The 72,089-nt window shown below is 46.7% G+C and overlaps 1 protein-coding gene across 1 annotated transcript; it reads right to left on the bottom strand.

The window, feature by feature from the left end:
* Window positions 1–54,496: 54,496 nt before the first annotated feature.
* On the bottom strand, window positions 54,497–59,617 carry Msx2 (msh homeobox 2). The gene is made up of 2 exons (XM_041660523.1): window positions 59,239–59,617; window positions 54,497–55,485 (listed from the first exon to the last, which is right to left on the bottom strand). Exons 1-2 carry the CDS (start codon window positions 59,615–59,617, stop codon window positions 55,061–55,063), a joined length of 804 nt encoding a protein of 267 aa, XP_041516457.1. The 3' UTR covers window positions 54,497–55,060.
* Window positions 59,618–72,089: the final 12,472 nt, after the last annotated feature.

Here is a 72,089-nt window from a genome sequence, read left to right as displayed (position 1 = left end):
GGGTCTCGATGGCCAGGAAATGAAAGTGGTCTCGATTTGCAAGTAGCCTCCATGGGAATTCCAGAGTGACGAAATGTATGGTGGCATTTCCTCAATTGCTTTAAAGACAACTCAGACAGATTGCCAGACATGTTCAAGTTTCTTCTTGGTCATGGGCAACATTTGGCCAGCATGAGGCAGCTCTCTTGCTATCCGCAGCTCACACTCCTTGTGCTTACAGAACAAATCTACTCCTGCATCCACTATCTTTAGGTGCTGTGGTTTCCCCAGGAGAAGTGGCCACATCTCAGAGAGTGCTGGCACATGGGTAGCAGCTGCTTGGAGTTTAGACCTGAAGCTCCAGGGGGAGAACCCATCTGTTATGAAGACATTGCTTCATCCCCATATGTACCTGTACGGTGCTGGGCATCAAACCTCCTGTATACTTGGGGATCAGGTCTCATGTATACAAAATTTTCCTGGCATAATGGACCAACAAGAAGGCTGTACACACAGAACAGAGAATGGCAGTACTCCTGCTTCCTCACTGCTGGCATCCTGTATAACAGAGCCCTAAGCACAAGCCCAAGAAATTGGCATCAATGTGGTGCTGCTACTGAGCCACAGCCCTAATCAGAGCTTTGCAACATTCCCTGCAGTGTGTCCAGAGTCACCTTGTGTCCTTTCAGCTCCTTAGTCTGCTGTAGTCTGAGAGGTCATCTGTCCTTCCTCACCTGCCTCCCCCACACTGGCCTTGGTGCACATTCAAAGTCCTTTGGTTCTTCCTGTAGGATGTCCTGAACTGCGCTCCTCTGCCGTTTTCTTCAGTTACACTGGGGTTCAGCAAGAACATTAAGCGCAACCCTGCCCATTAGCCTTACCATTCCATAGACATCTCTGCTTCTTGGTCCTGTCTAGGGGCCCGTGGCACCTGCAGAGTTTCCCACTGTATGGTATCAACATCAGGGAGACATTTGTTCTGAAACAGAAACATCCTGTTTCTGGCAGTGCTTCCTGTAGATGTTAGTCTCCATGCAGGAGTGAGTCATCACTGCCCCGGGGTTGCCTAATGGTACCTTTTTTCTCCCCACCCTGCTGCTTCTTTTATTAATCGAGTTGGTTTGTAAGAAAGCAATTTTCCATCTTTTTCCTTTTTGTTGATTCATTTCAACATTAGCACAGGAGTCTAGTTAGCAGTAATAGAGCCTCTGCCATTTGGCAATTCCTGTAAGACTGTTCCTTAGACTGTTCATCTCTATTTTTATAATACGGTTCTGAAATTGGCTCTCTATTAAATTCTTCTTTCTGGATTTGAACATCTCTGTGATCTGTTTTATTAAGTTTCTCTAAGGCGGCCTGTACCTTAGCACTCAGATGAATCACCTTTCTTAGTAATAAGAGAAAGATGATAATGCTGATAACATTTACAATTGACAGTCATAAATCCCATCTAAATTAGACATCCTTTGTTTGGTCCATTTTGACACTGTCTAGCACATTATCATCAGACACCCAAATCCCTCCATTGTAATTGGTTTTTCCATTTTTTTAATGTGGGAAAAAAAGGTTTCTTTTAACTGATTCTCCCTTTAAGAATTCCCAGTTGTCTTACCACATCTACCAACGATGTTGATGAAAATGGGAGGCTTATTGCCACTGCATAGGAAAGTAGAAGGCTGACTGGATTTCAAATAAGCTTCCTACTTTGGCAGCAGTTGAAGAAGTGAGTTCAGGGAGAGCCCACATGCACAGTGGAGAGAGAGAAGAAGAGCCACCTGTCTGAAAAACTCAGAGCATTGTTGGGAACAAGCACTGTGGTGGGGGTGGGGAGGTGCTACCTGAAGGAAGAACTAGCCAGTCTGGAACGCCGGTACATCTGGAGTTTAGGTGGCAGCTGATAAATAGGAAAGAAAATTGAATCATTTACTAAATAAAGTTCTCCAGGGACCAAGAGAAGCCTTTACAGATTTCTTACAAAGATTGACTTTGGCACAAAATTGAATGATACCAAATTCAGAAGGCAGAGAAATAACTGAATCTTTGGCTTGAAAAAGCTAGTTCTCGGGACCGGAGAGATGGCTCAGAGGTTAAGAACACTGGCTCCTCTTCCAGAGGATCTGGGTTCAAATTCCAGCGTCAACATGGCAGCTCACAACTGTCTGTAACTCCAGTCCCAGGGACTCTCTGACACCTTCACACCAATGCACATGAAATAAAGTTAAATAAAATTATATTAAAAAAGAAAAAGCCAGTTCTCTATGCAAAAGCATAATTAGGCTGCTAAGGCAAGGTCAGCACCTTTGGAGGAATGGATCTGAGATATAACTACTATTGAACCTCAGGAGCATGATGATGTGCGGATAGGAGAGGTGATTTCCAGAAGTTTGAAGAAAAGTAAAAATGTCAGATGTTAGAATTGTGGCAAACAAGGATGTTAATCCCAGGATTTGGGAGGCAGAGACAGATGGATCTCTGTGAGTTCAAGGCCACCCTGGGCTACACAAAATCAATGTGGAAACAGTCCCAGGTAGTGGTGTCTCACACCTTTAATCCTAGCACTAGAGAGGAATATAAGGCGGGATGAGACAGGCACTCGCTCTCTTTCATTCTGAGAGCTTCTTAGCGGTGGGAGCTCTCTAGTAGCTTGGCTGCTTTGCTTTTCTGATCTTCAGGTTGAACCCCAACATCTGTCTCTGGGTTTTTAATATTTGTGCTACACTGGCCTGCTGTGAGGGATTGGGGCCACCTCTCCCTAGTGCAGGGGCCAGCACTCTGTGAGCGTTGTGGCCAGCTCTCTTGCTGAAGTGTCCAGATAAAGGAAGGAGCAGCTCAGCGTGGTCCAACATTATGCATGGCTCCTATGTCCCCTAAGGTGACACAGGACACAGATATTGACACAGATCCCAGATGCAGCTAGACTGTGGATACAGACATGTCCCTGGGCAGAGGTCTGGGCCAGGATGACACCATGGTCCCACGTGACAGCACAGGCCTCTTAGATCTGTATGGCCCTGGCTGCATCATGGGCCACAGATTCAAACAAGGCAACAGATTGTGGCCCTAACCCCAGGCCTCCATGTGAGCCCTGCTGTCTGTGTGTGCCGTGTGCTGGGCTATGGAGTCTGGTAGCTACAGACCCTGTGTGATGTGCTAGGCTATGGAGTCTGGTAGCTACAGACCCTGTGTGATGTCTGGGTTATGGAGTCTGATAGCTACAGACCCTGTGTGATGTCTGACCATTCGGGAGAAAAGACTAAACTCCCTAGAACTGCAAGTCTGATTCTACACACTTTGACCCATTTTTCAGGTACACAGACAGAGAGTCAAACCACACAGGACCAGTATTGTTAACATTCGAGCACAATAGTTCCAGGCTGCATCTTCATTCAACCCATTCCTCACCAACTAGGTTTCCTCACCTCTTCCCTCCTCTCTATTTTGTTTGCTTTTCCCTTCCATGCTGCCTGCTGGCAATGCCTGTCGAGTTCCTGCAAGGGTCTTCCTAGTGGAGCTAATGAGTGCACAGCTTGATGTGGAATACAGAGGAGACACAGACATCTGTGAGTTGTTCACACACCAGATGTAGGAACTAATTTGAGGCTACACCCTAAAGAGCAGGGTATTGAAAAAGGCCTTTAAAGGAGACTAAGATGAAGAAATTTAGAGTCTTAAAGGTATTCCACAAGTTCGTTGCAGCATAATGCAAAGAAGGTAGAATGAATGGTCCTTGAGCTGAAAACTGTGAGACACGGATGGTCACGTGAGTTCTCAAGTGGGTCCTGTCGATTCTGCACCCCTGATGTCACTGGTAACCCACAGTCTGATCCAGGGTAACAGGAACAATCAGCTCTCAGTTGCTAGAGGAAGGTCAACATGGTCGTGTGGAGAGAGCTTGCACAACTCTTGATAAGACCAGCAACAGAGAGCAGGAAGAAATGGAGTCTTGACAGAAGGGAGGAGTCACATGGACAGGATTATGAAGACCAAGGGTGGAGCTGCGAAAACCCAGCAATCGGGAGGTCTGCGTGTGGGTTTCTGTGTGCATGCCTGCGGAGGGCTGGGTGGGATTCTGGGGATCTGTATGTAGATGCCAACGACAATCTCCCTGGAGGGAACTTGATGCATCTCTGTGGACTTCTCCCAGGGCCAGCGCAGATCTTATTAGTCACTGCTGTCTCCCACTCTGCGGTGTCTGTGAACATCTCCTGAAATCTGTGTGGATTGCAGGTGGGTCTGTGAAGGTGACCGGAACTGTAGACTGTCAGTGTGGGATACAGTCAGGGACTTGAAGGATGTGTGTGGTTTCTGTGCTGAGGAAGTCTGTGAAAGTGTCTGTTTGCAGCTTTGGGGGTCTCAATATGTGGATTTCTGCCAGGGACTCTAGCAACAACCTCCTGTGGAGTTCTCTGTGGAAGTCTCTAAGGAGTGCGTGGGATAATGCTCATGTACTGTGTAAACATTTGCCACTCGTATACTGGTTTAATAAAATGTTGATTGGCCAGTAGCCAGGCAGGAAGTATAGGTGGAGTAGCCAGAGTAAGAATTTTGGGAAGATGAAGGTAGAGACATAGTCATCCTTTAGAATCAGAGGAAGCAAGATGAGAATGCCTTACTGAGAAAAGGTACCAAGCCACATGGCTAAACTCAGAAAAGAATTATGGGTTAATTTAATTTCAAGACCTGGTAAGTAATAAGCCTGAGGTAATAGACCGTACAGTTTATAATATCAGTCTCTGTTTTTCTTTGGGACTGAACAGCTGCAGAACTGGGCAGGCCAGAAACTTCCATCTACAATTGAGATGTTTGGGGATCTCTGTGTTTTGAACCATGAAGGTCTCTGGGGGTAGCTTTCTGGAGCCCTGGGATGTTTCTCGGTGTGGGCCTATATCTGGGACTCTGTAGAGGTCTCTTTGGGATCTATCAGTCAGAATTCCTGTCGAGGTCTCTGTGAGATTCGCCAAGCCCAGAGCATATCCATTAGAGTTGACAGGACTGACAGTGGCAGCCCCATTCTTGCTGCCTGGTCTCTCGGCATCATCATGTCTGGTACTTGTACCGGGAGGACTCCTGGGATCCACTTCCAAGACTTTGCTGGACCCAAATGTGCCTCCTGGGTTCCCGAGAGGACCCATTAATGCCAGTCTCAGGGTCCTGGCTTCACTCTGTCCTCTGTGACAACTGTAGGCTGCTATCATAGATAGAGGGTTGCCTCAGGAGAGGCCTGGGTTTCTCATATCCACTCCTAAAAGCCTGCTGAGTATCACAGGTAGAGTCTTGGGAAATGTGCTGGACAGGCCTCATGTCCATGACCTCTAACTTGGTGGAACCTTCTAGAACAAGGCTTTCTACCAGGGAATAGTGACACTGCTGGAACGGTTTATTGACTGCCTTCTGTGAGGAACAGTGCAGGCCTCCCTGGGGATTGGCTGCTCCTGTGTGCAGTTACCTCCACGTGTTTCCTAAGAAACAGAGCCTGGGGTAAGGAAACCTGGAAAGGTAGCAGAGAGATGCCCAGGAATCCAAAGATTCCAGCCCAGAGATCCAAAGAGCACCTGAACTTTGGAGACGTTCCCTCAGCTGTGTGAACCAGCACTATAAGGGGGCCTGTTCTGCTGGTCTCATGGGAAGGGAAGGCCTGGAGCCTAGAATGACTTGCTGTGTGACCACAGTGCATCCCCTCAGCCCTTTTCAGGTGTCCTCCTTCCCTTCAGAGTAAATGCAGGCACAGCCTGTACGTGCAGAACCACCGGGCTGTGAGGGACATCCAGGATTCCTAACTCTGGCCTTTCCACCAGCTCATCTCTAGAATTGAGGAGGTAAGAACATGCAGATACTGGACGTGCTGTTGGGAAGCCAACCTTCCATCCTTGCAGGATTTGTCTCAAGTCCTTTAAAGCTAAAAGGCTCCTCCAGTCCATGGTGGAGATCCTGGACTGAGGCTAAGATGCGTGGCTCAGACCCCGATGTCAGCAGTGTGGACTGAAAGGGCAGGGGATTCACACGCATGGAAACTTTCAGGGCATCCTCATGTTGCGTGGCCTCCTGCCTTGGCACTAACCTTTTTATTCTCTACCACCTCATTAGGCTCATCATGCTCACAGTCAGATGGGAACTGTATATACAGTGGATTAGAAGGAAAGACAAATGTCCCGGGGTCATGAAACCTCAGAAACCACTCTGCAGCTGCCACCCTAATGAAAAGTTGTCTGTTCCATGCTGGCCACCATTCTGGCATTGGCATTGGAGGCAGACATAGGACAGGTTGACACTGCTTTGCCATCCAGGATAAGCTGGGAGGACTTGGAGAACTCAGCTGGTTGGCAGTGAGGTGAGTAGGGAGTTCTTAAGATGTCTAGATCCTATGTATTCTGGCAGGATATCCAGAGGTCATGATTTTCCTGCTTTGAACTCAAGGATGGTATATTACTGTCCTAATGATTGTGCCTACTTTGTGACTTGGGTAGACACTGGGCTGGCTCTCTGGTGCCTCTGTACACAGCTACACAAAGATCAGGTTAGAGCCAATCAGGAGAAAGACATGGTGAGCTGACCCTTAGGGTGGGGTCTTACGTGGTTGATTTAGCACTCGCCCCAGTCCTAAAGAATACTTGTTTGGGTTTTGTAGTGTTGATTTAGACTCCTCCCCTACACACACACACACACACACACACACACACCCTAAAAACTTTTATTTCCATAATCACAGTATAACTCTGACTATAGTGGTGGAGCTAGGAGCTGGTTCAGGACCCTCCTTGTGGAGCCATATCCTCTCCTGAAGTGATACTCTAAGGTGGACCAGATGCAGACATTTCTCTGTGGCCTAGCCTGCAGATACAACCGCGAGATAAAACATACTCAGAGGAAGTAATGTCTAAAAGTTTACTTTCATTTTGGGGAAAGCACTTGCTTTCTAGATAATACATTTTCTGTAAAGGCAGTGCCTTGGACAGTGAACAGGGATCCCTGGGACATGTGGAACCTGGCCTCAGTGCTGATGGGGGCTGGGGCTGGCTCGGGAGACAGGGTCTCTGGATGTCTGGGCCTGGTTCTTTCCATAGGGTATTCCCTTGTCTTGGCCAGGTAGGCTGTGTACCTTGAGGTTTGCACGGTGAACTGTGCTAATGTTTCTGTGGTTTTTCTTTGATTCTGTTGTAGGAATTCTGTTGTGGGAGACAGGCCTACTCACTGGATTTGAGGGAACACAACTGTGGTTAATTCGCAATTTCCCCTTTAGAATTTGTCCAGCAGACGTCGTAAGGTCTTGTCCCTCAGCAACCTGTTGGGGCATGAACACTTTACCCATGATGGACCCTTGGCCTTGGGTCATTGATGGTAAATCCTTGCAGTTTTGTTTGGAGATCTGTTTCACTTTGCATTCTGGGATTAAAATCGACAACATAAATCTTTTTATTCTGTCACAAAAATTTTCATTTTTTGACCTGTGGTCTAGGACAGGCTTCGTCCCTTTAATTTGTATGTCCTGCCTGGAGGCCAGGTTATCTTCAGCAAGCAGACCCTTGGGGGCCCTGTCTTGGCATGACTTTCTAGGGCCACAGTCCCCCAGGACGACACCAGAAGCTGGGCAGCGAGGTATGCTCAGGCCCGAGTCTTCTGCATGCTGGGAAAGGGTGTTGGAAGGGGATGAAAGACTTCCACTCGTCTTCAGCAGTGGATTAATTTGAATGTTACCAATCTTCACAGCTTCCACGGAGCGTGTCAACTCACAGGGTTCTCCCTCCTCTGTCTCCTCCAGCTCCCTGGTATCCCTGCTCCTTGAGAACTGAGAAACCACACTGATTACACGAACTGACACCCCTTGGTAGTTATGCCTTGAGGTCACCCCCTCACGCTCCTCTGACTCACAGATGCCCTTCACTTGGCCTGGATTCAGCTCTGGGTTGTCTGTCTCAGATCTAATAACTGTGTCACTATCCCAGGCTCTGCCCACGAGGGTCTGTGGGGTGAACACAGAAGTCACATTGTCCTCCTGGACAGTTGTAGGGACCTCAAAGGGCCCAGAGTTGTTACTAGGTTGAGCCTCTCTCAGCAATCCTAGGTGGAGGGCAGGAGGACAGATCTGTGTGGGCTGAGGTTCCACAGTGGAAGCTGTATCCATCACTCCCTTTTCTGGGTCCCTCTGGCTCCACCTGTGCCTCACCAGGCGCCGTGTAATCCGTGCTTCTAGCACCTTCTGAGTGCCCGGATCTAGGAAGGAAGGCACACTAGTAGTTTCCGTGCTAGTGGTTGAATCATTGAAAGATGTTTTTTTCCAAGTTTCCATATTTGGCTTTGAGATTTCAGGAGGGACCAACACATGGTCTGCACATCTCACATGGCAGATTCCCCCAGGTACCTTGTTGTCGCTGGTTTGCCTCCACTTACTATTTGAATGGTTTCTCAGGGAGTGTTCTAGCTGTTTCTTCCCTGGTCCCATTGGGGAGTTACTTTGCACATCACTTCTTGGGTGTCTCCTATGGTAAGTTTCCACCTCTGTCTCAGGAACAGCCTCGAGAACTTTGCCTAGGGAATCTTCTGGGCTCCTGTAGAGATCTTTTTTCAGAGCTCTTCCCAGACATTTTGTCAGATCCTCGGGTGGGTTCCTCCATGCTTGGAATTTCTCTGGCCCCTTTGAGGAGACACTCTGTGTATGCTGACTGCCTTCATCTGGCTGTGCTGAGGGACGTGAAGTCCTGTGATTAACTTGTGCTTGACCCAGGTCCGGAGATAGCTGGACTTTGTGGGGCCATTGTCCTTGGTGTTGTGTGAATCTCTTTTTTAAGTGTTCTTCCGTCTGCTCCTGGTATTCAGGGCTAAGGAACTCCCCCTGGAGATGGACAGCAGACCCCTGGCCCTGCGAGACCCATCTGTTGGAAGTGTGTTGATTAAATGCTGCCTGTGATTTTTTAACCATGACTGGTAAATCGCTCATACTTTCTAGATGTTTCTTCAAAAGGTGGCGCTCTGGGAGTCCAACAGCAGGTGGGACAATAACTTGGGTTCTTGAGGGTGTAGGACAAGAAGCCCCATCGTCCCTAATTAGAGCTGAATCACATGGTAGCTTTGAGAGAGAGGATGGGTCACGGGCCTGGGTTTGGATTCTAGTCTTTGGTGGAGATCGGGACCAGGAAAACTTTGGAGATGAAGGTTGAGATTTGACCGAGTGTTGAAGCAAGGGCAGTGGAGAACAGAGCTGTGGAGGGTCCTTTGTCTGAACGTGTAATGGGCTGTAAGCAGAGAGCCCATTGAACAAGATAAAGGGGTGAACTAGTGGAGACCCTGCCATGCTGCCAGTGACCACAAGGGACTCACTGTGGAGAAACGGGAGACCCCAGTAAAGCTCCTTTAAGTCGTTGCCTAAGACCTTCTGCTGACCCGGAAACTGCTCAGATATGCAGTTTTTGTTCCAGAGAGAGCGTGAGGTGATGGTGGCCGGTTTGCTGCTCCCGGAGTGCAGCAAGCAAAGGTCAGATCTTTCTTTTTCTTTCTCCTTCCAACCTTTTAGTTTGACTCTTTTGCTAATTTGAGCTTCCAGCATCTTCTGCATGTCAGGATTGATGAAAGAGGGCTCCCCAGCCTCTATCTGCCAGTATGTGGGGCCTGTCCTGAACAAGGCCTTGTGGATGGTGAGTGAAAGATCCTCTTGCAAGGACACGTCATGTGTTAAGTTTGGGTGGCACAAGGTTTTGGCAGCTAGCTGGTTCTTGAAAGGGCCTGAGATAGGCCTACTTAACTGGTCAAGGCCTTGAGTGGTTGAGATAGGCCTACTTAAGTGGTCAAGGCCTGGAGTGGTTGAGGTAGGCCTGCTTAAATGGTCAAGGCCTGGAGTGGTTGAAGTAGGCCTGCTTAAATGGTCAAGGTCCAGGCTGGTTGAAGTTGATCTTCTAGAGTAGTTAAGGCCTGGAGTGGTTGAGGTAGGCCTTCTTGAGAGGTTAAGGCCTGGGGTGGTTGACATGGGAGAAGACAAACCTGGCCGATGTGTGCTCTGCGAGGTTCTCAGTATTTTCCAGCTAAACTGAGGAGCTGCCATGCTGGGATCTGTCATGGGTGGAGGACAAACCACAAGATCCAGAGGAAGAGATGGGTAGGAAGGTGCCCGTTGTTGTGGTGGTGAATGGCGTCTTCCAGGTGTCAAAGTCTCTGGTGGCCAAGAAGGACTCACAGACGACTGTGACTCAATCGGTGAGGGATTCAGCAGGACAGGTGGCGAGGGTTGAGAATCTTGGAACAACAGGTGTTCATTGTGAGGAGCAGAGGAAGTCTCTAGGGATGAATTGGTGGTCACAGACTCCTCTATGGGCTGCCTAGGTGGCAGGTGGGCTTTGTCAGCATCTGGTTTGAAGGCTTCACCTGAGGCATCTTGTTGTAATTGCTGACAAATGCTGATGGTGTTGACAAGCCTCTCCTGCATGCTGTAAGAGACAGGAGATGTGATTGCAGCCAGCAGCTCCTGCGGCCAGGAGGTGGGGCAAGATGAATAGGGAGGGACCCCCACAACCACTGTTCCACACTCTGCTCTTTACAAGACCTTGTTATCCTAACCTCCAGGGCTGTACTCACATCCCACCCATCCCAGAGGGTGCCTATTCCTGGATAACCTTATGCCCTGGTCACGGGTGATGACATAGCAGGCAATAGGAGTGAGCCAGACAGAACTGGAGATGGCTCACCTGTGCGGAAGTGAACCCAGTACCTTGTCCTCCTTTGGTTTCTCCCTGCTGCCTCTGTAAGCTGGAAATGGAGACTGGGTTATTGGTGGGTATAGGAGGGACTGGGTATCTTACCCGAGACTGAATGAACTGTCTTTCCGTAGAAATGAAAAGTTAAACAGGAGCTCAGTCATCTGTGAGCAAGGCCATGTACCCAAATGCATGGAGAGCAAGGCACACGTTGGGCAGGACAATGCCATGAACCAGGAGCCTCCACTTCTAATGACCTCCATAGGCGTCATTATTTCCCTGTGGAGGGCAGGGAAGGACCAGGGCTCTTAGAGAGGAAAGTGTCTCAGAGAAGAGGCAAAAAACCAATTTACCTCCATGGCCCCATGTCGTCGCATGGCCCCACATCATCCCGAGGCCCCACGTCATCCTATGGCCCCACATCATCCTATGGCCCCACATCATCACATGGCGCCACATCATCACATGGCGCCACCTCCTCCCACACCATCTCTCCCGAGGCGGTACCCAGTCCTGGTTGCCCATGGCTTCGTTCCGAGCACAGGACCTGGGAAATATCTTCAGTTCTGGGTTCCTTCCCAGGAGCGGCCTCCTCCAGGGTCCTGCAACTCATTAGTGTTATCATGGAGGGGGGCGTGAAGTCACCCCCCCAGGGGAAGGAAGTAGCCTACCTTTCACAGTCCTGGTTTTCTTCCTGACTTTGCTGTGCTCCCTCCTCACCACCTGAGAGAGAGAGAGAGAGAGAGAGAGAGAGAGAGAGAGACACCTGCTGCAATATTCACGTCTCTATAATGTGGGCAAACGTGTTCTTTTTCTCTCGGAAAACTCAAATGGGGGGCTGTCTCTGTGAGATCCACCATGAATGTAATTGATCAAAGTTCTGCTGAGGAACCAGCGGCTCAGCTCTGAACTACCAGCAGTCGCTTCCTGATGTCCTGGAGGTCATCGCCCCCTTCATCTCAGCTGGATCAACCCTATAAGCATGTATGTTAGAGAGTAACAGAGAAACCATCGCTCAGAACCTTTCGTTTCTCAGAGGTCCCTAACCAACCCAGGAACACCGCCCCTGACCACTGAGTCACAAGGCCTCTCCCAGGTATGGATGGTCTGAGAGCAGACATCTTGGAGCCCACCCTCCCCTCTGCCCTACCTGCCAGTTCTCAAGAGGATGGGGTCCTGCTCTAGGCTGAGATCCTGTCAGCCACCTCCCTATTTGATTTGGAAAGTGAAGCCTGGAGAGAGAGGAAGCTCTTCTTCATTGGTTTGGGCCTAAGGCATACTTACATTTTTGGTGGTGGTGTTTTCTGCTGGTGGAGGTGAGGGTGAGTCAAGAGGGAGGAGGGGTAATAATAGACGAAAGAGCCCCAGCCCACACAAAAAGGCAAAGATCATGTCCATTGCCCAAGTGGTGGAGCTGGGGGTCAGCCATGGAAGATCAACGCTTTCCAGAAAAGAGAGAAAATTCTCCATCTGAATCGCACTGTTGCTCTCAGGCAACTGAACTCTTGAGAGTTCTCTCTGGGAGTTGGCAGCTGGGCCCAGGCTGCATCACAGAGCTCCTGTCTCCCTGTCACAAAGGGCTCCTGGGTGTGGGGGAGGGGCGCTAGGAAGAGCTGACCAAATAATCACTCCCTGTCCTCCAGCCTGGATGGGCTCCATCCTCCCCAGCCTTTTGTGTCTGTTTACAATTCCATCTGCACACTCCATCAGAAATAGAGTCTTGTCCATTTTCTCTTCCTCTCCTACCCCCGGAGAGAGGCTTGTCTTGTTCTGTGGGTTTTAGAGACCTCCAAGCCATCTCCAGTGACAATACCTCCTTCCAAAAGTTCTACCAACTGGAGACCAAGCACTCAAATGTACGAGCCTATGGGGTTATTTCACCACCACCACCTTCCATTCTCTGGCCCTCCATACGCTTGTAGCGATATCATAAAGCAGATTTCATTTCGTCAAAGTTCAAAAGTCCCCATATGTAAGACCTGTGTTACTCTCGGTACAGTTCACGCCACTGTACCACTCGCCAGCCGGGCTATGGCCTGGAGATTGAGAGAACACACAAGAGACCTGGGTCATTCAAAAGGAGATCCTCTGAATGCTGTTTATTCAAGCTCAGGAAAAACTTAAATACCTAGCTGCTGCACCCTGGAATTCCCCCAGGCAGGTGGGAAATTACCGTGCCCAAGGTGGAGTAAGCAAAGGCCCTAGAGCTAACCACCACACAATGCAGGGGGAGCACAGGAACAAACAGGATGTTTAATTTAGTTGGCTGGCCAGAAACTGTCTTCAAGATGAAACCCAGGAGCAGGGGTAGACCCGTGGGCCCTGCATCCACAGGCTCGCTCAGTCTCAACACTACTTTAAAATTCAAAATTTCTTCCAAGACTCAAGGCAACTGTAAGCTCAAGTAAAAGCAAAACTCAAATTCCGTGTTCCCACATTCAATGTCACAGAATACACATTCCCATTCCAAAAGGGAGGAAGGAGGGTGTTGTGAGGAAACACTGAACCAAAGCAAGACCAGAACCCAGCAGGGCAAACTCCAGACTCTGCATCTCCATGTCTGGTATCAAAGGGCTCTTCAGCTCTCCAGTCCTCTCAGCCTTGCTGACTGCAGCACACTCCTTCTCTTGGGCTGCGTCCACTCCTGTCAGCAGCTTTCCTTGGCCAGTACCCATGGCTCTGGCATCCCCAACATCCCGGGGTATCCAAGGATTCCAGACTTCACCTTCATAGCTTCACGTATTGGCCTCTCTAGGCCTCCATGCAGGACACCCCTGCCTTATGCCTGGTCTCAGCAGCTTTCCTTAAGCACAGAGGATGATCCCACAGCCCCTTACTCAGGTTCCCTTCGTGACTCTATCACCAGAACCACATGACCAAAGCAGCCAAGCTCTGTTGCCTGCTTAGCATGAAACCTAGAACCTGGACCCTTCCTGAACTGTATTGGCATAAGCTTTGATTTGTCCTGGCTCTTTAGGGACAAGACATTCCTTAAGGCCTTTTCTTCTCTCAAATTGCAAGATTAGCTGGCTGGGGTCTTGCCCTGAGGGGACCCCTCCCTTTACTCCATCCCTCTTTAGCTCTTTCAGCACCAAGCAAGTCTCCGACATTACATTTCTTGTGCTCTTTGTCCCCTCCAACTGTACACTTGTATTTCCTTTTGTCCTGCTTGATCTTTCTTATTGTAAATATGCATAGCAATGACTGATCTCTAATAACCACACAGCAGAGACAATAATAAACTGTCTTGAAATCTCTGCCCAATGCCATTAAATCTAAACTAACTTATAAAACTAACAAATGCTTTTCATTTGATCAAATATAACTTGCCAAAAGGGAACTTCCCCAATGCTAGGGTTGAGACAGGGTTATGGTTTCATCTTTTCAGGAGAATGAAGACATCCAGCTAAGGAATATGAAGACCACTGAACAAATGGGACGAATCATCCAGAGACAATGTCCCAAGAAAAAGACCAAATTGGCCTATTGGTATATCACATTTCATAATGTTTCATAAATATGAATATTTCGTAATATTTCCAAATGTTTGTTTCTGCTAATCTTTATAGACATATAATGCAAATAGCCTTTTTGTAGTTTCAGTTCAATTAAAAATTAAAGCTGGCTTCAGAGTTGGAGTATGACTGTCCTCTGAGCCCAAGCATGCCTGTTATAGGAAAATCCAAGGTCTCTGTCTCATGGCAGAAGAACCACCTGATATGGGATAGAAGAAAAACCAAAATTAACTGGCCATTTTATTGCCTCAAATCTCATAATTATTTGGTTTTATTTTGACCCTTTAAACCTTTTCTTAAAGTATAAATATTAACCCAAAATTTATAAGATTAATATACATATTACATATATTTTAAACTTTTTGTCATGATATTACTGGTCATATAGAGTACTCTAGGAAAGGGCTTCATCTAGTAAAGCCCTAGTCAACATCAGGGAATGTGAGAAATTCCACAAATGCAGTGATAGCTTAGCAAAAGTTCTTATCTATCTAATAATTAGAGCTTTTTATCTGGGGGGGGGGAGAATAAAAACAGATGCTTTCTGATGGTAGCTTCTCTTTTACTTCATCTAAAATAATTCTCTCTGAGACTCTCTTTCCACATTGCTGCATAGATTTCTCAGCTTTCTAATCAGCCCTGTATAGTTCCTACAGCTTCTGCCCAGTTCTTCCTCTCTGCCTTCTGCCTAGTTCTTCTCTCCTCTTCTTTTTCTCTATCCCTCAAGTGTGTCCATCTTTCTCTGCTACATTGTTGCTGCTGCTCCTGCTGCTTCTGCTGCTCTTCTTTCTCTGCTCCCTCCTAGCCAAACTCTGGCCAATTATATGTTAACACAAGATAAGTTACATAGATTCTCTCAGGCTAGGAATGTCACAACTACCGGCCAATGAGCAACCATGGCAGTGCAAATTGGTGAGGGTTCCCAGACAGTAAACAACTGGCTGAACCTTGAGTACATGCAGACTAAAGTTGCTCTACAATCTGATCTTGAATCAGTAAAACAACACCTGGGAGAATGACCTCATGTATCTGTCTCTAGGGGCAACCAGATATTGGTCTCCAGGAGCAACCAGCCTGCTTTGAATCTGCTCTGAAGTCCAAATTAAGCTGTCTGTGTGTCTTTATAGCTGAGAATCCTATGTCAGTCTGAGCAATGTAAAATATCCTAATATTCTTTCTAGTCATCAAAATCACATAACAAGCAGAATCATCTTCTGACCATCCACAGTTATATGTGTGCCCAATGGATGGAATACACACACACACACACACACACACACGAGATAAACACGCAGCAGTGAGAATACAAACAAAGCTGCTATTGGGGAAGAAATGAAGTGACTCATGAACAACTGGTTTCCACAGCCAGTGATCCCACGTCCACCAGGGAATCATGCGTCTGATGGGTTGCCTTGCTGAACACTAATAGTCACCTGCTGTATACTCTTAGCAATCTAGCTTCCTGTTCATGATTTCAGGTTTGAGTCTCTATCAGGTAATTAGGAATTAAGGTTTTGTACTCTGGATGTACATAATAAAGTATGGTCCTTTAACCTCTTTGAGACTGGCTACATATGACATTTAAAATGTTTAAGTTCTGATCAGTGAACCAAGACCATGCCTAACTTTGTAGGAATCCCCAAAAGGAAGATGGGGTCCCCACAACAATGACTGTAATCTTAGTATTAAGTCTCTGAATGGTCATTGGGAGCAGCTGCCTAGAAACTCTGCCTACAAAGTTCCTTCCCTTTGTTGCAATGATTGACTTCCAGTGCTGTGGGCAGAGGCTGCATGCATGGTAAAAGTTGCTTTAGCTCTCCTACGTCTTATTTAACATCTGCTCAGTGTGAGCTCTGACCAGGTTGATTATAACACCAATCCCAGATCATTATTACTCCCTTAGATTGGAAACCTTTTATTTACTTCAGATGTAAATTTTCTTCAGGCAAAAGAGATGGAAAGTGATTAACCTTAACCCCCCCCCCTCCCCGATTCAGCTGGGGTCTCACTTCTTGCATTGCAGTTGCTCTGCCTTGTGCAGATCGCCATCTAGTGCTCTTCAGGGTGAACATACAGAGGTGCCAAGTTTCCAGAGAACTACCACCAATTATCTCATATTGGCTTTGTTTCTAACATGGAAAATTGGTGCTCTTCAATCTAAGTTGAAGGCTTTGATTTGTAATTTGTTCATGATTTTTCTTTATGAAACCCCATTTTCTCCAGAGGCAGAAGAAAATCTCCATTAATAAGTCCAAGGATGGGGCATAAAATAGGTTAATACTTACCAATTTTATAAAGGAAAGAAGCTACTTTAAAAAAAAATTCCATGACTGTAAACTTTCATAAATGTAATCAAGATGGCATTTAGTGCTTTCTCTTGAACCTTAAATCATGTCATAATGGGCCATCATTAGAAATATACATAAATCTTACAATTTAAGCCATTTAAAATTGGCATTTACTTATTTATCCGTGTGCGTGTGTGTGTGTGTGTGTGTGTGTGTGTGTGTGTGTGTGTGACACATCTGTGCCACAGTACACATGTGGAGACCAGAGGACAACTTGGGAAGTCTGTTCTCTCCTGAGACCACATGAGTCTCGAGAGATTGAAGTCAGGACATCTCACCTGTCCCTGTTTTAACCACTTTAAGCAAACAATTCAGTGGCAAAAGGCACATTCACGATGTTACCGATGCCAACAGGATTCCTATCAGGGCTAGATTTTTCTTGTATCATGCAGAGTGAGTAAGAAAGAAGAAGAGGAATCCCATCCCATATGTTAGTACACATTTCAACATGAAAACAGTCCACAGATCATTGCCCGTAATCCAGGAATGCATCTTTTTTTTTCCTTTTGTGGCCCAGAGATTCCATACTTGAGCCTACACGCACAAGGGTGTGGGTCCATCCACAGGAACATGAGCCACCTACCAGCTGCCAAACCACGGAAGAAAAGTGGCTTCCCGTCGTCCACCAGCCGTTATTTTCCAGTAGCTCCTCAGCTGAGAGTGGAGCTTCACGAGCCTCTCTGTCATCCATGCTGGGACAGTGAGCAGCTTGATGTTGTGCAGGTAGTCGTAACTATCATGAGTTAGAATGACAGCTATCTCCTGAACAGACAGGGACATTTTCCGTCACTTATCTCCATATCCCAGATCTCACAATCTTTCTGACCCTTCTTCTGTAGCCTTGTGAGAGGTGGTTGATATATATGTTCTATTTAGGGATGAACCCTCAACAGTTTCTTTGGGGGCTGGGTGCTGAGGCAGGGTTTCTCTGTTATGCAGCTTTGGCTGTTCTAGAACTCACTGTGTGGACCAGCCTGGCCTCAAACTCCCAGGATCCACCTGCCTCTGCCTCCGGAGAGCTTGGGCCACCGAAGTGTGTAGGGTTAAGACAGCCCCTTGAGGGGGCGGGGTAAGATTTAAACAGTCCCAGAGAATTAACAGCTGAAGCATAAAAGGAACTGACAATGATTGAGGAAAAATTACAACAGGCACATGTGGACAGAGTGAATCCAGAGCTCGATTGTATTCTCGTCATATTACCGTCAAAAATTTCTCCTACAGGAATTTTAATGCAGAGAGATGATATTATCTTGGAATGGATCTTTTTACCACATAAACCAAGTAAGAAACTGATGTGGAAAAAGTCTCTGAGTTAATTATAAAAGGCAAGCTGAGACTTCGTCAACTAGCAGGCATAGACCCAGCAGAAATTATAGTGCCTTTCACTGCTGATGAACTAAAGAAATTATGGGAAGATAATGAACCATGTCAAAGAGCTTGCGCTAATTTTTTGGGAGACATTAATAACAACTATCCAAAAAGCAAGCGGCTTAACTTCATAAAGAAAACTTCTTGGATCCTTCCTCGAATCGTCCGTGATGCTCCAATAACTGGAGCCCGTACATTCTATACTGATGCCAATAAATCAGAGAAGGCAGGTTACAAATCAGAAGACTTGGGTAAGGTGGAACAAAGTCCTTATGATTCTGTCCAGAAGGCGGAATTATATGCCATTCTTATGGTGCTAAGGGATTTTAAAGAACCTATTAATATAGTTACAGATTCACAATACACAGAAAGAGTTATTTTACATATTGAAACTGCTGAATTTATACCTGATGATACAGAACTAACTTCATTGTTTATCCAGGTTCAAGATTTGATCAGGAACAGGCTTCGCCCTATGTACATAACACACATCCGATCCCATACGGGTCTGCCAGGTCCTCTAACACAAGGTAATGCAGAAATTGATCAATTATTGATTGGTAGTGTGCTACAAGCCTCTGAATTTCATAAAAAACATCATGTTAATAGCAAAGGTTTGAAGAGTTTTCTATTACATGACAACAAGCTAAGGAGATTGTGAAGAAATGCCCTACCTGTTCTTTCTATAACCAAACGCCACTGCCAGCAGGGGCTAATCCAAAGGGCACCCATAGGAATGAAATCTGGCAGATGTATGTGTTCCACTTTGCAGAATTTGGCAAATTGAAGTATGTTCATCACACCATTGACACTTATTCAGGCTTTCAGTGGGCAACTGCTTTAAGTTCAGAAAAAGCTGATTCAGTAATCACTCATTTATTAGAAGTCATGGCTATCATGGGTATACCTACACAAATAAAGACAGATAATGGTCCTGCTTATGTCTCTAGGAAAATGAAACGGTTTTCTGATTATTACAATATCAAGCATGTTACAGGTATACCATACAATCCTACAGGTCAAGCAGTCATAGAAAGATCAAATCGAACTATAAAGGATATGTTGAACAAACAGAAAGGGGTGGAAAACACCCCCAGAAATAGGTTACATAATGCTTTGTTAACCTTGAATTTTCTCAACGCTAATGAGAAGGGAACGACGGCTGCAGAAAGACATTGGATAATGGAAAAGTCTGCTGAACTAAATCAACCAGTTTATTTCAAGGATATGCTGACCTCACAATGGAAGCCAGGAGATGTGCTGCGTTGGGGAAGGGGTTTTGCTCTTATCTCCACAGGTGAGGAAAAATTATGGATACCGTCAAAATTAATAAAGGTTCGGTTTGAAAAAGAGAAGTCACTTGGAAAAGATAAATAATTCATTCACAAGGATGACAGGCATTCTGATGGTAAGGATTACAGATAGGTTGGGGGCAGGGTTCTTTTCTTATCTCCACAGGAAAATACTCATCTTCAAAGAATTTAAGGGACCCTAAATATTTAATTACTGATGGATGGAAAATAGTTACGACCCACTGAGTATCAACAATAAAATTCTATATATACTGTAAGTATTGATTTTTTTATATCTATTTATATGTTTTATTGAACACTTCTTTATAAATGTGTAGAGCTGGTTTTGGAGTTGGACTATGGTTCAGTCCCTCTTCAATTCCAAGCCTGTTGATAAGAGATATTTCAGAGTTTCTGTCTCAGGTCAGGAGCCATGAAATGGGACAGAATGAGAATAATTTTATATTTGATAAACTTTCTTTGCCTTTCCTCATATCTGTGTCTTTCTTTATATGTCAGTATATGTCCTTGCTGTTAATGTTTAAATTTCCCATAACAAGCAACATATTTTCCTACAGTAATCTTTGAAATTTCCAGGATGAAGATGGAGCCCCACAACATCAACTCAATCTGGCTTTTATGATGTCATGAATTTTTTTTTAAAAGCTAATATTAGACCTGTTTTTTGGTACCAACTGCAAGAGACAATTTCGAATGATGCACATTTTTGACAACACTCTGGCCAGACCTTCTCAAAACGCTCAGAGACTAGTTATAATTTTCTTAAGTCAAAGGTTAATTTGGGAATTTTACCATCATTTGCCTTCACAGGGGCCCCTAAGAAGAACGTCGCCCCCATGTCAGCTAGAAGCAATCTAAGAGGATGACGTCCCCTCTCCCAACAGATTTTGCCCACAGGGTTAGGGACATCTTTTAGTGGTTGGTTTAGGGTTAAGGGGATGGGGAGATATTGTATGGAATTAGGGGTATATACAAAAAAGGGGGGGATTAACTGGTTTGATGGGATGATTGGTATTTGTGACTTACTGTTTTTAAAAAATATATTGGTACTGTTTCTTGTATATTGATATATTGAATATTGAATGTGAGTGTTCCTACCTCTATTTTTGTATAAGAGTATGCTTATATTGTATGGATACATCTATCATATCACAATGTACATTTCTACCTCTGGTACTATTTATGTAATAACATTGTTTACATTTTGATATGTAATGACATTGTTTACAGGTGAAGATCATTGTCTTCATATATTGCACAGTTATTTATTCTCTTAGTTTTCAAATTAGATAGGTATTGAGAATTATATGTTTGTCATATTTATTGTTAGGTTAATCAGATCTTTTAGATACATAGAGATTATTTTTAGTATAGATAGTATAATCTTCAGCCTCTTTGAAGAGCTGTAGAAAATGGCCTTTAATCTAACCTAGAATTCTGTGCCATCGAGACACAATTACTCCTGGCAACACCACTCTACTCCCGAGAGAACGTTGAGCACCAAAGACACTCCACTGGGAGCTTGTCTTCTTGGCAGAACTGGCCTTTGGGTTAGTTCCTCAATTACTGACTAAGATATGAAACAGGATTGTCTTATCTTGCCAAGACAGGGTAGGATAATTCTATGGAAGTTCCTTGCATTTGATAATGGTATGTCAGTTATGTTAGGCGTTAGCCAAAGTTGGTTGACTCAACATTGCAAACGAGACTTTGGATGATTACCCAGGTAGTCAGTTGTCTCTGTCATTTGTTGCACATTTTGGATATCTCTCATTTGTTAAGTAATATTTATTCCCTTCTCAGATCTTTGATGGAGTTGAAGATTATTTAATTGTAGTTACTCTCGACATTATTTAGACTCCTTGAGATAGAATGCCTAGCAAAACTTTTGTTCTCAATATTGTTTGTTATATTTATCATTTGTTATTATTGTTTATAGTTATATTTGGTTTAGTTCTGTCTTATTTAGACAAAAGGGGGAGATGTAGGGTTAAGACAGCCCCTTGAGGGGGCGGGGTTTGCCTCAGGCAAATGCCTACAGATAAATGGGCAAGGGAGGCGGCTCCGTTTCTTTTTCCTTCCTACCTCCTGTGCCACTCGGGAACTTTGGTTCTGTAAGTTTATCATTAAAGTGTAAATATTCTTTAGTATCTGCACTGCATTTATTTACGCCAATACATGAGTGCACCACCACACCAGGCCCACAATAATTTTTTATTCTCAACACTTTGATCAATTATGAATCTTAGCATTAACTGCTTCCCACTACAAAAAGAAGCTTCTCTGATCAAGATTGAAAACAGACTTAATCTGTGGATACACATGTAAACATTTAGAAGGCAGTTCAGCAATGTGTACATTTATCAAAACAACAACAGTAAGTTCCCTAGGTCCTCTGGCTTTTCCAGTCATGAGCTTTTGATGAGTTTTATAGCACCAGGCACGAATCATTCTTGTGGATAGTTGATAACCTTTCCTCCTGTAACAATCAAGCTACTGTTGCTCTGGGAGGCACATCTTGATGGGCAAGTCTGTTGATAACTTTTCTCCTCCAGTAGCCTGCATAGCATCTCTGGCACTATGGAAGCTGGCCATCAGTGAGAAAGTTCCATTGTGATTTCTCTAGGTCCCATAACCAGAGTGTGTTGTGTCTTCAGCAATAGGATCTTACACTTCTGTTTTGAATCTTTTATTTATTTTGGACAGTTGTGGTAACACACACACACACACACACACACACACACACTGATCATAGCCACCCTTAATTCCACCTCTCTCTCTCACAGATAATTCCCAAATCACTTCATAAAGGTCCACCTCCAACACTTCCACTATGACACTCAAGATCTCAATATGAGCTTCAATATTCAAATTATAACACTACAAATCGTTCAGTTACAAAGTTTTTAAAGCTTTAGGACTCTATTTTAGGAGAGAGTCATTCACAGTTTTAGTAAGTCAACAAATTTATCCTGATATCATATAGCCTTCTAGAACCTTCTTTATGCTTGAGACAGAAAAATAAACAAGAGGATAAAGTCCCTGCTCTGGGGGAAGGTTAGCTTGAAAGAACAAAACATGGGTAAATTAGTGATAGGTGAATTAATGTTGTCTCAGGTGTCAGTGATCCCCAGAATCAAAGGGAAGTGTCTACAGACAGGTGCCACTGGCAGCCAGCTAACTGTGGAGCGGTCACTAAGCATCTAGCCCACAGGGGACGAGAGAGGGCTGGTATGTTTATCACTGGACTGCAGCCTTTCCTGAAGAGAAACACCGAGACTTGTAGAGCACTTAACGCAACAATTCCTTTTGTGTATATCCATTTTGTGCGTTTCGATCTCTTATAACTGACCACAGAGGGGTCAGGAAATGTCTGTGACTCGATTCTATTTTTCAATTATTTCTTTTGTTTTTCGAGATTATAATTTCATCATTCCCCTCCTTCCCTTTCCTCCCTCCAAACCCCACCCTTCTCAGCCTGTATAATGCTCTGTGTATATAAGTTTGCAGGGCTGACCATTTGGTATTAGATAAGCAATCGGTGTGCTCTTCCTGGGGAAGACTCTTTCTCTTGCGCTCAGCATTCCTTGATGGCTCACAATACTTTGTGTAGGGCTGAAGCCACCTGCCCCGTGCCCCATCCATTTGACATGTCTATTGTCATTGTCCTTGTTCAGCTCATGTTTCAGCACTCATGTTGGCGACTGGCTCTTCATGGGCGTAGCTCCTGACATTGTGGGAGGTCCTCTGGCTCTTACAGTTTTTCTGCACCCTCTTCTTCAATGGTCCCTGAGTCTGAGATGCAGGAGTTGTTTGTAGATGTGACCTGATTCTTGACTCGTGCTTGGCCCATTTCACCACGGCCGGGAGTAAAAGTGCAGCACCTCTTTAGGTGATTAGATTAACATCCGGTGTCAAGCATTGGCTTGTGTTGTGGGAATCTTTTTGGAATAAGCTCTCTGATATCAATGAGAGTGAACGAGAGGAGATGTCACCAGTGGACCAAAGTCGGTATGGTTCCTGAAAGATGTCAATGTCCAGTCCAGTTTGCATTCTTATATTTTACTCCAAATCCAGAAGGTGGAGTGAAGAAGCAGGTGGGATTTCACAGAAGCATATGCGGCAGTCCTCCGGTTATTAAAGGCAACCCATTGTCTCAGCTGTTTCTCCTGGTCATTCTCTTCCAGGCAGCAAGTGAACAGAATTCCCCAACCAAGAATATTTGTGTTCAAGAAAACACAGGGCTAGCTTGCTCTTGCTGAACTGTAGCTCTGGCTAGGACTCTGGTGCCCAGGGGTTAAAGCCCCAAGTGAAGACAGCCTCCAGGACGTGAAAGAGATAAGTGGATTCTGCCACCTGGAGGCAGGTGGCACTCAGCTCACTAGAATACCGTCTGTCCTTATTGTCCTCTGAGTTTCCAATCACAGGTCCCAACTCTGTTCTCCTAAGGCTTACCCCTTGGATGAGATGTAATGTCAGTTGTCAAGTAGATATTACAAGTGAGGGTGCTGGAGAACCCCAGCTCCGCATTGCCCTCAGGCAGGCTTGCTAAACCCCGAATGGGGATTCACTCAGGCCAGACTGATTCTCAGGGTCGCCAGGACAGAATGAGTTTGCCTAACCTCACTGGCCTGCCTCAAGACTTACCTGCCCTGGTTGTTAGTCTTCTGTGCTGTCCCTGACTCTCTCCTTCAGGGGCTCCCCAAGTATTGGTGACATGTCTCTCACAAAAGGCATGGGGGACAGACATCACTACACCACATTCATGATCAGCCAGTTCTAGGGCAAATAGAGTACTTCTGTCTTCAGTTCAGTTTCCGGGAGATCACTGAGATACATGAAGCATAAAAAGCTGTTTGAAGCTGCAACCTGAGTTATTGGCCTAAGAGTCTGTCTCTGCTGTCCGTGGACGCAACACTTCTCCAGTAAAAGATGACCAAAGCCATGATTGAAAACTATTGCTCTAATTGACAGAGCATAATTGTATGATTTACAAGGGCTTGATGATGCTTGATACAGTATTAAATGAGGAATGAGATAAACAATGGAATTTATTACCATTACATAATCACATAATCAATATAATTAGTTTGACATCTACTTTGTATGTAGCTGTACATAAACACACATCCTTGATTTTCTAATATTCTAACATAACTAAATGGCGGTCACAAAATTTGACTAATGCATAAGGGCAGATATATGAATAGGAAAATTGTAAATATTACTGGACTTCTTTGGGGACTAGTATAGGAATTTGGGTATAGAAATTGAGCATTTCGTGGGACTCTATAGAGTAAGTGGCAATTGACTTTAGAATAGGAAATCTGAACAGAACCCAGGCATACTGGGGCAGTATTTTAAATCCACAAATTGACTCCCGAAGCTGTTTTGGATTTACCTGTAGTCGTGGTGGGTCTCTGCTAAGGAACTATAAGTAACTGAGATCTTTCTAAATCAGCCATTAGGTTTGTCAGACCACAGCCTCCTCCCACGGCCCGAGCACTGCCCTGCCAGGTAGAGCGCCAGCGACTTGCGGTCACCTCTTCTTGCCGCCTACTCAGGTGTGGTGGGGCTCAGAGGAAATCACACTGAGAAATCTGTTTTGGGAATGCAGGCAGAGGCTGTCCGTTTTTAAGATGTGTGGGTGCTTCATGCTGTGGACCACAACTTTCTTTATACGTCGGGGACCCTCAGGAAGTCAAAGCAAGGCAGGCTCAGCCTGCATCAGGCCAACCTCAGACCGGAAGTTCTTGGATTGGGAGCCAGCAGGCTCCTAGTGAAAGAGTCTCAGGTGCTGCTGAGTGGGTTCACTGCTCAGAACTCGAGGTGACTCTCTCCTAGGGCAGCAAAGCCGGGAGCTGAGCTGTCAGTTTGTGAATTCCAAAGCTGCCTACGAAGGGTGGCAGGAGTTTGTGTCCGTCCTCGCCCCAGCGCCCCACAACAATGCTGCCTGGAGCCTTTCCAGCTAGCCAGGCTGTGGTCTCAGTCGCCTCCTTCTCCTCCTTCCTTGGACAGTTAGGACCTTGTAACTCTCCCCTTTCAGTGCCGCATGGATGAAGCATAACTCAGATATGAGGTTGGCGGGACCTCGTGTTCCAGGCAAGGCGACAGAAGGCAGGGAAGTAAGGATCAATACCAGTTCTTTTCAGAGACGTCAAGCCGGTACAATGTACATAATTTTATGTACATTGGTGTTCTGACTGCATACATGTCTGTGTGACAGTGTCAGGTCCCTTAAAACTGATGTTACAGACAGTTGTGAGCTCCCATGTGGGTGCTGAGAATTAGACCCAGGTCCTCCTGGAAGAGCAGTCATTGCTCGTAACTGCTGAGCCGTCTCTCCAGCCTCGAGAGAACCCTTTGAAAACACAGATTTTGTGAACTTATTTCAGGCTTTCGGAAAGTTCCAACACAGATGTTACACAGGCGACCTTTGATTTTAAAAGGGCCTGTCTAAACTCAGTGTTCTGTGCCGGTTGAATCTGGGGATCTGGAAGACACCTTTACAGCTTGGAAGTCTCCTCTTGCACTGCGGATGACTGAATATAAACCTCTGAGTGTGTGAGATGAATAAATCTGCCAGGAGTTAGGCAAGGATACAGTCATGTTCAGTGCGCAGGACGAATAACTCGTTGGAATAGACAAGCTATCAGAAATAACTCTTGGCAGCTGGAGAAACGGCTCCGGGTGCTTACTGTTTTTACAGAGACCCAAGTTTAGTTCCCAGTACCTACCCGCATCAGGCTGTTCATAACTACCTAAACTTTAGCTCCAGGGAAGCTGATGGTCTCTTCTGACCTCCATAGGCACCTCTACGCATGTGTACGTGCTTCTACACAGACACATGCACACACAGACACAATTTTAAAATAAAATAAATCTTTTTAAAAATAGAGTTTAGTCTTCGCGTGTCCTCCTATCATCTTGGGGAGTTGATTTGGTTCGTGGGACCAGAACGACGCTGCTGGTTTGCAGTATGAGTCCCACTGTGTGCCTAGATTTCAGTGATCATCACATTGACTATCTTGGTCTGGTGGCTACTCAAATATCACCATCTCAAACTCCCACTAGTTTAGAAATGATGATACCAGCTAAGTAAGTGTGGGATCTAACCAGTTTAAGACTCCCAGAGGCTTCTGTACCACGGCTCTCATCCGCAGGGACCCATGAGTCTTGTGAGTCAGACCATGGTTGCTGAGAAAATTAGAAAAAGTAGGAGGGAAAACTCTCACGGTAAATATGGACGATGCAATTGTGGCTGATCACAGTGATGGCTATAACTTTTACATCATTTTTAGACTTTCGAACCATTCATCATTGCTGCGGTCCGCAGGAATCACGCCACGCGATTGCAGCTGATAAGGCAGAAGGCTGACTCACCAGAATGCACATGCGCGTACTGATAGAGGCGAACCCAGTGCGGAAGGCGCTGGGCCCGCCACCTTTTGCGTATGGACTGATTCCTGATTCTCACAACGGCTCTCTTGTGAAGCCATGAGAACTCTCCGTTGCTGCAAGATTCTGCAGAGTATGAACAAGTGGGCACAACTTTTCCCCATGTACTGGTGTATGGAGTCATCCACCACCACTCTGTGGGACCTCCAGTGGGAAACTCAGCCGCGCAGTCAGTAGCCTTGGTTCCCATAGTCTAATCGTTCCCTGAGACAAACTCAGTAGCCAATTCCCTGCAATTATCTTCTTCTTGGCAGGACATATGGTCAGGAGAGGAGTCCTTCATATGGCTCACTTTCCGGACCTCCTAGATAGGGGTGGCACGTCCCAGCTTGCTTGAGTCTTAGTCCTTCCCGATAAAGAGACTGGTGCCCTAAATTCTCCTACAGCTGACTTAGGAAAAGTGCTAACCTCAGTTAATTTCCACGCCCTCCCCCCATCCCCGTCTCCCCCCCCCCCCCGCCCGCTATTAAACCCCTTTCATATGGACTGCATGGAGGTCAAGCACCGGTTGGCTTAGGTGGCTGGATTTTGTTAAATTATGAATTTTGTAATATATTACTATAAATCCCCCTTGTCCTAACCACATGGAGTGATAGATATAATTTTCAGATCTGAAAAGTCCCCTTTAGCTAGCTGCGCTGACGAAAATGCTAGTGTAAATCAAACACCACAGCAGCTTCCATTCGTTGCCAAGGCCACCATAAGCACTGTTCTCAGCTTCTGCAGGTGCTAGAGGGAGTGCCCAGAGAGCTCAGAGCTGCTCTGTTCCCTCCCCTTTCCTACATTCTTTGATTACAAACTTCTCTTTCAACTAACCACACTGAAGAATGCAGTTTACCATATGAATTCCCCTTCTCCCCCTTTTTAAAATTTAGAAGCCTCCTAGGTGCTGCTTGGGCACACTTCCCCAGGGCCATAAAGATGCTGACTGCATCCAGGTTGGCTCTTATCGGCCTTTTGACCTTGAGAAGATTCAAGCTCTGAGAATTGCCTCTGTGTGTCTGTGTGTGTGTGCACATGTGTGTGTGTGTGTGTGTGTTCGCGTGCATGTGTGTGTGTGTGCACGCACGTGCGTGTGTGTGTGTGTGTGTGTAGTGGAAAGCTTAGCAGGAGGGTGGAATAAAGAAACTGATGCAGAAAAGTATGTAGTGGAGAATTCTTTCGCCCTCAGATTGAGGTCCTGCACTTGCTGTGAGTCTTCTTCTGGACCCCAAGGGGACACTGAGGCTGGCACTCAGAGGTCCCCAATACATCCTACTCTAGTGGTGGTGGACACTGTATTGGAACGTCTGACAGATGCCCAGACGTCCCCGACTGCCTGGATCTTTTTGCAGAACTGTATTGATCTGCATGGAAAGGCTCCTGTGAGAAACTTTGTGCTGAAGGTGGGTGACGACAGACAGGCTTAGAGTGTCTCAGAAGGAGGTGATGTTTCTTCACTATGTGCTTCCTGTTTGATGGTATATCGGGATTTAGCGGCAGAGTTCAAGAATGCCAGTCAGGGCCCTTTAGTCCTAACAACTGTGTGAATGCAGACTCTGCCTGCGTGGCTGTGGACACCCAGCCGATTCCCACAGAACAATTTCAATCAAGAATCCAAACTTAGTGCACTCGACTCTTAGGCTGGGACAAATCCATCATTTTTCTAAAAAGTAAAAAGAAACAAAGACTAAAGGAGCCAGGAGTAGTGACACCTTCTGTAGTCCCAGTATTCAGCAGGTTGAGACAGGAGGTTTATGAATTGGGGCTAACCCAGGGTACATACCTTTGGAGTAACTTTTCCTGGGGAGAAATGAAGAAATATCTGCTCTCCCCAGACAGGGCACTAACAGAGCAAAGAAATTATCCTACCTAAGCCTATCTTGGTGACCCTGTGAGTTTTGGGGTGGGGGGCAGTTATAGAAGCACGGGTGAGAGGTGACTCACCCACCGATCATTGGACGTTCCCACCCCAGCACTGGTGTGGGGACACACACATGCTACCTGCCTGGACTGCCACCCTCAGTAACTTTCCACTTTCCCTATATTCTGTAACCCCCAAGACTACATGCAGCTGAGAGGTAGGAGCCAGTAATTGCCAGAATTCCAGACAAGGATCCTGTGACCGTCTCTACCCCTCCTGGAGAACATCGGCTCCCTCAGCTCCATAGGCCTGGCTACTGCTGTGCTGCTTTGCTTCTTCCGTTTCCGTGGCTGTGAATTGGTCACCAAGGCAACCGCTGCTGCGGGACTGCATAGGTCACGAAGTAGCTACACAACATGGGAAGACCTTGGCTCAGACAACAAAACAGGAACCAAAACCCTACAATGACACCTTCAGCAAGCAAAAACAACATGGAAGTGAAAACGTCACACCCAGATCTGAAGCTAAATAGCAGGTCTTGTTACTGCCCTTAGAGCCCAGAAGAGGGCGCGCTGGGACCATTCTACTTGGTGTCTGGTTCTCTGCAGGTGAATGGATTCCCTTCATGTCTTCCCTGCCCTGTGCTGAGAGAAGCGAGTGGAAACCCCACCCAAAGCCCTCAAAGTCAGGCTGTGGTGGTGTCAAGAACAGCACAGCACCCACTAGCCACCTTGCCTTGTTGTGAATCGTGTCGGGGGACAGTAAGACATGAAGTCAGCCACATGTGCCTTAGCAGGTAAAGACTCAAGTATGAAGGTCTGAGCTCCATGCTTGAAACCCACACAAGGGTGAAAGGAAAGGGCTCCACAAAGCTGCCTTCTGACCCTTACTTCACCCCGTAAACACAGCATGCACGCACGCATTAATAATTTTTTTTTTTAAACTACAAAAGCACATCATAGTTTGGAGATGAAAGGACAAAGAGAAGTTAACAAAACATTTAACTCATGGGTTTTGTAAAATCCTCATAAAATTTTGTTTGAGTTTGAAAGTCAAATAGTCATAAAATAATATAAAGAAAGTCGATAAAATTATATAAATTTTAAATGATTGAAAATTACAGGGGCAAAAAATAGAAAAAAGTTCTTCTGTAAATTATATAAATAAAGCAACTTTATAAAACATAATATATAAAGTAATATTTTCTGTTATTTTGTCTTTGTTTCCCATTACTTTGCATTTTGCATGATCCTTATGTCTTCGGAATAAAAACAATATCATTTTAAAGTGCTCTAACATTATTTTATGTTTGTATATGAACATTAAATACTCCACGTAAGAAATGCCTTGTAATTTTTATTCTGCATCTATGTAGCAAGCTGACCTCCCACTAGGTGGCGTAGTGGGGATAACTATGGGAGGTGACCCAGGAAGCTTGAGTGAGTCACGAGGGAACGCAGAGGATCGTGCTGAGCTGTGATGGCCAGGGCTACCCGTGAGAGGAAGCCTTGCCAGGAACGTCTAAGCCAAGCAGAAGAGGTCCAGACATTGCGTCCTGCTATTATTACATCACTGCACGTTGGCTGTCCCCCAAGAGGACCGGTCCTGAGAGATAGTCAGCTCCTTTCAACCAGGGCAACTTCTGAGGAGGTCTGGCTCAGTCCCGGAAAAGGGCTAGCAGAGATTCTATTTAGAATCACTCACCCTAGTTGCTTTATGCAAATGTATCTTACAAACACTGAAGGTTCCCCCAGTCTTTCCTTTCCCTCCTCACTGCTCATTTTGCAGTGTGAACAGCCAGGAAACTATGGCCGTTTGGAGAGGTCAGTCGAGGGAAGAGATCACGTCCTTGCTCCCGATTGCTTTCAGAGCCCTGTTTTATCAATTGGTATCAAACAGAACCCTGCCATGGACACAGTGGTTTTTAATGAGTAGTGGCCAAGGCAGCAAGACTTGTCAAGTTTACTTTAACTCTTAGTACTGAGAAGGAGCAAATGCCTTTAAAATTAAAAATATAAACATTTAAATCCCAAGCTGGCCAGAAAGTTACTGTGCAGACTACACTGGCTTTGAACTCTCAGGAAGCCTCCTGCTTCAGTCTCCTAAGTGCTGGAATTACAGGTGGGAACCTTTGTGCCTGGTTCCAAGTATCTTATCTAAATGTGTTATTTTCATAGTGCTTTTCTCTGTTATTCAGGACTGCAAAAGCCGCTCATTTCGGTTGTGTTAGTGTTAGCGTTGAAAGAGAGTGGACTGAAATGCCAACTCAAAAGCATTAGCAGAGCTAGATATAAATGCTGTGAGATTTACTCAAATGATAATTATCAAACATGATATTAAGTAATGTCACTATATGCATGCACACATGTCAGATAGACAGTTCATATGTTGAGATGAATTCCAAGTGTCTATTTTATGCAGAAGTATTCGATATTTAGATAAATACAGAGTATTAATGTTCATTTTTAGCTTATATTTAAGCATTTTTAACTTAGTAAATCCTAATAGGTGCATGATTTTCTGATTCCAGCATTGCATGCCTTTCAGTTATTTCCTCTAGAAGCATGCATGCTAAAACGAATGATTTCTTACATTGCTTTGCTTACATGGAATGCAGTCACTCTACCTGTTTTCTCCGGGCCTGCTTCTAGCGGTGGCTCTTATGCCCCATCCCCATATCTTATGCCCCATGTGTTTGGGTTTGGCTTTATTGAGGCACGGTCTCACTACATAGCCCTGATTGGCCTGGAACTTATTGTGTAGACCAGGCTGGCTTCAAGTGCATAGAGAACCTTCTGCCTCTGCCTCCCGAGTGCTGAGATTAAAGGAGAGTAAGCGACACCAATGGATTAAAATTTTTTTTTAAATGTGTCTTAGTTGTGGGTATGTACATTTGACTGCATGAGTTTATGTATACATGCTCCACAGGCATGCAGGAGCATAGGAAGGTCACTAAAGGATGCTGGATACTACAGGGCTAAACACAACATCAGTTCACTGAAGGTCACAGTGTATTCATGTTTTAAACACAGTGTTGCTATCTTGTTAATCAAACTAACTTATTTTGACTGAAAGGAATGGCTTAGCCAAAAAGGTAAATATGTTTTATTTTGTTTCTGGGCTTGATGTAGTCAGGGTTCTGTAGAGAAACATAAATGATAAAAAGGAAATGTGTGTGTGTGTGTGTGTGTGTGTGTGTGTGCGATTTATTAGAATGGCTTACAGGTTGTGTGATGGGGAATCTTTGTCAACCAATTATCTTTAAGAGGTGGGACCAAGTTAGGGTGTGGCCTTTTGGGACCCGGAGAAAAATGGCACAGGCCTAGGTGTGCTCTCTCTGTGTGTTTTCCTCACAGCACAGCTGAGCTTGGACTTCTCGTTTCTGTTTCGTGAGTTTGCCCCTTATAATAAATAAAAAAAATAATTGTTTTATCTTTTAGCTAGCCTGGTTATTTCGCAAATCGAGCTAACATCAACAGTTGTGGTCACGGTAGCCCGATAGAAGGTACAAGAACCCAATAGTTGTTCAGTCCCTGAGGCTGGAAGTCTCAGCTGATCTTCAATATTCACTGGAATTTTGAGGAAGTAGGTTCTAATGCCAGTGAAGGAATGGATTTGCCAGTGAGCACAAAAGCAAGCAGGCAAAGAGAGCAAGTTTCCTTCTTCCATGTCCTTTATACAGGCTAGAAGGTGTAGCCTGGTTTAAACGTGGATCTTGCCACCTCGATAAATCTGAATTAAAGGTATATCTCCCCACTTCAAAAGATCTGGACTATAAGTGGGTCTTCCTATTTTGAATGATTTAATTAAGAAAAAATTCTCACAGGTATATCCAGCTGTTTGGGTTTAAGTTAATTTCAGATGTAGTCAACTTGACAACTGAGAATAGTCAACACATGCTAATGCCTCCTTTGAAAAGCTTTTCATTGAACAAATGGACATATTCTGCAAGTTCACATCCCTGCTTGTGAACCTCTTAGGAGGTCACCTGACAGGATACTTTGTGAGATAAATCTAAAAATTCAGAACAGATTGAAATCCATGTCATGATCCATAAACTGTTACAAAATGTAGTCTATCCAAGTATGAACACATGTTTTCTTTATTGACTTGGGTGAATTGAATATTTTTGACAACATGGTTTCTCTACATATCCCAGACTGGCCTCAAATTCATGATCCTCCTGTCTCAGCCTCCATACCCAGCTTAGTAACCTGAGTGTTTCAACAGGAGCTTATGGCTCATTTGCAGGGAGAAGGGTTCTTGTTGAACTTGGTCAGCTCTGGGATGCCAGTGCCTGCACTGAGGCAGATGGTCTTACTTACTTTGCTGGGTTAGTTTTTGTTTGTTTGTTTGATTGATTGATTTTTTAACTTTCTCATGACCTGATTAATTCGGAGCGCGTGTTGTCTGCCATTTGTAGGTGGAAGTTTTCATTAGAACCCAATCATCTCTGTCCCACCAGTTGCTTCCAAGTAACTACACAACCAATTATAAAAGCTTGGCCAATAGCTTATGCTTGTTGATAACTATCTCTTAGAACTTAAACTGACCCGTATTTCTCATCGACCTTCTGCCATATGGTGGTACCTTTTTTCAACCTGGCATGTCCACCTTGCTTCCCTCTGCATCTCATCCAGACCTCAGAGACTTTGCCCTTCTTCTCCCCACATTCCTTTGCCCTAAAAATCCTGCCCTAGCTATTGGCAAATTAGCTTTTTATTGACCAATGAGAGTAATAAATATTCATATTTACGAAAAGATTGTTTCATAGCATGAGTGATGTTTTTTGTTTTGATGTTTTGTTGGTTTTTTTTTGTCCTGGTGTGCGTGGGTGTGGGGGGGAGAGGGGTATGGGATGTAGGGAGATATGTGGGGTGTGGGAGCATGGGTCTGATAGGAGGGGCTGCCCTATGCATAATAGGCAAGTGGTCTACCACTGAGCAATATCCCCAGCTCTGTTTTTTGCTTTTCATTTTGAAATCGGGTGTCATTCTTAGAAGCCACCCCAGCTACACCTATCAAGGTGTCTTAGATAATCCCTACGCCTACAAAATATCAGCAGTGGATGATTACCCAGGTGTGATCATAACCATCATCTAAGGGGAATTCCAGACAGCTCTAAGGAGGAAAATTAACAGATATAACGGGACTGTCAAGCCTGCTGCTCACAGCTGTTTGCCAACTGGATGGATTTTATGTGACTCTCTTAAGGGTAAACCAAAAGAGCCAGATACTGTCAATCAAAATGACTCCTGTGACCATAAACCCCTATGTAAACAGGAGGTGCCCATATGTGCACATCACAGGGAAATTTTCACAATGTTTCTGTGTCCATCAGTTGCCCAGGGCAACAGCTGTTTTTCTAACTCAAGGGCATCTAACTTTTATGTGATGCTTGGTCACATTCCTTTATCCTTGTTCATTTGTAAAGGTAGAAAAAGAATCCTATATATCAATTTCCAGGGTTATTAACTATTTGGATATTGAAATAGTGGTGTGGGGGGGAAGAGGAGGAGAAGGAGGAAGAAGAAGAGGAGGAAGAAAAGGAGAATGATGCTCCATTAGAGTCAGTAGACTTGGGGAGTCTTATCCAACCACTACCTAACTCTGCTAGAGAGGACCAAATCTTCCCCTCCCCTTGGGTCTGGTTCTCAGATCCCATCCCAGCCTAACCCTGCAGAACCAAGCCTGCATTTTACTCCTGTCAGCCATGGGTTGTACTGTTTTTTTTTTTTTCCTGTCAAGGTGACGTGTATGTACCCTGTGGGAAATGTAACAAATGCTGAGACAACTGGATGAGGCAGTACATGTCTGTAGGGTCCTTGCACGCCAACGGAGGAGGCAAGGCTGCAAGTTCAAGACCCGCCTTGGATAGAAAAACTCCTAAACATCAATTGCACAAAAGGACTCGAGCTGAATATTCATGAGACTCGCTGTCTGAAGGTTCTAATCATGTGCCTTAAGCAGCCGAACAGTCAGTGTGGAAACAAGTCACACTGAATCAGGAATCCGGAGGTATTCAGATCATACAAACATCCTCTATGCATGTTTTTTTTTTAATTTTTATTTTCTTGAATCATCATTTTCAAGCATTTACGTCCTTTTAAAAACAAAATTTTAATGTGCAAAAAGGAGCTATTGATCTGTGAGTTTCAACTGTTGAGAAAAAAAATACACTGTGCACAACTAGATTGTTCTTAGTGAACCAAAGGTCTAGTTATGGAATTTGTTTGTGAAAATCAGCGAGCACTAGATAATAGGGACTGTCTAAAGAGGTGAAGGCCACACACTTCACTTGTACAGCCATCACCGGGAAGATCCAGGGCTAGGCAGGGGCCAGTCCGGCGCACTCCTCATCCCCCCCCCCCCCCCCAACCTACCTACCCCCACCCTGCTTTCAGGGTTAAAAAAAAAAAAAAAAGCTTGTGTTTCCTGAGCACAGAGTTCAGAGTCCCGGGCTTTACGGTGATTAAAACTTCACTCTGTTCTAGGGAACTTGAGCTTCCCAGGGGAGCAGTGAATAAGAATGACTGGGATGAACCTTGCTGGGGAGAGACCTCTGCCTCAGTGTGGCCCCCTGGTGACCGTCTGTGTCTCCCGCAGCTCAGTATGAAGGGTCCTAATAAGCTTACAAGCACACCCGGCCGGCAGCCTAGGGCACACCACGTTGACGTGGATGGGAGTGGCCTCTGGGACCTACCCTGGTGTCCTGCAACACGACAGGCGAGCTTGAACGCTTGTGCAGGTGAATCCCGTGTGCGTGAACCCAATGGGGAAAGCAGAGGATCCTGTGTTGATCGCGTCTATCAGCCACATCCTTGGTGGTAGGAGGTTTACAACCTGAAAGGTCGGCAGCTCAGCGGTGAGGTAGCTGAGGCGCAGTTTCACTGGCAGCCTTCGTGAGCAGTGAGCGCTGCGGTTAGTGGGGAGCTAGGATGCATTTCAGAGTCCCACTTAGACATGGAGACAACCAACACCACTGAATCACCCTGGAGAGGACGGGGACTCTCCACATGGCCAGCTCATCTGACGCCACTTCCATTTTCCCTTCTGCCCGTTTCTATTGGCCAGGCAACCTAGGGGCTTCTGGGATGTGCATAATGTTCCGTGTAGGGTAAGTCCAATTAAACACACGCACGTGCACAAGCGCGCACACGTGCACACACACACACACACACACACACACTTATATAGCTTGTAAAATAGTAGGCTTCCATATGACTTTTTCAAACACTCTTAGTGTTCCTCACCCATCTCCCAACCCTCCCCCCACATTCCTTACCCATCCCTCACCTAAGCCTCCCTCCCCACTATTCCTCCTTCCCCCCTTCATGTCACCTGTGTCCTACTAGCCCCCCCCCACTTCCCAGTCGTCGCTTTTGAGTTGCCTGGATTCTATAGGTATTCCAAATTCAACACACAAATCTAAAGACTTGATACAAAGATCCACACTTGAGTAAGAACAGACAACATCTGTCTTTCTGGTTCTGGTTTATCTCAGTCTAATTTCCAACTCTGTCCACTTACCTACAAATTTCATTTTTCTTTAGAGCTGAATAATATTCCATTGTACTACACTTTCATTATCCATTCTTTAGTGGACAGACATGTGAGCTATTTACTCATCCTAGCTACTGTGTATAGAATGGATATGCCCGGGGATAGCATAGCCATGTCATACGGTAGATCTGCTTCTAGTGGCCACCCCGACTTGCGTTCCCCCCAACAGTGCATGCTGGCATTCTTACTAGAGTAAACTAAAACTGCACAGCCGTTTTAATCCGCATCTCCCTGATGGCAAGGATGGTAAGCACAGCAAACATGCTTCTTTGCAACTTGCAGTTCTGCAAAGAGTCTCTGTTCAATCCCATAACTCACTTTTAATTGGGTTGCTTGTTTTCTTGTATTTAGCTTTTTACTTCCTTGTACATCATAGATACTAATCCACTGTCAGATGTGAACCTGGTGAAGATTTCTTCCTATTCTATGGGTGGATTTTCCAGTTGATTGACTGTTTCCTTTCATATAGAAGCTTTTGGATTTCATGAAGTCCCACTTGTTCATTACGGTTTATTTCCTGGGTGACCAGAGTACCATTCAGAGAATCCCTACCTGAGCCTGGAGCCTCCGTGCATCCCCACCCTTTCTTCTAGGAGTTTCAATTCTGACATCGAGATCTGTGGTCCATAAACCACACATTTTTATTGCCTGGTTTGAGATCCTGAGATGAAACTAGTGGGATTTTTGGAGCAAGCTCTGTATGAAAATCCACCTGCAATTAGCACTCCCAAAAAGCTCATGAAAAATTCAGATTTGAGGTGTGTACCCCGTGCCCCAGACTTAGAATCCTTAAAGGATGGGCAGAAACACACCAAGTCATGCCTGTGTTCCTATAGTGGGGAGCTGCAAACTCTCACTGACAGACCTGAGATGGCAAAGACACAGTGAGGTGCACAGTGTCATCTACTCTGCCCCAGAGTGGCAGGGGACAGCGTGATCATCCCGGAGGTCCACACTATGCTCAAGTCCCATACCTTCTCCTTCCTGTTTTTCTTTTTTATTCCTTTCAGATTTGTTACTAAGAGTTCTTCCGGTAAAGAAGTTACACACACACACACATGGGCACACTCACACACATGGGCACACACACACATGGGCACACACACACGGGCACACACACACATGGGCACACACACATGGGCACGCACAAACACATGGGCACACACACATGGGCACACACACATGGGCACACACATGGGCACACACACATGGGCACACACACATGGGCACACACACATGGGCACACACACATGGGCGCACACACACACATGGGCACACACATGGGCACACACACATGGGCACACACAGTCACATGCACACGTGTATGTACTCACATATCTAATTATATAACTTTTCCAAGACACATTGTCTATCAATTTTAAATACACAAAGGACTCACAGTCTTCGTTTTGTACTTCATAAAGAACAAAAGAAACAATCTTTGTGAATATTACTTGAAAAAATACTTTAGAATATTCACCATGTTCAACATTAAAAGTGCCAGGTTCTCTGGCAGAAAGGGCAGGGGCAGAGCAGGACCTGCTGGACTTCCCCTGGGGCCAAGCAGGATGGTGAGGTCCACAACCCAGACCTCCCCCTGGCCAACGGGGAGAAACACATACACTGAGTCGGGAGTCTGCCGAAGCAGGATCTCGTTTTATTGCATTAAGCAGGAGCTTATATAGGCGGAGATGGGAGGTGAGAATCTTGGGATGGGTTGAGGTGGAGTAAAGAAAAAGGGACAATAATATTCTGTCACATTAGTGGTGGCAGAGGCGGGTTTAGGTCAGGCTGTTCTAAGTCACTCATATATGGAAGTGAATAGGAAGAGGCGGGTTTAGGTCAGGCTGTTCTAAGTCACTCATATATGGAAGTGAATGGGAAGAGGCGGGTTTAGGTCAGGCTGTTCTAAGTCACTCATATATGGAAGTGAATGGGAAGAGGTGGGTTTAGGTCAGGCTGTTCTAAGTCACTCATATATGGAAGTGAATGGGAAGAGGCGGGTTTAGGTCAGGCTGTTCTAAGTCACTCATATATGGAAGTGAATGGGAAGAGGCGGGTTTAGGTCAGGCTGTTCTAAGTCACTCATATATGGAAGTGAATGGGAAGAGGCGGGTTTAGGTCAGGCTGTTCTAAGCCACTCATATACGGAGGTCATGGCCAAAGACAGGTCTCCAAACTTGAGCTAGGCTCAGGAAGTTATGCTGGGCCTCCTGCCCGGGCCTTATGAAGCCCAACAAAAAGTATTTCTGCTAATGGTTTGTTTATTTCTTCATTTGAGACAGGGTCTGACTTTGTAGTCCAGCAGGACTGGAACTCACAATCTTCCTACCTCGGCCTTGAGTCATTAGGTAACAGGTGTGATCCACCACATCCGGCCTGTTAAGTAACAGGGGTGATCCATCAGACCCAGCCTGTTAGGTAACAGGGGTGAAACCACCGCACTCATCCTATTAGATAACAGGGGTGATCCACCACCTGTTTAATAATTTTTAAAAATACATTAAAATAATAAAGATGCTGGGAACTGGTGGTTCATGCCTTTAATTCCAGCATTCAAAAGGCAGAGGTAGGTGGATCTCTGTGAGTTCAAGGCCAGCCTGGTCTACAGAGTGAGTTCCAGGATAGACCAGGGCTAAACAGAAAAGACCTGTCTCAAAAAACAAACAAAAAACCAAAAAAAAAAAAAAATGGAGTTGAATGAATGCTTGGTGTGTGCCATATGCTTTGTGTGTGTCTAACAAAGGCTCACAGCAGCCTTACTATCACCGGGTAAGGAAGTGAGGGCAGAGAGTTAGCCAGTGTCATCCAGCATGCTCAGATGGCTTGAGGTGTCACAGTTGACATCAGCGTCCACTTAATGCACTAGAGAAAAGGGAGCCTCGTGGAGGAGAAGTCTTAAAGTTCACTGTTGTCGGAGATCTTTGAAAAGATGATTTGCTTTCATTTCATGTATGAGTTTTTGCCTACAGTGTGTGCACAGTGCCTACCGAGGCCAGAAGAGAGAGATAGATCCCCTGGAACTGGGGTTACAGCTGGTTGTGAGCTGTCACGTGGGTGCAAGGAATTGCACCCGGGTCCTCTACAAGAACAGCAAGTGTTCTTAACTGCTGAGCCATCTCTCCAACCCTCAATGTTTTTATCTTCATTGTAAAAGCTCTAGCCTTTTCTTCATGGTAATTCTCCACGAGAACACAAGCTTAGCTGAGGGGCGCTACCATGTCCTAAGGAACAGTGGCCTCCTGAGCCAGCTAAACTTTAATAAAGATTCAGTGGTCAAGGAACCTGCTCAAAAGTAGTCGTGAGCATGAAGGGATTAAGAAAAGAAAAGCCTCCAAAAGCAAATGCCAGGAACACTGGTTTCTAGGGCCCCAGGGATGGGTCTTAAGAGTGTGAGGTGTGGGGCTTCATCTGGTCTGAATTGTGGGAGTGAAGCTTTTCTTTGAATTTGAACTCTTCTGAATGATTCCACTTCATGTTCATCTTCCTTCAGCACCTTCAAATTCAATTTCCTACTTTTAAAGAGTGAGGCCAAGAATGGCCTGAGCCCAGTGAGGAGGCCCAGAAAGCTGGTCCCTACTCAGAACAACTTCAGACACAAAAACACTCAAATTTATCATGAGGACACGGGACAGACCACCGACACCCAGGAAGCGCCCTGAGACTCCTGCAGTGGTTAGTGTTTTGTACAGAAAGGAGACAACGGAAATGCCATGCAGGGCTCGGGGACCGGGTGTCCAGGGGGCTGAGTGTCCAGGGGCTGACAGTCCAGGGGCTGGCCGTGTTTGGGATTTCAACCAACATTTTGTCTTTGACACTGAGAAAAACTTTGAAAATTGAATACTGAAACTATCCATTTGTCCATGAAGAACCTTCCATTTTGTTCCAGTTTTTAAATTCTATTACAGAAACAGAATATTAAAAAATTAAAATTTAGGCTCTTACTGCTAAGAATGATGACCCAAGTTCCATCCCCAGGATTCAAACAATGCAGGAGAAACAATATTTTCTTGACATATAAAGATGATCATGAAAGAGATTTCAGAGCCCTAGAAGTAGGGTAGGATCAGCAGCCCTGGGAATAACTGTAAGAAACCCGAGAGCCTAAGGAGCCTGTGCAGGAACAATGGGGGAGACCCTTTTCTTTCAGTCTCTACAGTCTGAGGTGAACATGGGAGTTGTCTGGCTGAGGTGGCAACATTCTTCTCAGAAAACACAAGTACACGTTCCCTGCGACTCTCAGTTTAGCCCTTTATAGAAACAAAGGAAGGGTGGGACAGAGCCCATCAGTCAACAGACACTCCCATCAGCCAATATTCTACCCTTTGTCCATGGGTGACTTTCTAATACAGTTAACGCACATTCGTTTCTTCCCCTACAAAACTATAAGCATTTTAATTTTGAAAAATTGTCCCAAGTAACCACAGCATTGTAGTTCCCGAGTTATACACACACTGCTGAGTGCATGGCCTTCCACGAGCAGCGAACCTCTTCCCCCAAATAGTCCTCAGGGTTTCTTACCCTCATGAAGTGTGTGAGCAGATGCAACATTTTCCTGTATCTGCTCTGTGTTAACAGAAACTGTAGCCTTCATTGTTCCTTGCCTCTTCTTCCTCACTCTTGCCCTATGTCACTCTAATATTACACTCACTTCTTTGGTGAACTGTGTTGTTTCCCGCAGAAAACTGCCAACTCCTGTATTGTGGGGGAAGCGGCTCCTTTGCTATGCTGAAAATTTATGCTTGGGTTTTGGTGAGTGAGATCTGCCCAGGAGGCATGGCAGAGATGCCCCATCTCAGATCAACTCCATCCCTCAACTCCCTGCAAACCATGGACACTGGTAGCAAAGGGCCTCCATGCCATTCCCCTGGGAACAGTGCTTGCATCACCAGCCAGTGTCCTCATCACCGGGAAGGCGTTTCCTGCACACACTCTGCTTTTAGATGCAAAGATGACAAACTGTGTGTTTTCCTCCCCATTTCCTCTTGGCTTTGGTTTCTTTTTCTCATCATTCACATGGCTGGGGGAGGGAAGAGTTTTTTGACAAAAAAAAAGTGTGGGATATTTCTAGGTAGCTGAGAGAAAGGGAATTCTGCCCTCATTTTGCTGGTGAGGAAATTTCCAATCTGCCAGTGACAGTTCCTATGACGGCATGGGTTTCCTTGGCTGGGTCTCTTTTCACATCACAGTGGCTCTGAACTTCCTTGTTTGGTGTCTTGAGTGGGGAGAGCCCAACCTGGTACAGAAAGCTACGAGGAAAAGTACAGGTACTGGCATTTATATGCACAGCACTTTCCGCTTGTTCTCAAAGAGAAAACATAAGACAGTGCCCGTGTCGTGGGGACCGAAACGGCATCAAGAGAGCCTTATCAAGTTAAGTCTCCCAGGGCTTGCAATGGCCCTGTGACAGCCTCCAGTACACCAGGAGATCAAGACATATCAAAGACACACATTTGGATCTCAGAGCTCAAATCCTCCATCCCTCTGTTAGACTCTGAAGTGCTCTATCATGGGAAGAGAAAAATCACACCATGGCACTTAACTGGCGGATTCAGTGCGACAGGTGGAACATCCCCCCGACAGTACTGCAGAGTCCAGGTGCCCATAGACATTTCCTCATCCTCGCACAGAGAAATCCTGCACTTAAAGCTTTATATAGTCACAGACTCCAGATATGGCTGTAAGCAGATCCCTTCCCCTCTCTGGGTCTCAGTTTCTCTATTAAAGCTGGGAGAGTTGAACTAAACAGATTTTCCCAAAGGATGCCACATGCTCTGACATCCCCCATTCAGCGCTGACATTCTGTCATTCCCCCCAAGCAGTTGGAGGCTTATTTTTAACTGCACATAGATGTCTCTTACAAATTATCCAGGGTCATGGATTAGCTCAAAATACAAAAGCTTAATTTCCTCTGCTTGGCTACTGTTATAAGCAATGATCAAAAGAGTCAAAGAACAAACAGAGCTGGCTGCAGACAGAATGCCAAGGATGGGCTGGGGGGGAGGGAGCTGATCTCACCCGGGACCCCTCGGGTTTGGAACTCTGGAGTCTGCAATTCACTGCCGTGCTGTGCAGGGCTGAAATGAATCATAACGTTTTGAGGCCTCAATGGGAGAGAGAAGAAAAGGAGCAGAGGCCAGGGAGAGTGAGGGCCAGTGTTTCCCCAGCTAAATACATGTTTTCATTGCGGTGTGATGGCTTCAGAGGGATGAATGGCCACGATTTAGTTATCTTTTGGATGGATGATTTTAAATGCTTGTTGGAAGCGGCTTTCATGAGACAGATTCTTGAAGCCACGGCACAGAGTGGAAGTCTTTGGGACGGGAGCACTCGTTGTCTCTCAGAGCTTGTAAAGGCTCTGGGCTCCGAGATTCCTAACACAAGCATTTCTGTTTCTATGATTCCCGCTGGCACACGCTCACTTCCACCCTTTCAGACTGTCATCAGACACCATGTCATAGGCCAAAAGAAGGGATTGAAGACAGACACTGAGGGACGAGAGGGAGAGACTGAAGACTCTTAACTCATGCCATGTTTATTTGGGGCTGGCTACGGTTTGAATGTCTGTGTCTTCTCCAAGATTCGTGTTGAAACTTAATCCCCATACAACAGGATTAGAAGGTGGAGCCTTTTGACAGTGATTAGGCCTTAAGGCTCTACCGTCATGGATGAGATTAGCACCTTAGTAAAGGGACTTGAGAGAGGGAGTCCAGCCCTTTCGCCTTCCCATCCCTTCTGCCATGCGAGGACACACACTGCACTAATAGATGCAGCAACAAGAAGCCTCTTGGAAGCAGGCAGTGACCTCTCTCCCGAAACAAACCAGAGCCTGGATCCTACACTTCCAGAAATGTGAGAAATAAACATCTATTTAAAAAATATATCACGATATTTTGTTCTATAAATGCAACATATGCCCAGATCTGTGGTAGATTGAAGGGAAGATAATGTAAAATGTTGATCTTTACTAGAGAAATTGCTAGAACTACTACCTCTTTCCTCAGCTGGTCTGGGCAAAATGAGGCGACTGGTGGTGTGGCCCAGTCACGTGCCTTCACCCTGACGTTCCTCAGTTTGTCTCCCATGCTATCCCAACAGGAAGCAGAGAAGAGACCAAGCTTAGTTCCTGGTCTTCAGCACAGTCCCGGGCGGTAATCATGCTCCATCAGGCCCCAATCTTGCCCACTTGAGAGCTTTGCAAGTCTGTTCCCGAGATACATCTAAGGATGCATCCCGGAGTCCTAGCAGGCAGAAAACTCCCCATGTGGCAGGGGCTTTCCCTGCAAGCCAGGCAGGCATCATGAAGCATTTGCGGCGTCTCATTTGACTGCAGTCTCAGAGCGGCCACGGAAGCTAAGTGCCATTGTGTGGACACAGTATATCATTTAGAAAGGAGCACGAGAAAGGGCAGAGTAAAGCGAAATGATGACGTACTTACTAAAGAGCACACATATGCAGCATACTTGCTAACAGTACACATATGTCGTCCAGTTTGCTTAAGTATGTAGACTGCTCTCTGAGAATAGCTCATCTTCAATGCAGAGTAAGTCAGTCCTCAAGTGGGCTGTGTTCACAGGTGACTCCGTGAGAGGCTGTCACCTCCCTGGGAGATCTGGACCTGAAGTAGACGGTTTACCGACTATTCTTGTTGGCCTTAGCTCTTTGTGAGTACTAATACACTTAGTACATTGTAGCTGTCAACCAAGAATCTTAGCTATTCAGATTCTACAGCATGCAAGCTGTTAGGCAAATGTTGAAAATACTGGAAACTCCTTCCTGGGAATGCTGATTTACTGAGTTTCAAAGAGTAAGATGCAAGGAATTGAAAAATACTGAGAAACTTGGATTTTTTTCCTACTGCATTAAAATTTCAAGCTGTATCATTTTGTGAATAGTGTATCATTACACACAAACACGCACACACACACACGTGCATGCACACTTGATTTCTTCATCCACCCATGTGGATGATAGCAGCATTTATCTCTGGGGGCTGTTTTGAGAGTACAATAAGGTAATATTTGGTAAATAATATTCATGATGCTTGATCAGGAGAAGGCTCTCATTGTATGGTGAGTGTTAAACCTCATGTTCAGAACCCTAGGACATAACTTTGATCATGGAATAGACTTTAATGTCTCTGTATATGCAATGAAATATCGTGCAGCCATGAAAAGGAAGGAAATTTAGAGACTATCTATCACATGGATGAACTGTGGATACATGATGTTAATTAAAATAAGCCAGACACTGAAGGTCAGATGTTGCATGGCTCTGTTTATGTGATGTCTCTAAAATAATCAATTCACTGAAACAGCAAACAATGAATATCAGAGCCTGCAGTGAAGTAATAGCTTTTGTTTACTGGATACAGAGTTTGGAAGATTAAAAAACAAAAACAAAAAGCTTGGGGGCTGAAGATATCCCTCAGAGGTAGAGCACTTGCATGCATGAGGCCCTAGCCCCAAATAAAGAAATAAATTGGTTCTAGAGATGACAGTGGTGAAGGCATACAACAATGTAAACACACCTACTGTCACGGAAATGTACATTTTAGAACGGGGGCAAATGCTAAGTTTTCTGATACCTATATTTTATGACAGTTGAAAGAGATGAAGACGGAAGGGAGAAAGGAAGGGAGAGGGAGGAAGGGAAGGGAGAAAGAAAGGGGGAGGAAGGAAGGGAGGGGGAGGAAGGAAGGGAGGGGAGAAAAGAAGGGAGGGAAGAAGGAGAGAGGAAGGAAGGAAGGGAAAGGAAAGGAAAGGGGAAGGTGGGAGAAAGGAAAGGGAGCGGGGAGAAAGAAATGCTGGAAGGCTCATAAGGAAAGGAACTGGGATCTACAGTTGTGGGTGGTGGCTGCCACATTTCTCTAGGACTCCCCTTAGCTGGAACATAGTAGAACGAACACACCTCTCTGATCTTGTCTAGTCAGCCTGAGTTGTCCAGGGAGTATGTGGGTCAATGGGTGTGTGTGAGGTCACACTAGCACAAATAGCAACCACTTACTACCTACCATCTACCGAACTAAGTGCAAACAGCTAAAAGAATATTATTACATCAACTCATCTTCCACCAGCTATGGTGGCTGGGCTCCAAACTTCTTTTAAAAAATAAGCTTGCTGTTAACATTTTATTTGAGACTCGTTCTATAGCCCTGGCTGGCCTGGAACTCACTGTGTGGCCCAGGCTAGTCTCAAACTCACAGCAATCCTGTTGTCTCAGCTTCCCAGATGCTGAACCCCCAACACGATGCATGCTAGAATCCTCTGAGCAGCTTACAGTGTGCACTCTTCTGGATGCGATGGGCCCCCTCCCTTCTATACAGTCCTGTCCTGGCATGAATAACACAGGTGACAGAACTCTGCAAACCATAAGGGGACCTGAGGGGCACTTCTTGCCATCAGCTCTGAGACAGCTCTTGGACAAAGCTTTTCAGGAACAGAGCACACACTTGCCTTCAATTTACAGCCCGTGGAGTTAGCTGGCTTCTGAAAACTCTTACGGACCCAAATAAATGAGCGAAGGCATTCAAACCAGAGCCCTCGGCCTGACAGAGTGCTCTTTGTCCACTTATTTTACGTGAGTTACTTAGTTTTAATTTATGATCATGTTTCATAACCTCCCAGCAAATGGCCTGTTATATAGTTTTGAAAGTGATGAAGGCTTAGAAACAGGAGACCTCATTCTGCCCCAGGGGTTTGAAATCTGGGCTCTGATAAGGGCTAGGAGACTGCTGGTCTTTGGAGGCGACATGCAGAATCCATGAGTTACTAACTTGGGTGTGATGTTGGAGACCTAAGGTTTTTACCATGACCTAGAGGGGAAGTAACAATCACAAGGTTTACTGTCCTCGAGATCTTTACCCTGTGACCTGTGTCATCATGTCCTCAAAAGACACAGTCCTGTGGCTCCCTAGTTAAACATAGTTTAGTATATAGGAATTGTGCCTTTGACTTCTAATTTCTGCAAGAGTAGAAATTTACTTCTGAGCCCCATGACCAGTCTCACAGAGGCCAAGTGGGAAGAAAGCCTGCTTCATACCTTCGGACCTTCCACTGAGAGCTAGAGAAACAGACAGTCAGTCACACAGGACAGTGAGAAAACACTAAAGGGGTACTCATAAACTCAATAGATTCAACAGGTAGACACTCAGGAAGATGGCTCGAACCCAGAGATTTAAGGCCAGCCTGCATAGTATGCTGAGAATCTGGGGGGAAAAAAAAAACAAAACAAAGCAAAACACAAGGAGAAGAAGGAGGAAGTGAAAGGAAGGGGCAAAAGAGAATGATTTCTGTAGATACTCTTTTCTTCCCAAGCTTGCTCAGGTTGGCCAGCAGCATAGGAACTCCACTCTTGTGTCCTGAAGGTGAGCATGCACTGGCTGGCTCACACTCTTAAAACACCTCTAGCAAGCCTCTCTGCATCTGCCTAGACAACTTTCTACTTCAGGAAGGCTTCACGATCACCTGTAACTCCAGGAGATCCAACACCCTCTTCTGGCCTCCTCAGATACCTGCATACACACACACACACACACACACACACACACACACACACACACAGAGAGAGAGAGAGAGAGAGAGAGAGAGAGAGAGAGAGAGAATGACATCAGTTATCTAAAGAGCTTGTTCCTCTGGACTCTGTTCTTCATCTGCCACTCAGCTGTGAGATCATGGCCAAACACCACACTTTCCATATCTGTGAAATGGGGCTGATAATGGTTATGTGGGTGAAAATGAAGTTTTGCTGATTTAGGCCAGCTAAGTACTTTAAGTCAGTTACTATCAGAAAGGATGAACAATGCACATTTTCATTCTTAGTTGTAGTGAATTCAATTCTTTTCATTAGAGAATCTCAGGACAGTCTTAGGGCACTGGAGGGTCAGGACCACTGGTGTATGCTAAGATCCAGAATAAAGGATTCTTGACTTGGAGCTGACTTATGAAAAGCAACGCTCATATACTGTCACCGTCACTGTGACTGGTCTGCGGGTCAGGAGCACCGTAGCAGGCAGAGGCTAGCAAGAGCATGGTGGTCCTGGATTCAACGTCCATCACACACATAGATGGCTGGTAGGTAGCCAGACATTACAGTCATTTTGGATCCCAAAGACTTACCAGTTTAATTTTCTTCTAAAAACCTAAGGACTGTACTTTCTTGACCCAGATGCAGGCAGGGATCATGTATGGAGAAAATTTGGGCATTGTTGACCCTGAGAAAAGAAACATTTTAGGCCTGACTCAGTTTTTATCTGCCCCAAGCTTTAGAAATATCCTGCCTTCTCTCCAATGAAATCTTTCCTTCTGGGGCCTGATTTCTTGGGTACCCGTTGTTGCTTATTGCCTAGGGGACCAAAAAAATCAAAAGAACAGGTTTACATTTTCATCAGAGTGGGCTGAACTTTCTGGTTGTCGCGAAAGGCATTAATACTCTAAACTAGGGATTATTTAGCGCTGGGTGCCAACTCTCAAAGGCTGGGCCTGCACACCCTAACTAACGGGATGGGGTAGAGGGCAGGGGATGGCCCTTCCCTCAGCCCACATCCATTAACTGGACATAGTAGCTTTCCTGGACTTCTCAAGTCCAAGGTCATCTTCCCTGTACTCACCCCTGGGATTTCCTACATTGTCTTTTGGGCTCTGCTCTGCTCTCACTGCTAACTGAACAAAGAGACGCCCACCACAAAGCCCAGTGGGGCTAACCCGCTGATATGCTGCAGCCTTTGGACTTGCTCTAAATGGCCAATTCAACCTCCACAACAGCCTCGTCCATCAGCACCACCTTTCAGGCCATTTTCTGAGAGGGGACTCGAGAGACGCTGTGCAGTCAGACAGAATTTCCTTACAAAGTCAGGAGTAATTTCAGCATTGAAATAAAAACAGGCAAAGCTTTGCCCAAATAGCTTTCTTTCTTTTCTCTTTCTTTCTTTCTTTCTTTTTTAAATGGCATGCCCAGCAATACAGAAACCCCTTTGAGGAACCTGTATACTTGGAAAAGAGAGAAACAACTGAACAAATAACCGAACCAAATATAACTCAAGCCAGCTAAGACTTAACTTCTCACACCTGCCCCCACCCAGCTCTGCTATCTCACTCTCTTTATTAAAACCCATTTTTATAATCTATATGATCAAGGTAACATTTCACATGAATGTAGAACATTAGACACCAAGACTTATTTTGTACATGTAGACGCACATAAGGAATTATGGTAAGCATATTGAAGCTGGAAACTGTCGTGGTGCTGTTAAAGGCAGGAGGATCACGAGTTCAGGGTCATCCTCAGCTACTTAGCTACCAACCAACTTCAAACAAAAGGGGGGAGAGGTGGAATAAAGAAAGTCAAGTCTCCCTTTTGATAGACCGCCTTTGCCTTGTGTAGATATATAATTATCACCTCCCTGGGAATGGTAAGCCATGTAAAAAAAGAGACAGGATGCTGGGCCTTTTTAAAGAAGATTCTCAGCGGGAGGATAATGGCATGCAAATAGCTGGGCTGGGCTGGACTTGAGCTGACCGGATTTCTAGGCTCTGAGCTCACACCTGCTGTGTGATTTGGGTAGCGCTGTGCCACCTCTCTGTGCAATTCCTAGTCGGAAGTGTACTTTTGTGGAGTGACAGGGGTAGGGAGAGGGAGAGGACCATGATTTCTGTGAGTTAACAGAATAGGGGCTGGAGGGGAATGGACGGCAGCTAGGTGTCCTAGAACATTAGGCAGGGGACCCAGGGCTTCTGTCTGTGGCTAGCTCTCCCCTGCTCAGTTCATGCCTGGGGCTCCCTGGGACTCATCTGGAAAATGAGTCCAAGGGTTCTTGCTTCACAAACAGCAGGCCACAGACAGGCACCTGAGGGCTGAAGAAGTGCCTGGTCAGCGCACTACCACGAGGAAGGGAGGAGGAGGCAAATCTCCGGCCTCTGGGAGGCGCTATTGTCTCATGTTTTCCTCCAGCCGCCGTAGCTGGGATGGGTGGCAAGGTTTCACCCCTGTTGCTTGTCTTGATCACCTCGGGCAAAACTAACACCCGACGTAAGCCCCATTCCCTGAAAGGAGAAGATGAATGTAAGTCTCTGAGTATCAGAGCCTGCCCCTTGGGGAGCGCTCAACCGGGGCGCGGTGGTGGTGGGGGTGTCCTCTGCGCGGCTTGTTCTCTTGAGATTTGAAGTTTAACGATGGGGTGGGCGCGGGGTCGAGGTTACCTGGTCGCCTGGAATCTACTGGGCCAGAGGAGCGGGCTGGGCCCGGTGTCAGTGCACATTTATTGATGGCAGGTATTTGGGGAGTAATTGAGCGCGGCGGCGAGCCGGGGGCGAGAATGGGCCTCCACGAGCAATTAAATGTGATTAGGCTGAGACCTTCGGGATCCAGCTGGGTGATTGATAACCCGGCTGCATTCCTGCCCGGCTCGCGACTTCAAACGGGCGGCTGGCTGCGGGAGGGGCGGGAGGGGCCTCGCTCCCGGACTCTGTCCTTCTGGCCCTGAGTCCTGGCCCCTTCCCGCGCCAGGGTCGATCAGAGGCTGGCTAGCCAGGTGCAGCCCCCAAGAGAGAGCGCAGAGCAGAATCGAGCCACCCTACGCTGAGTGAGCAGCTCCGGACCGCGACATCCGCCTGTTCCGAGCTGCTGGGATAGAAGAAAAACTGGAAGCAAGAAGAGGGCAAGAGGAGAGGGTGGGGATGGTACTAATTTAGAAAACGAGGGTGTGGGAAACTCTGGGAGAGCTACGCAGGAGCAATGACATCTGTAAGGAGGAGGGAAGAAAAGAGAGGGAGGGAGAAGTTACCAGGATGAGCGCATTCAAAACAAATCGGAGACAGGAAAAATTAACGAGACATAAAGTGGGATGGGCGTGAAAAATAAAGGAGGGGAATATTAAAAAGAAGGAGGGGGAAAGAGTGGGAGAGGAACAGAAGACGTGAAAGGGAAATAAGACAAAAGAACGAGGAAGGAGAAGGAAGCCAAGAGTCAGATCGATGGCAGGGCGACAGACCTGGGTCTCAGCTTGTCCTTCATCCCACCCCTTTTCCCCAGTTCCTGCCTCACCCCAGCAAATTCTATGCCCAACATCAAGCACTCTCTGGTGCCCAGGCCATCCGGGCACTTGCTTGGCCCAGACCAAGACATCAGGTTTGTTCTGCACCCTTGAAGGCTGGATGAGGGGCGACCCCACCCTAAGCTCGGAAGGAGCAATGGACCCCCCTGAGCCTCCAAGCCTGGCCTCAAAAGTCATAAATCACAAGTTGAGGTGCCCAGGGTTCCCTTGCTGTTGCTGGGATCTCAGCGTCTGGGGAGCCAGGGAACAGCTTCTGTCTGTGTTAACTTCACAGACAGGACAAAACAGCATGAAAGAAATCAGGGAATGTCGTCTGCAGGAGCTGAAACTCTGAAAACCCCCCTCCACCCTCATATGCTTCAATATTAAAAAAAAACCCTAGGAGCTTCAGACACTGTATTAATTAGTGCAACCACCCATGAAAAGTTGGGTTTAGAGCGGCATTCTTTGCCCTGTGTGAAAAACCAAGTCTAATAAACAATTGTTAAGTTGGCCTGTTGCCGCTGGTAAATTACATAGCATTAAAAAAATAATGCTTTTCATATTAAGCACTAATTAAAGGTTGGGACAGCTTTAAAATAGGAGAGGGAGGGGGGAAATCAAAGAAAATATAAAACTGTTCTTTCAAGAGTTATGGGAGGTTAATAAAGTATGTCTGTTAGACTAGGTCTGCTTTGCCCCCAGCTACAGCCAAGCTGGAGCCACCACAATTGGGTCTCAATAAGATAATGATATTCCTTTCTCTGCTATTAAAAGCCTCCCAGTGCAAACTTAAAATGATTTATTTAATTTAGGAAATTATGAGGTGTAACTTCAAAGCTTGAGCCGTTAGTAATGGAAAATACCAGGTTGTTTAAAATTATAATAATAATTGTTTGGAGGACTCAGGACATCAAAGTGTTTTCCTCCACAAATGCAGCGAGGTTGGAGGAGGTTGGAAAAGTCAGAGGTGTATAGAGTTTGGATTCGGCTATTAGGACCTTATCGGGGCAGTATTGAGAGTCGGCAGCGAGTCCTCCGCTCTGCTTTGAAGCGGGCTATTCCAGAAAGCCATTTTACTGCTGTTCATTTTGTTCCGGGAGGGTGGAGGGAGAGGGTGTCTGGGGGTGAGGGGCGGGTAACGGGGCCTGGAGGTTGACAGGAGCCTTTTCCTCCTTGCCGTGACTACTTTATTTCATTAAAGCGGCCTGTACCATCACCAATCTCGGATTTTTTTGTTGTTCTTACATGAAAGGGGAAGCAGGCACAATCGACTTCCCCAACTAGGCCCTGTGATTTTGGGGAGGGTGTGTGTGTGTGTGACGTGGGTTCCTTTATAAATGAGGTTTATGCTTATTTCCAGCCCAGCGGTGGAAAAGGAATGGGGGTGGAGCAATGGCCTCTCCAACCCGTGGCAAATGAGAGGCTTTCATAGCAAAGAATGGCCGTGGGAGTTTTCATTCGGTCAGACAAGGTTGCGCTCAAAGGCAGGCATCCTCTTTTCAGTCGGGTCAGGCAGACGTTTCACCAGTTCCCGCTCTCAGCCAGGCCTCCACGGCCTACCTCCTACGGCCCCTGCCCCCGCGTCACCAAAGCAGGACCGAGAGGGGGAGGGGCGGGCTGGGTCCCCAGGGCGGGTGGAGATGCCCTGCGGAAGCCCCTCAGCAATGAGGGACCGGAGTCGGTGCAGAACTCCAAAGCTGGCCCTTCAGATACCCGCCGGCTTTCTGAGCGCGTCCTTCTAGGCCACCTCTTCGGTCACCACCTCCTCAGCTCACCCTTCAACTGGATTCCCCAGCCATCGCTGTCATCTGTGACCTCAGCGAGCTACCTCTCTGGGCATCAGTTTTCCCGACTGTCTGTGACCTCACCGAAGGATGTGTGCCGAACACTGGTTCAAGAAAGGCGCCCCCATCGACCCTAAATACTGGCTCCTCAGCTCCATAAATGCAAACTCCTGTCCTTTCCCCCTATTTTAAAAAGCAAAGCGTTTGTTGTTGTTGTTTTGTTTTGGTGAAAGCTTTCAAGTAGGGAAGGGCAGGTGTATTCGTATGCCGGGTTACTGGCAGTCGATGAAAGGATGACCAAAGACTTCTCAAAAGTACCTGGAGTTTAAATTTCCCATAGTCTCTGCGGGTGTGGGTCCGGGGCCAGGGAAGGTCTTCTAGCCTTCTCAGGCTGCCAGTCTGGGCTCTGAAATACCTGGTGCGAAGGACCAGGCCTGACAGAGGTGAGACCCAACCTAGACAAGAGGGGGGTAAGCCGCCCAGAGCACAGGGCATGTCTGCCCTCGCCATCCTCAGTGGGAAAAGCCTGTCCACTCAGAAGCACTGAACCCCGTTAACTTTTGAGCCAGAACAACCCTTCATGGCTTCTCATTCTGAGTATTGCATCTGGAGTCACGTACGTGGTGCCCAGGCAGCCAGAGTCCAGTTTACCCCACTTGTCCGACCAGGTTCTTGGAATCAAACTCCGGACTTAATACCTTACCTCCGGAGGCAAGCTGAGCCTTAACCCAGAGGCCGGTGTCTCCAGATCCCCACCCAGCTATCACCGCCCGAGGTTACCGGTCCATGAGGCGCCGGAAAGGAAGCGGGGTGGACAGGGTAATTAGGGACCCCTTGGCAGCTGATGACGAAACCAGGAAGGGCTTTGGACTTTGGGAAATGCATCTCTTAAATACGTGTGGCAGATTTCTGTCTGGAATTTTGGACTTCGGGGAGCGAAAGGCCGAAAAAGAAGGAGAAGCACGCATTTTGGTGGCCCTGGGACCCGCCGGCGGCTCAGCTGAGGGCGATAACCAGGCGGCAGGACGCCAATCTCCAACTTCCAGCCTTTGCAGGATAGGTTTGGATCTAAGGAAAGGGGCCCGGCCACCATGACCATGATGAGCCTCGGGCTCACAAACATGGATTTTCGGGTGCTACCTCCAAGGTGAGTACCATGCACTGGCAATTCCCGGAAAGCGCCCCACTCTCTACCACACAGTCCTACACTGCGTTCTTAAGCCCCTCATCTGTTCCCAAGGTGACAGAAGCATCTCGGGGGGGGGGGGGGGGGGGAACGAAAGGCATCTCCAGCACAACAGAAAGCTGAGTTTTAAATCCTCTTCCGTCTTCCCCCACCTTTATTCTGATTTTTATCACTATGCCTCAAACCCCAAGCCTGATGCAGGGAGGGCATCTAAGTTCTTTGGGGATAGATGGGCAGGGTCGCCCTCTTCAAATAGAAAATTGTGCTCATTTGGGGTCCATCTCCTTGAGAGACAACAGTACAGGGAACCCCGCCCCACAACCCCTCCCCCGCATCCTTTTCAGGCTTCTCAACCCCGCGAGCTCTTTCGTCCTACCAGCACAGAGCGAGCAGTAAAAGCCTCAACTTGAGTTGGTTCGGTGGCTACAAACTTCCAAGTTCAAGATTTTCCCAGGGCCATCTACAGACTAGGAGGAGTCTGGGGAGCACTGTTTCACCACTTTGAAAAACTCATCTTTAGAGCAGCATGATAAACTTTGAATGGTGATTTCAACAGCTTCTCCTTGAGCCATACAGGCTGCCAACTGATTATTTCCAAATGTCCCAGGACCTGCTGACTCCTCTAGCACCCAAATTTGGTCACAACTCGATCTGATTTACATTAATGGAGGAATTAAAAGTGCCAGCTCTCCCCCCACTTATCTGGATGCCTCTCCCCCAATCTAGCTAAGAATAGACTACTTTTTAAAAATAACTGTGAGTTGGGACAGACTTTACTGCAATAAAACATTTTAATTTAATTCAGAGTAAGAGATAAGAAATAACTCTTCAATAAAATATATAAAATTATACAAGATACCCTTTCGATGGCTAAAAATATACTGGAAGAGATGGACAGGACGGTAAATACCAAGGAGCCGACTGTGTTGTCTGACAACATTTTCAGCAAGTCCATAAGACGGCTTCACCCTCTGCCCCCAACATGTTAGAGCATATAAACTTCCCTAATAAGTTTAGCACATACAGTAAGCACACACAATGAAACCATGTTTTTTTTTTCCCTTCCTGATTCTATGGATTGTTGAAGAACATTGAAAATATAGAAAACTGTTACAAGACACTGGTTTTTAAGCAGACCATTACGATATCCTCCCCAATCACCTCTGCAACGTGAGGACTGGTGGACTGTGCATTTCACAGAAATCAGTTCTTCCAAACACGCTTACCCTTTAAACTCTTTCTAAGGCCAATTACCTGGACCGGAGTAAAGACAGACCTGACTGGAGTTAGGAAGGTTTCCTATTAGCAACCTGACCCTGAGGAATTCTCAGGGTTATTCTGAGCCTCCTCTCACTGACCTTAATAAAACAAAAAGAGTTACTATGGAGAAAAGGAAGGAAAATAGGATCGTATGCAAGGGATCGTCCTTATGCACATAAAAGGCAAACAGGTACACACCTCCCTTCCTTTGTAAGAATCTACCTGAATCTACTTCTTATATGCTCTGTGCCTATTTCTGGTATGCTTTCCATAAGAAGGCCCACCATCCTCCCAAATTCTAGCAAATTCTGCAAATAATCTCTTTCCCTTTAAGAAAATGTAGCAAACTTAACACAGTATTTTAAGAAGATGCTATCTAGAAAAACGGATAAATGTATATATAAATTTTGCCTTTCAAAATAACTTGAATTTTTACATCTGGCATATAAAAATGTCTTATATTTTATTATATATTTATACATAAAAACTAGCAGAGCCAATATTTGTGAGAGGAAAGGGGGGCATCTGGAAGATTATGAAAACAAAACAGGTCTTGGTGCCTCTCACCTAAATAACAAAGTCACTCTGTATCAAGCGGCCCTGTGGGCCCTGTGGCTTAGGGTGGCGATGCAAGGTTTGTGTTCAGGAGCTGGACTGGCACCACCTTCTAGGAGAGGGAGGGGAATGCTTTCATGCAAACATCCATCCCGGAGTCTATCCATTTGGTCTTCTTTAGGATAGATGATACATGCCATATCCAACCGGCGTGGCATAGAGTCCAACAGGCGGGATGGGAAGCACAGGTCTATGGAAGGGGTAGGATGCTCCATAAATGGATGCTGCTTGCAGGGGAGAGTTGATGGGGAAGGGCAGACTGAAGCCTGAGGGCAGCATAGGTTTGGCAGCCATTTTCAGCTTTTCCAGTTCCGCCTCCTGCAGTCTTTTCGCCTTAGCCCTTCGGTTCTGGAACCAGATTTTGACCTGGGTTTCTGTAAGGTTCAGAGAGCTGGAGAACTCGGCCCGCTCTGCAATGGAGAGGTACTGTTTCTGGCGGAACTTGCGCTCCAGGGCTAGAAGCTGGGATGTGGTGAAGGGCGTGCGTGGCTTCCGGTTGGTCTTGTGTTTCCTCAGGGTGCAGGTTGTGGGGCTCATGTGTCCTAAAGAACAGAGAGGGGAACCAATTAGCAACTGTGCCATTCTCTCCTCTCTTAAGAGAACACATAAACCTTGGCTCATTATCCAAAAAGGTACCTTTGTCAAATCTGTGTGTGTGTGTGTGTGTGTGTGTGTAGTAGAGTGGAAAAGGACCACATTTAAATGGTAGTTGCTATATTTTTATATCAGCTAGAGTAATGTGGTCATGAAACTTTTTATATGGAAAACATATTGCACTGTAGAAAATGGAAATAGAAACCACGACTAAAGCCGTCTGTAAGTCACAGGAGCTGAGCATTATCTAAGACATAAAACTTCCTCAGAATTCAATCTCTTGTCTTTAAAATGGGGGCCTGAACACATGCCTGTTCTCACTGATGCACACATCAGGAGGAAAACGAAAAGGGTGCTAGATGCTGGGTCAGCCTTGGACCGCTCTCTGAACCAGAGAAGCTGGCTTGCACCAGCCTGTTTATGAAGGATAATCATGGAGATAAGGCCTGCGGTATTATAATAGCATCCACGGATGGACAGGCAGATCTAAGCAATAAACAACCACACAGCTGTCACTGCATCCACCCTACAGATTATAAAACCCCAACATCATTTTACAGATCTGGATGTGGAATCCGTTTCTTGGCTGTGTGCTTTGGCAGTATAAACTTTACTAAGAAGGAGGTGTGTGTGTGTGGGGGGGGGAATTAGCTGGCTCATAAATGGACATGTCAAGAGAAATCCCTCTGCCTCTGAACTCTGAGCCCCTGACGATGGCATCTTTGTCTCTTTCATCCATTTCATGGTTTAGGGCAAATGTGTAAATGATTATTTTGTTGTTGGAATTTAGAAGTGGGGAATAACAAGCAAAATAAAGACCTGGCCACAGCGTCCAGACTCCGTTTAAAATGGGCTGCTTTAGGAAACACAAGCATGGGGCCTAAAGGTGACTCCACAGCAGCCACTCAACTCATTCTGGTCTTGTTTCCCTCCGGGCTAGGGGAGGAGTGTAAAGTGACGAGAATAGAATAGAATGTTAAACAATTATTTTTCTACTTTTGGCATTTACAAGTTATTCTAATTTTTCTAATGTAGCCAGGCTGGTAACTCCTGTGTCTTCGCAGGGGAATGTAACATTTCTTGTTTAGTTACTTTGGTGGCCCAAAGAAGAATTTACACTTCATACTTGAGAGTGACACAGCGCAAGTCCCAACCCAGCCTCGGTCCCAGTGTCACGGTATTAGCCCGTCACTTTACAAAGTGGCAGCTTCTGCGGTCAGAAAACAGAAACCCCGGAGAAAACTGAATAAGAGACTTCAAAAAAGGCCCTGCTTTTGCATATGCTAATCCCTAAGAGAGCCTAGGGGAAGGGGCTTTCCTCACTCTCAAGCCAACAAACACCAAGGCTGGAATCCTGAGCTTCCCAAGCCTACCCAGGCTCCCTTCAGACTCCAAACTTCAAGGCACTCACTTGCTGCCAGTTCCCCAGAGGAGATTTGAACCGGGTAGCTTGGGTCACTCTTGTTGTGGTGTGGAGAATTGCAAAGTCCAGGCCTTGAGGACTGTGCGTATGTGGCAAAGCCATGAAATGAGTATGTTCCCCCCACACCTACCGTTTTATCAGCCAAAGAAAGCATGTGATCACACAAGGCAAACAACATTCAGCCTACTTTCTCCAAATAACAAAACCAGAACCAGGGTTGGTCAATCCCTCCAGCTCCTGCTCCCGCTCCCAGATGATTCTCGATACTCTCTGGGCCCATCCTGCTGACACTTCCAGACCCCAAGTACCAAAAAGTCCTATGCTTTCAAATGAAACCTTCTCTGAGATCCCTGAGTTTCTTATAAAAAGCTATTATGGCAGACAGGGAGCACAGCCCACTGCAGAGAAGTTACAGGGCTGGTGGGGAAACTGCTCTCCTAGATCCCCAGGCCTAAGTATGCCAGATTTCTGACCTTTGGCCACCGTCCTGTTTCAAGGCTGGAATCCTGGAAGTGCTGTGGGGCATTGCCCTAGGGCCTAGCAATACACAGGCACTCTAAATTTGTTAAACAAGTTAAGACTTTTCACCTTGTTGAGCCTCCATTTCAATGTCAATAAAATGGATAAATATTACTTATCCCTTGGGGTGGCTTGGAGGACTCGGTTTTGGAGGACCCAGAACTCCACTTAGGGGGTGATGAGCAAATGTTCCCGAGAGCTTTTTCAGGGGCCCAAACTGCTGATCTCTCTGAACCCTGCTAAGAGGTGTCCTCATCTGTTAACAAGAGGCTCTCTACCGCCTCACAAAGGAGATCAGATAAGATAATGTCGTGAAAAGCGCTGTGCAAACTTGAGTTAAATTCTTTAAGTCCTTAATCTCTGGGCCCTTTCAGCCTTTCAGAATTTCCAACAGGGTGGAGAGAGACTGCCAGAGGGGACAGCCACTGACGCCTGGGTCTACGGTCTTGTTTTGTTCACAAAATACCTTGTAGCTCTAGTCCCGAAGGCTGAAAGGGGAAAATGCAGGCAGCTTCTCTTCCAGCTGAGCTCGGAAAGTCCCTCCACAATCCTCCTTTCTCAACTCTCCCAAAGTTTAGTGAGGGGTACGGCACAGAAAAAAGGCAACAGAGCAGATAAATCTCAAAGGCCAAAAGATAAAACTAAACAAAGCTGCAGGGAGTGGGCCTGACAAATGGCAATAGTAAAAGGACCCAGGACCCTAAAAGGATGCTAAGCCTGGGAAGGCAGTCAAGACAGACTCACTGGAGGTGGGGTGTTGGTGAAAAAGATCAGTATGGCCAGACCCCAGCGATAGAGGGACACAGAAAGCATGGACACCAGATCCCCATGCCCAGTGCAAGCATGGATGGTGGCCTGGGACAAGCAAGCGCAGTCTTCTTAAAAGCAAAGCACTAGCCACCATGTCCGAAGCCACAGGTGGCATGCCTCTGCCTGTACTCTGAGGTTCTACCAAGCAGCCAAACCCGGTGAACTCGTGGCACCACACTGTATACTCTCAAGTTCTGAAGGAATGCTGGTAATTATCACTGTGAACCCAGAAGAGCCCGTGAGGGTCTGGCCCGAACTAACTAGCTCGCTGCAAAACTCAAAACCTAATCAACAACGAACTAGAACACGGAGCAGCTTCCTTTCCGAATCAGTCTCGGTCGCCATCCCTTCGTAGGATCTGGCTTGGACACTCTGTAATTCGAAGAAAACCAACGATTTCCCCTCCACGTCTGGTTAACCTCCAATTGTCTTATCTTTATAGTGGGGCTCACTTCACAGGGACGCCTGTCTATTTTGAACGTCAGTAAAACACATCTCGATACTCATTAGAAGTCGATTCCAGCCCAGCGTGGTCGTGCCAAGTCAGTAATTACAGCACTTAAAAGCAGGAGGATGAATTCAAAACTATCCTGCGATACAGAGTTCGAGGCCAGCACGGCCCACAAGGGACCCTGTCTCAACGAAACAAAACAGTGACTCTCCCCTACCGCCCGGCAGGTACCATGATGGACAGTGAAACACAAACATGAGGAGTCCGGAGCAGGGGGCTAAGGACTGCAGACACCAACAACTGCGCTTTGGTTTTCAAATGCCAGCCAGAGCGCAGGTACCTTAGACTTCGCGCAGCTAGGGATTCTGGGATGCGGACCGCTCGCTGAACTGGGGTACCCAGGGGTCAAGAGCATCATCCTGTTAACACCCCTCCCCAGCCCCTCTGGGACCCCACGCGCGGATGCAGCCCCGGGTCCGGTCCCGGGCGCGCACTCACTGGGCGGAGGGGAATATCTGCCGGGCTCCTGTATCCACGCCGCTCCATCTTCGGAATTTTCCGACTTGACCGAGGCGGTCTCGAAGGGCTTGACGAGAGGCCCGGGACTGTGCGCTTCCCGGACGCCGTGTCCCGGCAGCAGCAGCGGCCGCAGAGCAGCGCCAGCCGAGGCGCAGTCAGGTGGCACCACGGGTGACTCCTTGGGCGGCTTCTTGTCGGACATGAGCGCCTCCACGCTGAAGGGCAGGCTGGAGACCTTGACCCTGCGCTCCTCCACGCCGCCCTCGGCACCCCCAGGGCCCGGGCCCGGGCCGGCCAGCATCGCGGGGCCCTCCTCGTCTGACGAAAACAAGTCACTGCCTTTGGCCGGAGAAGCCATGACTTTCTGCGCCGTCTAGCTCTCGGCGCGCGACTCCGCTGGCAACTTGCAAGCCAAGACTCCAACTTTTGGGGGGGGAGCCGGCAGGGGCGCGCCGGGAGCCCGGCCCGTCCACGGAGGGGAAGTGGGAGACTCGGCTCAGCCAATTGGCGGCTGCTCTGCTCCTGACGCCACGGACGCTCGCCTCTGATTGGTTCTCTCTGGAGAGGCTGGGGCCCTCTACCCCACCCCACCCCGTTTGAAATAAATTAGGAGTTAATTACAGGAGCAGTCAGCAGAGTTGTTATTAGGCGATCCCTCAAGGGTTATAATCGCCCAAACTGAAAAGTCCAAGGCGTAATTAAAGCCGATTGTTTAAAGAGGAAGCTTGCCGAGTCCCATTTCTTCTGTCTTTTAACCCCTCTTTAAAGTGTACCTGGTGCCCATCCCACACGCTCCCGCCTGAGAACGGTGGAAATCCGCAGATGGCATTCCTGGAACTTTTATAACGCTCCTACTATGAGCCCAGACTAGTGTAACTTTCTAACTATAGTGGAAAACAGTGGCCGGCATCTTTGCTAATGGAAATGGTTTAGGCATGATGTTTAGAAGCATCTTGTCTTTGGAAAGTGTTCCAAGACATTAGCTGTTACTTTAACTCAAGCCTCAAGAAAAGGGACCTAGGATAAGGGAGGCTGAGAGGTAGTCAAGGAATGCCCAACTAATCTCTCTCCTCTCCTCTCTTCCCTTTCTTTCCTATCCTTTTCCTTTAAAACAGACTCTTGTTCTCCAGCTTGGAGTAGTTTAGAAGTCGCTCACTATGTGGCCCATGGCCCAGGATGGTCTTGAACTTGCCGAGATCACCCTGACCTCTTCCAGTGGCCAGTGTTGAGTGTTGCGATTGTAGGTGTGCGCTAGCACACCTGGCACCCATTGATTCCTAGTGGCTAATTTATACAAATGGTCTCCATTTCTTCCAGGACTAATTTTAGAAACTGAAAATGCGTGTACTTTTTTGCCCCATGAATCTCCTCTCTAGATCAGCGCAAATGTGTATTTTTTGAGCTTGTGTCTGCCATTGGGGTTCAGGTGCCAGCATTGCCTTGGGAAGGATGGGCAGGGGAGAAGGGCACTTGTGACACTTGGTGTCTTTATTCTTCCTGCAAATCTTGGAAATAACAGGGTTCAAGTTTGCAAACTCTAAGCCTGAATATCTTTAGGAAAAGGACATCTCACCTGACTTGATTTTTTTTTAAGCTGCATACCTACCCTTGCCCCACCCTAAATTGAGGACAGTCCTACAGCATGGGTGACCAGCTGCATCCAGGCACTGAAGAGAGTTTTGAGACAGAGGCCTGGAATGGTTCTGAGCCCAGTCTGCAGCCAGCAGTAGCAGACAGATCGCTTCAAACGACACATTTCAGGCCTCGCAAGCTTTTTTCTATATCCAAAAGACCATCCCGTGGTGAGGGAAAGAGAATCCTGCTCATCCCAGGTCCAGAAACAGCTTCCTGATCAGTTCCTCCAGCACTGAAGGGAAGACCACTGTTTAAAACTGTTTAAACGGCCAAAGCTTGGCAGGTACCTTCCAGTTCAGGAGTTTAGAAACTTGACCTCCTAGACTTACAGAGCCTTAAACTCTTTTCAGGGGACTCTTCTGAAGCAGTGTTCTTCGCCCCAGACGTTTGCTGGAGTGAAACTTCACTGGTCTGAAAGGACCCAAGGGGGAAAATAATCTTAGAAGACAAAAAGCCTTCACCAGATATTTTCAGTTCAGTTTTGGAAAAGCTTTTTAAAAGTTAAGTTCTAAACGATCTTCTGAAAAGAACCTTTGGAACTTTGTCCTACCACAAGATCCAAACACTTTGTTGTTGTCGTTGCTAAGACTGGAAGCCCAGAGAAAGCCAGAAGACTATGACAGCTGTCTGGAGATGCGTACATTTTCCCTGGAGTCGTATCTGATGATAGGAATCTCAAATACAATACAGGTAAATCCAGATTAAGTTCCGTGTCTTCTCGATGTGTGGGGCAAGACGTGGGGTTATAGATTTTGGAAGCAAATCTAAAATTCGTTTAGCCCTCAGTTGCCAAAGTGTACAGTAAAATAAAGTTCACATTTGAGTTAGGCTGAACCAAGCCAATGCTTTATAAATAATCCAAAACTCCATCTTTAAAAACATGTCCGTGTAGGGTCACAGGCTGATTCCTAGGAAGTTTAAAAAAGAAAAGGGGGATCAATTCCACTGAAATGCCTTTATTTTCATTTAATTCTGGCAGAGGAAAACCCAGGCTCTCCCTCACTATTTTGGGGGAAATGATAAGACACAGAGAGAGATAGTGGAGAGAAAAGGAATATTTAGTATTGCTCTCCAGGGTGCCAAGCTCTGGCCATGAACAGGACGCATGGCCAAGGAGACAGCTGGCGATCCGCATCCCCATGCCAGGCGCCTCCTCCCCAACTCTGCTAGGGTGGGGACCAGGGGCATAAAGAGCCTGAACACGGAGTTAGCCCATCATGGAAAGCCCCAATCTACTGCAGAGTTTTGCATACCCTCCGAATATTTTATTCACATCTCCGTGGCTCCGAAGTAAAGAGCAGCCATTCCTCCGGAAGGATCTTGTGGGAATTAGTTTTCAGTAGGCTTCATAAAGTGGTGGGTGTAGGGAATTAGTTTTGAAATAATCTTGTGTATCAAAAGCATCATTTATTCAACTCTTTCTTTGTCTCAGGTATCTGAAAATAAGGAGCCATCACCGGCCTTCACCGACCCCCGAGACAGGTCCTTTCTAAAATTCCAGTCTGAAAAAGGTGCAGGTTTGGGTGTCTTCCCAGAGCGGAGGACGGGCTTTTGACACCTCGGACACAGACACGCAGTAAACTTTTTAACTCCGGGGTGATTAGAATAATGTATATACAACTTTAATACATGAAGCGGTTAAAGAGGAGTTCCAACTAGAATCCAGCCACCAAGAAGCGTCACCTTTACACCTTGCCCAAGAGCCTGAACTTGAGCAGAATATCATTTGCTTTTCAAACACATCACTACAGGCTGAGACTATATCTCTGTCTAACCATGGAAAAGCCTCGGAAGCTGCCCAATCATGCAAATAGGAGGTGAGACACCCTCGAATTTCCCTTGGGCCTAAGCTTGCACGTTCCCGAGTTCCCCACACCCCTGATGGAAGTCGCAGGAGCCCGGACCCTACAGGGAGCAGCCGCGGGAGCGCGCCCCGAACTCCAAGGTGATGGCACTCGTTGCAAGCTGTGAAGCGCTGAGCACCGACCTGGGCGTTTGCAACCCCGAGGACGGATCGCGGGATCCCAGTGGCTAGGAGGGGCCGGGGGAGGGGCAGAGAAGGCTGTAGACGGGCCAGGGCTGCGGGTAGGCGCCAGGCGCGGGGAGATGAAAGGCGGGCTCCGGGGGAAGGGGCTGCGCCGGGTGACCGGCTCCAGCCGCGCCGGGCGCCCCGCCCCCGCTGCCCGGGGCAGAGGCGGCTGCCCGCGCCGGAGCCGCGTTAATTGCTCTCGGCCCGGCACTCAGCCTGCGCGGAGCCAGGACAACCTCGCTCCAGGAGGAATGACAATTCGCCCTAATGGGACAACCTCACTCCCGGAGGAGTGACAATTCCTTCTAATGGGCCGCTTGTTAGAGGCCTATTCTCCGAACCCGGGTATCAGAAGCGGGCAGACAAATGGGCGCCAAGGGCCGCCAGGAATTCCACCACTGCCCTCCACTCCGCGGACATTCGCTGTGTGACTTCGGGCAAAAGATGGCTCCTCTCGGAGCCTACTTTCCTCACCTGCGCGACGGGAAGAAGGGGTTGGGGCAGATCAAACCACCAACTGGGCAGACAAATCCCCAGGCAGCTGGAGCAAATCCCCCCTGAGAGTGACTCAGCAGGGAAATTGAAGTTGGATATTCAGGGTGGGAGCTGTGTTTCTTTAGCTCTTGTTCACTTGTTTAGGACGCTTAACAAAAGGCTGCAGGGGAAGGGCTTTGACGACAGCCCTACCTAGATTACCGAAGGCTTCGGAGGAGGTGTTTTGTTGACTTCCTACCTGTTGAAGTTGAGTGGCAGGAAAGAGGGGGGCTTGAGAGGTCAGTCCCACCCTGTACCCCTGGAAGAAGCCCAGGGCAAAAAAAAAGCTGCACCACTGCCGGGCCTGGAGCCTGGAAGGAGAATGGCCAGTTCTTGGAGGCTTCACTCCACATAGGCTCAAATGTGACCGTGGCCTAGAGGGAGTGAGCCCTGGTTCTGAGCCTTCGTAGACCTGTTCGCTAGCGGAATCCCTTCTTGCCCTCTGTCACCACTGCCTTCTCCATTTCCTCTTTCAGAACAGACCGATGACACATGCCTGGGATCCTAGAATGGAGGAAGGTGAGACAGGAGAATTGCTGCAAGTTCAAGCCCAGTTTGGGCTACGTGAGACCAACCTCCCATCTCCAAAAGCCTAAGGAGACGGAAGAAATGACCCCTCTAGTGCATAACCTCCAGGCTTGCTGAGTGAGAAGTAACTACACCCCAGAGTATACAGCCTTGCCCCCAGCTTGGCAGAGCTGTTAGCTTTAAAAGGGATTGAGTCATGTACCCTTGTAAGACTGTGCAAGTCACCTTACCTTTGCAGCACCAGGGCTGTCGCTTGTAGTGTGGTAGCATTCTGCAGATGTCGGCTATCTCTCAAGTTGCTGTGCCTATGTGCTTCCCTCTCTCTCCTGCCGTTCCTCCTGGTAAGCAGTGATCCGTGCTGGAGGTCTTATGCGCAGAGATGCAAGACTGTTGAGCCCTGGTAGTAGGTACCTGTCTATGCAGAGATCTCACCCCATATCTCTAGGGAGACAGAAGAACAAAAGGAAAGCAAAAGAGGTTAGAAACAGCAGAGGTGTCTTCCAGCCCCTGGGCACAACTTCTGACAACTTTCCCAGTCTCTGTCTGCATTGGACAGGAGCAGTACTGCTGCTCAGATCTGTTTGCAAGTTAGTTTCCCACAAACTAGCAAACAAACAAACAATCAGGAACAAACCACAAACCACCTGAAAGGCAGTTCTAGGACAACATTGTGTCTTTGCCGCTATGGGAAACTCGCTGGACCATTGAGGATGACAACTTAGCGCATCTCATACAAGTCTCAGCTCCCATCCTCTAGGCCAGAATAACTACCAGGATGGCCTTTGTAGTATTTTAGTGTTTGCTTTCCTTACTGGGCTACAACCTTAGTCCCCAAGACAAGCTTTTTAGCTGGCTCAGTAAATGCCAGCTCCTTTCTTGTTTCTCAAACAACCCTGTGGTGTGGGGCCCTTGTTCCTCCTCAGGAAGGAGAAAGCTAAAGCTTCATTCGATTTTTTTTTCTCACAACCAGTGGTGGAGATGTCAGTCAGGGTTTGGCTGATTCTAAAATTTATGTATCTCAGTTCCAAGGCAGCCTTGCTGCACAGGGAGAGGAGGACGCGACTAGAAGGCTTGCAGCATTGAAGTATTTATGATTTCCACCCCCAGCTTAATAGACAGGCTGTTGAGTCTGAGAAGGGCTTAAATGACGAAAAGAGAACCCTGGTTTGTGGATTACCGGTGGCTTAATAGGAATCTCAAACATTTTATTCACTTGTGTCTGCATTCTTTGGTATCAGAACAAGAGAAGGGAAAAGACGTTTAGGGAGCTTTCTAATGGTCACAATTACACTTTTTAATTAAGTAAAATAGAATGCTGGAACAGTATGGTGACCCGCATTTGTAGCCCTAGCACTCAGAAGGCTGAGGCAGGAGAATTTCCTTGAGATCTAGGCCAGTCTAAGTGTCCCAGCAAGACCCTACTTAATTTTTTAATTTGTTTTTTGTTTTTTTTTGAGATAGGGTTTCTATGTAGCTTTGGAGCCCATCCTGGAACTAGCTCTTGTAGACCAGGCTGGCCTTGAACTCACAGAGATCCACCTGCCTCTGCTTCCTGAGCGCTGGGATTAAAGGCGGGCGCCACCACTGCCTGGCTCCAACTTAAAATTTTTTTAAAAAAAATTCTATTCTAAGAATGAAGGAGATTGGAAGTAGTTATTCTGAATGTTGTTAGTTATTTGCAGGTGAAGGGGTTGGCATATGGAGCTGGGCTCAGACGTACTAGCCTTCAGGTCTCTTTGGATAGAAAGACCTCTAGGCTCTCTAATAGGATGAGGTGCATCTCAGCAGCAGAGAAGACTCTGGGTTCCATCCGTGGAAACTACACACCTTGAACTTTGCATCATATCATGAGATGCTTTAGCGTGGCAGAACTCTTTCCCAGTCAAGACTTCCCTTGCCTCCCAGTCACACCAAGGCAAGGGTATCTCATCCCTAACCTCCTTCCTTCCTCACTCTGCCCCCCCCCCGAGGCAATTGCACCCCCCCACCAAATTTGGTTCCACTTTTCCTGAGGTCATGGAAGGGTGAGACCTGAATTTGTCTTGTGTCTCCCTTCTTTGCGGACCTTCTCTGGTCCTGAATACAAAGTGATCTGATTAGAGGGAGGGTAGGACTTGCCATGAGGAAGGAAGCCAGCGCTGTGCCCAGTGTGCCTAGAAGAGTCCCAAGCACAGTGCAACAAATAAACATGGATTGGATCAAGTCAAGGTGGTGACTGAGCCTGCCCCAGGGAACAAGTCTTTGCCCTCACTGGTGTGAACCTGGAAGGAGGAGTCTTTGCCCTCCCTGGTGTGAACCTGGAAGGAGGAGTCTTTACCCTCACTGGTGTGAACCTGGAAGGAGGAGTCTTTGCCCTCACTGGTGTGAACTTGGAAGGAGGAGTCTTTACCCTACTGGTGTGAACCTGGAAGGAGGAGTCTTTGCCCTCCCTGGTGTGAACCTGGAAGGAGGAGTCTTTACCCTCACTGGTGTGAACCTGGAAGGAGGAGGCTTTGCCCTCACTGGTGTGAACCTGGAAGGAGGAGGCTTTGCCCTCACTGGTGTGAACCTGGAAGGAGGAGGCTTTGCCCTCACTGGTGTGAACCTGGAAGGAGGAGGCTTTGCCCTCACTGGTGTGAACCTGGAAGGAGGAGGCTTTGCCCTCACTGGTGTGAAACTGGCATTGTAAGGACTGAGCCCGCCCTATGGAGGGAATCTTTGCCCCTCACTTCAGTGTGAACGTGGAATCGTGAGGAGTCTCTATGTTTCAACAATTGTGGGTGATGCTGATCAGGAAGCAATCAGTGCATGTTGGATCCACATGTCTCTAGACCCTCAATTATCACCATAGCCCCCAGGAAGGAGCTGCTCATTTTATAGCTGCAGAGTTTGTCACCTTCTCAAGGTTGAAGCATCAACTAAGTGATCCAGTTGGCATTTGACCTCAAGCCAGACTGTTTCCAGATGGGAACCAGCTTCTGTCTCTCTGGGTTTGCACACAACATGTCTTCTGTCCCCACATCAGCAATGTCCTGGTCTTGCTGGATTTCCATATTTTCTAGAGAAAACCATGCTTTTATAATTCTTTTCTCATCTCTCTCTCTCATTAACTTATCTATCTCTCTGTCTGTCTGTCCATCCACCTGCCTCTCTGCCTGCCTATCTATCTATCTCACTACCTACCTATCTACCTACCTACCTACCTACCCACCTACCTATTGTCTATCATCTATTTATCTGACCACTCACTGATCTATCTTCCCACCCACCGATCAATCCATCTATTGATCTGTCTATCTATCTATTGTGTATATGTTTATGTGTCATGACGAATGACCGTGTGTCCGGAACCTTTGCCAAAAATCTGGGTAAATGAAAGATAAGAAACGGGGCACTCTACAGGACCCCAGACATCTGCACATGCATTACATAATCACTCCTTATCCACTGCCTTTTCATTTGTTACTTATTTTGTATGTGTGTGAGTGCCGAGTACAACCTTCATGTGTCACTTATTATTCCCTCCATCGTATATGTTCCTGGGCTCGAGCTCCAGCTGTTAGGCTTGGGAGTAAGAGCCTTTGCTTTGCTGAGCCCTCTCTCCAGCCTGTGTTTCTGTATTTAGCGATGATACCTGACATCGCCAGGGTCTGCTTCCCCAGCCGCTTCCTAAGTATTTACCGTGTGTGGCCAGGCACTGACGGAAGCATGTGGTCCAGACCAAGTCACTAAACCTCCCAACAGCCCTGTTAGGGCGTTGCTAATATTATCTTCATTTTGCTCACAGGAAACCCTAGATACTTATAATTTTTCTCTTTTAATTGTGTTTGTTCAGGTGTCTCTTCTCTCTCCATCCTTCCCTGACCTTCCTCACATAGAAAAGAAGAGTCATCATAGTTTAAATAGGCCAGAGTGGGTGGAATTCTACACAAAGGATATTTCAATGATTCAGGGCTCAATGAGTTTTCCAAGCTTGAACTATAGTTAAGCCTTCCTGATAATGATAATATAACTCACAGATTTGATATCTTCAGTGTGTTGTAACTTAATCGAAGTGGTACATTTTCCCTTTACCGCTCTGCCATCCTCCGCAGCCATAGGCAAGTGAGTTTAGAGTCTCTAGATCCAGAAGTAGGGTCTGAACTCCTGTGTGCCACTCACTGGCTAGGTGACTAAGAAAAGGTCATTCTCCTCTCTGGGTCCCACATCCCTGTCACTGGTCAAGCCAGGTTTGGTAGCCAGGAGTGTTGTGCCTAAGCTTCTGGGGTAGAGAAGAGAGGGAGGAGAGGAAGTGGGAGAGAAAATCCACCTCCCTGAATGCTGTGTCTGAAAGATGGCTGATCAAGGTTTCCAAGAGGGGGGAGAATCTGCATGAGAACCCAGTGGTTGACCCAGCAGTTGGTCTGGGTAGGCTGAAGCTTCAGCTTTATCCTATGGCAGCCACGTGTCTTCAACAAGTCCACCCACTTCTCTGAGCCAACCCTCATTCTCCCAATCAGAAACTGAGGGTTAATAATCCCTCTTTCAGAAGGATTAAATGGGATTGTGGATATAAAATATAAGGAGTGCAATTAATCCTCCCTCCTTGCCTGTTGCCGGGCTCGCGCGTGAGTCAGATGAGTGACCTGGAAGGAAACACGCTCGGTCCATCATCGCGATGCAATTAGAGCCAATACTGTTGGTGTGGACAATGGTAAGAGGCTTATGAAAGTCGTGCTTGCTCAAAGTCCCCGGGGCCTTTGGGCAGCACAAGAAGGCTTTGCCGAAGCTGCCACACAAGTCTTCCTCAGACCAAGTCATATGACAGCGGTGGCAACAAAGGCACCCCGAAGGCAATGGTCCTCATCCCTTTCTCTGAGTTCAGGAGACTCAAACATCACCTCCACAGGGACTGAACCCTTGGCTTCCACATCCAGAAAGGTACAGAATGTGGCTCCAGAATCCATCCCTCCTTCCGCTCTCCTTACTTTCAGAGCAATACTATGGCCTGTCTTCTGCCTCATGAGTTTGTTTTTGGTCTTAAGATTCTAATTTATTGAAAGATAAACATTAATTAAACAGTCCCATGGGTCCTGTTATAAGGTCAACAGATGATTGTCTTGAGACAAGAGAACAGTTGTGCTGATGCCTGAAATGTGGTAATATTGATTTACAGCATTCGAAAAGGGCAGGTCCGGTTGGAATCCTGTCCTGCCTCTACCCGGATGGATGGCCTTGGGCAAGTTACGTCCTGTCTCAGAACTTTGGATCTCTTATCTGTAAAATGCAGTGATTATTCTTACCTCCCAGGTTTACGGGGAGACTTTGTGATAGAGATGATAGAGGATGCCATTGTAGTGTGTCATTGTCATTATTAACGATCACTGCAACAGATGAGGGAGGGTGTGCATCTGATTGGATATTTGGAATTGTTAGCATCTTAGTAAACAATGGGAGAAGAGTTGGTCAAGACTCTGGTCCAGTTTTCCTTAGATCCAGTTATCTCAAAGCTTGCTACTTTTCAAAGGAGGAATTGCAAAAGAGGAGAAGGAGTCTTTGAAAGTGGAATTCTGGTTAAAAGTCATGTTGTTTCTCTCCATTTAACCAGCTCATCTTCAATGAATAGCTATGGTGATTACCACTTCCCCAGCAGCGGGAATCATAAAGGACCCCCCAGACTGTAGGCAAAACAGTGTGATAGAAGCAAGGCAGGAAGATGCTTCCAAATTTTCTTCTTTTCCTAGGTCATGCAAGGCATTGACATGGGCTATTTTCTCTTTCTTTCTGCTTGTTTTCCCCTCTGGCTTGTCCAGCTGCTGTTTTGGTTTGTTTGAGACACTGTCTTGTCAATCCCAAGATGGCCTCAAATTCACCACCTGTCCTCCTCCTTCCTTTCCTCAGGTGGCTGCCTGATATATTGGCAAAGCCTGGATTATGGTCACTACCCAGATGACCCCTGGCCTTGAGAATCTGTCACTGTTGGAGGGTGCAGCTTAGTAATGGAGCATGCACTTAGCATGTACGAGCTTCCAGGTTTAATACTCAGTACTATTAAAAAAAAAGCGAACAATTGTTTATGAACCTCCTCTCCAGTGGAAATCCAGATATGTCAAGTGCCCAGATTCCATGAAGATGTCAAAAGTACAAATTCCATCTGAGGAATTCTTTTCTCCCAGTTAGAACCGTCTTGAAAACAACATATACCATCTCAGTAAGTTGCCAAATATTAAAAATTTGGAACGCTTTCCACAGGAATCTAGAATTCTGGCGTCTCTGCATCCTTCTGAGGTGGGCGGCCCTAGTCTGAAGTGACGGAAACCTGCAGGTGCTATCTGCCCATCCCTAGGATACAAAGAACGCTGTTCTAGAAGGTTCAGGGTGTGTGGGAACCCAAAGGAACACCTGCTTATTCACCCTTGAGAGGTGGGAAGGCTGCTTTGAAGAGGTGGCCTTCTCAGACTGAGCTTTGGAAGACAGCCAGATCAAGAAGGGAGGGTCTCCTGACCCAGAGGGAAGGATCTGTGCACGGCCAAGCAATGAAGGGACGGGTCTGCATGCTTGACTATTCGGAGAGTGTGGCGGGAGTGATGAAGTCACACAGCGGCTACTCTTGCAGTTGACCTGCTCGGTTCCTTCCTTGCATCCTAAAGCTCACACCAGACCCAACACGCTGGCCTGGCCTCCCCAGGCACCACATGAACGTGGTTCACAGACATTCATGCAGGCAAAAGCCCAGACACATAAACAATATTCAATTCAATTTTAAAAATCTTTTAAGAGGAGACAATATGGATAAAATATAGTAGTATGTCCTGTCTTCATGTCCTGTGTATCTCTTTCTCATGTCCCTGAGTGCCCCCAACCCCATACCTCTCCTGGCGTTCTGTCTCAACAGCCTTAATGCCTAGAGCCCTGTGCCCAGGCAGCAGGCTGCTTCAGAGAGCTGGCTCTCTCTTGCTCAGGACCTAGATGACTAGACTGTCAGTCAGGACAGGCATGCTGTCACATCGCCACATAGGGCAAATCTTAGAGCCTTTCTTAAGAGATGTATTTATTTCATGTGTATGCATGTCTTGACTGCATATATGTCTGTATGCCACATACATGACTGGTGTCAGGTCCCCTGAAACTGGAGTTAAAGGTGGTTGTGAGCCACCATATGGGTATCTGAGAACTGTTTGCCCTGTTGCCCTTAATCTTTTCCTCTGTCCCCTTGTTTCTTTGTCGCTATCTTTCTCCCCAAACTCTGGAAATGAACAGCAGGCCCATCATTATCTCCTGCGGTGTCTTCATGAATCCTGGGAAGTCTTGGGGCTACCTTACTTTAAGGGGTGATCCCCTGTGGCAGCTGCAGAGGAGGACCACAGATTGGCAACAGCCTGAGTGTTTGTCCAGCTGCCTGCGTGATTCAGTAGAGGCTGGTAAACCCTCCCTGTCAATAGGTCCATCTGTCTTTGAGACCCTACACAGAGGAGAATGTAAGCACCTCAGACACAGCTACCAAGATGTCTTCCCCTTCTCATTGTATAGCTCTGGCTGGCCTGGAACTCACTGTGTGGACCATGCTGGCCCTGAACTCACAGAGATCCACTCGCCTCTGCTTCCCGAGTACTGGGATCAAGGGCATGGAGCCCATTACACTCAACTCCCTCACTGGGTCTTCAGCAGTCAGCTGCATCTCCATCCACGCTTTTGGGTATCAGGCAGAAATTCTCCTTCCTCCCTTCCTCTTCTTTTCAGATTTAGCATTCGAAGGTGATTGGTAAAATAAAAATCAATTACCCATTGACAGTGTGAGCTCAAATCAGATGCAGAATCCTCTTGAAGGAAGCAGATCCTATCTGCTAGTTCATCAGCTCTGACCTGGACCTCACTACCAAGGACTTCAAGGTCAGACTGAAATGGTGGGCTACGCAACCCTGAGGACGTCCCCTGACCATTCCGATCCTGTTTTCTCCTGCTCAGAGTGTACTGGCACTAACTTGGAGGGCTTGTTGGGAGTGTGCGCATAACGACTGAGAACAAGGGCCTGGCTGTTCTTGGCACACAGTAGGCACTTATTAAATGCAAGGCATTTTGAAAACGATCCGCTGAAATCATTCTCTGAGACCAGCTGACTCTTAGAGCAGAAAGGGTGATGGGAATC

Source organism: Microtus oregoni, unplaced genomic scaffold, assembly GCF_018167655.1.
Source record: "Microtus oregoni isolate MIOR12 unplaced genomic scaffold, Mior012 000011F_ref0000422, whole genome shotgun sequence".
Lineage (NCBI taxonomy): Eukaryota > Metazoa > Chordata > Mammalia > Rodentia > Cricetidae > Microtus > Microtus oregoni.
This window is presented reverse-complemented; position numbering and strand designations above follow the sequence as displayed.

Excerpts from the sequence above, each read along its gene's own strand:
- Msx2 (XM_041660523.1), bottom strand. The coding sequence starts at position 59,617 with ATGGCTTCTCCGGCCAAAGGCAGTGACTTGTTTTCGTCAGACGAGGAG. Across the intron at positions 55,486-59,238 it reads CAGATATTCCCCTCCGCCCA|GACACATGAGCCCCACAACC; the intron begins GTGAGTGCGCGC and ends TCTGTTCTTTAG.